Genomic DNA, 64,702 nt, shown 5'->3' with positions numbered 1-64,702 from the left:
TCTATTTGTGATAGCTTATAAAATTGTCTTGTCTCGTTTTTTAAGCCATAATACAATAATTATTCGATGTTCGCACATGTTATGTCAAAATTATAAATACAAGTACAATCTGCAACAGTACGTTGTCTTGTAGTTAAAAATACATTTATTACTTTATAGATTTGTTTTTAAATGTAAAAGAGCAAAAGAGAGAAATAAATTTATCGACTGGCTCTTACAAAATGACATATATCTTTTTGTTGTTTCTAAAACACCTTTCTTTAGTTTTTGCTTTGTATACAATACGGTTAAAGTTTGCCGTATATTCTAATTGACACATTCAACCTGCGTGAATGGAAGTGTTTCATCACAATGGATGTCACGAATCGTCACATTTATGCGAAGACATGATGTCTCGTTATCGTAAAGAAATTGACAAGATACAGAAGCGGTTGTTGACCTAGATAGAAATCCAATAAGTGCAATCACCAAGTATGGCCGCCGTCAATTTTCATTTAGGCATTGGGGATAGGGAATTAGACAAATCCATGGAAACCGATGAGGTTAATAACCAACAATGTACATGTACATGTATAACTGCTGAAACAATAACGCACGTGGCATTTTGAAATCAATACTACAATTTATAGGTGAACAGTGCAGCAGATATTAGTTTTATTAACCTTAAGCAATACAAAGGTCGATATGGAAAAAAAAATTAGGCCAAATACATATAATGTATGTCATTTATAGTATAAATGTGCCCAACAGTAAATAGAGCTAAACAGATACATGTATACATTTGATTGAAACTCCCGCAGGCAAAGCTTATTATAGTAAATTCATGATTCCGTTTGGTATTTCATAGTCATAATTAAACCATTCTCATTTATACTTCCAACTTTTTGTTCCGCCGAGCGTGTTGGATGAGATAATTTCAGAAATAGGCGTTGAATACATTTACATTTAAAACAAGAATGTGTCCATAGTACACGGATGACCCACTCGCACTATCATTTTCTGTGTTAATTGGACCGTGAAATTGGGGTAAAACTCGAATTTGGCATTTAAATTAGAAAGATCATATCACAGGGAACATGTATACTGAGTTTCAAGTTGATTGGAGTTCAACTTCATCAAAAACTACCTTGACCAAAAAATTAAACCTGAAGCAGGACGAACGGACGGAAAGACAGACAGAAGGACGAACGAACGGACGCACAGACCAGAAAACAAACATAATACCCCTCTACTACCGTAGGTGGGACATAAAAATACGTTTTATGTTTTGTTTATTAAAATTTGTGATAATCGTTAAGATTCGTAATTTAGAAGCATAAACATTAATCTCGTATTAAGCTCCTATCAAGTCAAATACTTCTGATTTTATTCCATGTCTTTATTAGTTTGCCTTAAGTATGCATGAACTATTTGCCACTGGGCGTTATACAAGAAAGCAACACCCAATCAATCAATCGATCGATAAATCTAGAGCTCTAATTAATGCAGGAAGGTGTGCAAATCAAACTTTTTTTAAACTATGCTAGTAGTAGTAATGTATTGCACGTTCAGAAAATGTTTATCCAGTGAAGTTTAAGTTTACGACTCCCTCCAAGTAGGTTTATATAATAAATGATAATTAAGAAAAACACATAATGTATTTCTAAATTTAATTCAAATTTATTACATTATATTTTGAAATGGATCTAATTATTGTAACACGGTGTATTGGAATTCAGATTCAGAACAACTATTTGTATATATTCAAATTAAATTCATATTTTAATTTCATATGCACCCAAAAACGATATAAATGTAGCTTAATGGCATTTTAATATGGAGATTGAATCTAAATGGTAATCACAATTTAAAACGTAGTTTTAAAAATAATACGAGTTGTTACAATTGTTAAATACATTTTTCTGAATTCACAAATTATAAAATAACTAATTGTATGCAATAGTATACAAAAAAAAAACACATTTACATTGTAGTATGCTTTGAAATTTATCTACAAGAATGTAATTATTGAGAATTCAGTCCGTTTATATATTTAATTTGATTACTGTTTATGTTAAGGACAGTGACAAATATTTCAGCCATGTTCATGACGAGAACAATAAATACTAAAATAGTTCAATCGTGCAATTACGGGGGGATATGAGTCAGATAAAAAAAAAAAGTTATATAACCACTTTTAGTTCATTGGAAAAATCCTTATAATATAAAATAAAATTTAAGATATTAATGTTCTAAATCAGTAGATATTTCTACAGTTCAGTAATTACTATGATTACAAGTGAACTGATTTTGTCCACATTGCGCAATCTGTTAGTTAACCGTATATTGGTAACATTATATATTTAAGGATTGTCACAGTTAGCACCCTTTATTTCATCTCATTTAATATTTTTTGCGCATACAAAATGTAAGAAATTTTATAGCTATCTGAACATAAAAAGGGTCAAGAATATTAAAAAATGTGATATGCAAATGAAGACAAAAAAAGTTGGTTCTTCATACAGGTATACATTGCAAATTGTAAAATGTTAAAAGACCGGTGAAGTATGAGATTTTCATTGCAATAAAATGCACAGACTTTTTTCTAAAGTGTGGACTCAGTGCTGTACTCTTACCTAATGAAGGTCAACTGAAGGGACGAGTACCAACCTTTCCCAGACGATGGTTGACATTGGCGTCCTCCTCGATGAACTGTGGTGTCCAAACCCCTGAAGGAGAACACTTTACTGTCAGAGCCATTTTGAATGTCTGTTATATTGATATTTCTCATGTGGATGGGAAACAGTCGTATTCAGAGCATTCACTGAGAGAGGAATTGGGGTGATGAATAGGAGTAAGGGTTAAGTGTCGTATAGGGTAGGGTATATTACGGGATGTTATATTGGTGAAAATGGTAGTCAGGGATTATGAATAACGGGTAGGTATAGTTAGGGGTATTGTATGATGGAATTGGTTACGGTCGAGCGATGAAAAGGGGCTGGCCACAGTTATGGGTTGGGTTAGACAATAGTTGAGGGATGGGCTAAAGGTCGGGACTGTATGTGTGAGAGAAGAGATAGAAGATATGTGAGAGAGTGGAGACAGTAGGTGTGGGTGGCGGACAGAGTGTGTGAGTGGAGGAAAAATTGTGCGAGAGATGTACATGTGAGTGGACTAATGAGTCTGTGAGAGGGAGTTGACGAGAGGATATAGTGTGCGTGAGAGAGGAGAGAGAGGAGGTGTGAATGTGTGAGAGGAGAGAGGAGGTGTGAGTGTGTGAGCAGATAGGGTATGTGTGAGAGGAGAGAGGAGGTGTGAGTGTGTGAAAGGATAGGGTATGAGAGAGAGAGAGAGAGAGAGAGAGGGTGTGGGTGGCGGACAGAGTGTGTGAGTGGAGGAAAAATTGTGCGAGAGATGTACATGTGAGTGGACTAATGAGTCTGTGAGAGGGAGTTGACGAGAGGATATAGTGTGTGTGAGAGAGGAGAGAGAGGAGGTGTGAATGTGTGAGAGGAGAGAGGAGGTGTGAGTGTGTGAGCAGATAGGGTATGTGTGAGAGGAGAGAGGAGGTGTGAGTGTGTGAAAGGATAGGGTATGTGAGAGAAGAGAGAGAGAGAGAGAGAGAGAGAGAGAGAGAGGTGAATTTGTGAGAGGAGAGAGGAGGTGTGAGTGTGTGAGCAGATAGGGTATGTGTGAGAGGAGAGAGGAGGTGTGAGTGTGTGAAAGGATAGGGTATGTGAGAGAGAGAGAGAGAGAGAGAGAGAGAGAGAGAGAGAGAGAGAGAGAGAGAGCATATATTTTTTGGTTCTAACCATGGTAAATGGTTCAACATCCGGGTATGGTTCAACATTCGGGTTGTTTGGCCTTTGCAAACCCAACTTATTAGTTCTATCCGGGGTTTTTATTCTAATGTTTCCGTTGAACTTTGAGATTATCCGCAAGAATCCAAATAAAATGATAAAGTAGATCAAAGACGCAAGAAAAAAACAATAACATTGTGGTATGCTTGGAGATAAATCTACAAGGGTGTAATTATCGAAAATTCAGTCTGTTGATATACTAAAGTTGATTACTCCTTGTTAAAAGGACAGTGGCAAATATTTCATCCGTGTTCATGACGAGAACAATAATACTATAATAGTTCAATCCTGCAATTACGGGGGTGGGTTGGGGAGGGGGTCCTATGATGCAGATAGTGAGGTGCTCTCTCTAACGTCACCAGTTTTACTCCACGTGACTGCGAAATAATACATCTTACATACCCGGTAGGACGACCATCTTTGACACGTGATTTACAGCCTATCGGAAGAAAAATATTAAACAATGCTAAATGTTTGACAGACTTTTTATTAACTATATATATATATATATATATATCTAATAAAATGGTTCAAGAACGATAAATCTTCGACTTAACTATTGTATCTATGAATAAGACTATAAAATGACAAGAGACTTCTTAATATTATATAAAATCTTTTCGAAATAAATTGGAGAATGGGGAAAAGCGCTGAACGCACAAAAACAGTCAAGACCATTGAAGAAATTAATGGGATTTGTAATAATTATTTCCTCAGCAAAGAGTAAAAAATAAACTATATTTCTACTAAATAACAAAGAAAATGTCAACTACATGTAATTAGAGATAAATTACAATGTATAAACATCAAATATCGATAATTTAATAGCACCCCCCTCCCCACCCCCTACTTTAAGGTTACCGTAATCAAAACAGTCTAGTATATTAAGAAGAAAAACGATATAACTAGTCTGTTCTGTACGAATATGTTTAATATTATGTCCCCCAAACCTACCGTCTGTCTTTCTCGTCGTTTAAACCTAAACTTTAAGAAACAAAATTAAAAAAAACCCACATCAATAGCTCTACAAGAAATTGGCTTATGATGTGCATCTTAAGCTTAATCCTCTCTAAATTGTTTTAAAGACCATGTTACATTTTTTACATCGAATATACTTAGTCAAGTATTCAATAATTAAAAAGGTCACAGAAATTAAGTAAAACGAAATTGCATTTATCCTTATAGTTTATTATTAAACTTTTCAAATTTTCAATTTTCAAAATAGATTATTTTTGCTTTACTCCAATACCAATTTTTTATTGTATTTATTGTAGTAATACTAATTGATGGAAAAATCAACCCCAGCAGTTTGCCTATCAAAGTCAACTTAAAAGCGTGATGCACACTTCTACATTTGTATGTCATTTTGTCTCTTGTGGAGAGCTGTTTCATTGGCAATCAAGCCACTTTGAAGTTCTTATTTTTATATTATAAGCGCGAAGATCCCTGTCTTGCAACAAGTACATGCATATGTGGCGGGACACATAAGTTCTTTTCGATCTCAAGTCTTCCTCTTTTAATTTCGATCAGTCGTCATACATAACTTACATTTATATAAAAATATTATAATATAAAGCAGAACGGTAAGTAATTTTACAACCGGCTTTTTTTATATCGTTTATCCGACAAAAAATAAATCTATTGAAGTGGCAGTCAATGTTGCTCTTCTGCAATTTGAGCATCAAAGAACACTATATTTTGTTCTTCGAAACTTACACCTTAGTAACACGTCTCAATTGATTTATCACTAAGTCCTATCTTCAACTATCAGATTATATATTTGAATATTAAAAAGAAACATTCAAAAATACTAAAAATCCTGTTCAATTTTGTTACATACATGTATTTGTCGTAGTGAAGTGAAATACAATATGATCTAACTAATCTTCATTTTCATTCATTTTCTTCGTTCAATCCAGATCAACCGACTTTTATACTACTAAACCACAAACAATTGTATACATAGAGGTCAACAGACTGAATCCTTGATAAGTTGAATAACGCCCTTGATCTATAATATCTCGTATGAATTCATTTTGTAAACAATATACAGAAGACGATATCGGAGCTTGATGATCATTCCATAAATTTTTATTAGTCTAAAATGGAGTGATTTAATATGTTTGTTGCTCTAAACAACAACAACAAAATCACTGACAATTTGCGACTTGCCAGGTTTGTGTTGGCTGAGACATATAATACATAATATGATACATTATATGTCTATGATGCTAGTGATTCTACAGGCCTGCTTTTAACATCACCATTCTGGAAAAAACGGAAAAGCATAAGCTTATTTTTACAGTGATGTTGTTTACCGAACCCGTAAATTTAGAAACGATCAATGTAAACTTATCGTTTCATTTAATGAACCAATAAAAAAGGTAGTCACTTCAACACTGCTATTTAATCTTTTGATATATTTTTTTTATCGATACATGTATGAATATACTAGATTTCTTATCAATTAATTAAAACCAAAAAAATATTATTGTTATTCACGGTATTACGGTATTACTATCCCTTTATTTCGGCCTTTACTATAGATCCGTTGGAACTGGTTATAATTTTAAGTTTAGTTACATGATTCTCTTCTCAGCTGTTATTGAATGTAAAATACAAGACAAGACAAGACAAAGACAAATACTTTATTAAAGTCTCACCACTTGTTACATATACAGCTTTTTAAAACACAAATTAACGACAAGAGCCACTCTATATAAAGAGTTATGAGAGACTATAAAACAATTTTTCTTAAATTATAATACAAATACAACTTAAAAGTCAACTATCATGAATATAAAATACATGTAGCTTTGATTAATTCTCTTATCTGGAGTTTGGTGCTTTTGTGTTTTGGTGCTCTGTATCCATCTGATGAGTTAAGCCCTTTTCAAATATTGTTTACTGTTTCAATAATGTTGTGGTGTCAAAGGTTAGGGTATGGCGCCACTGCAATTAGATATAGGAAGATGTGGTGTGAGTGCCAATGAGACAACTCTCCATCCAAATAACAATTTAAAAATTAAACCATTATAGGTTAAAGTACGGCCTTCAACACGGAGCCTTGGCTCACACCGAACAACAAGCTATAAAGGGCCCCAAAATTACTAGTGTAAAACCATTCAAACGGGAAAACCAACGGTCTAATCTATATAAACATGTTTTGCCCCTTCAAGATAGCGTATGAACCCGTTCCAAGTCAGTAGCCTGTAGTTCAGATGTTGTCTTTTGTTGCTGAATATCATATTAATTTTGTAACTAAATAAGATCGTTAGTTTAAATTTTCTTGTTTGAATTTTTTACAATTTTATTGGAGCCTGTTATAGCTTGCTACGTTAATTGTCGAAGACCGTACGGTGACCTATAACTGCTGAACTTCTACGTCATCTGGTGTCTGGTTGAGAATTGTCTCACTGACAATCACGCCACATTTTCTCAGTTTGGGGATAGTACATATTTGTTTTACTTTTACTTTTTGAGCTACTATATGTACAAGGTTTTTTTCCAGCATGAAAAATACATAAGTGTGTTCCCTGGTATTGTAAAAATAAAAATTGACTTATTTCAAGGTTATAAAGATATTTTGAAATCTCATAAAAATATTATTTATCAACTAAGTATATCAAAATAAATATTTTTGACATACTTTATTATGTTGTGCATTGTAATTGTTTGTTTAATTTAAATCTTTATCTCAACGCATGTGCTTAGTTTTAATCTCGTTACATGCGTCTGTCTTTCTAATCCGGACAGTCACAGTTTTGTTGCGTGTGCTTTTGTTTCTTCTTCTTCTGTAGTATATTACCCTCTTACATTTGTACTATAAAATCTCTCATCATTATTGAACTTAATTCGGTATTTTCCGCTTGTTTCTTTAATTTACGAATCAAGCATGTGTGATCATCATTTTAAAGCTAATAGCAACCTAAGCTTTAACAGCTAGGCGTTTATAACTTAATCGCAATCAAATTATCTATCATACTGAAATTTTTTTAAAGTACACTTGACATTTTAAAGGCTAAGTGAGGTTAAATACGAATATAATTTTACAATTTTAACCCTTCAATTTATTTCAATGTCATTTTTATCATTTTCGAGAAAATTAAAAATTAGATAATTGCAAAAGAGGGACGAAAGATACCAAAGGGACAGTCAAACTCATAAATCCAAAACAAACTGACAACGCCATGGCTAAAAATGAAAAAGACAAACAGAAAAACAATAGTACACAAATTGCAAGTATTAATTTTTTTCATTACAACAAAAATTCAATTCGTAAACGTAAGCTTTCCAGCGTGTGTCATTGGTAAAGTTTACATTGATTATCAAAGAAAACGAGTCCATTTATGAATTTAACAAAAACTGTTTTGCTCAATGTACTGTCTCTGATTTATCGGGTGTTGCTAAACGACGGAAACGGAAAACGGAACGGAAACAGAAAGAAACTTTTATATAGACGGAATTTAAGGGAGGAAATAAAGAACTATGAATCAATAGATCTTGTCTTGCTGTTAATTTTTGCTATCAAAAGTCTTACCATATATTTCAATTTAACAGGCGAACACACAAGTGAGAAAATTCATCAAATAAGGTCGATAACTCCTGTAAGAAGTCATTTGACTGTTTTTACGTGAATGGACAATAGGTAGACCTCAACATTCTAATAAAATTAAGAATGAAAACGGAGAATATGTCAAAGAGGCAACAACCCGACCTAAGACCAGACAATATCACAAGGCCACCAATGGGTCTTCAATGCAGTGAGAAAGTCCCGCACCCGGAGGTGGTATCAGCTGGCCCCTAAATAAAATTGTGTGCTAGTTCAGTGAAAATGGGCGTCACACTAAACTCCAAACCATATAAATGAGATTAATTAAAAAAATATATATACAAGACTAACAAAGGCAAGAGGTTCCTGACTTGGGACAGGCGCAAAAATGCTGCGGAATTAAACATGTTTTGTGAGATCCAAACTCTCCCCCTATACCTCTAGCCAAAGTAGAATAAAGAAACATATATGAAGCATACGCACAGTAAAAGTCATTTTAAAAGAAGTCCGAGTCAAATTTCAGATATTAGACATGTTTTTCACATCAGGTCTTCGCTATTCACAGCGTTTCTTAATAGACAGCACTTGCATTTTATCCCTATGTTTTAATTTAAGCCATGTCGGCTAACTTGGCTGACAGGAAGGGTTATCCAACACAGTTTTTAAATTAGATACACCAATGGTAATTGTTGCAAAGTTTAACCAAAACTTTAAGGCGACTTCTTGAAAGACATATGTTCAATACCATTTGGCCCAGTAGTTTCAGAGGCTGAGCAATTTTGTAAAAGACGAAATCTGACGACGAATACCAAGTGACGAGAAAATTTCACTTAGCAGGGTTAGGTCAGATAAAACAGAACTCTCGCAAAGTATACCACTAAATACTAAAACAGGTCTTAGTTCCAGCAGAAAACGACCATGACAGAGTAAAAACATTGAATGAACATTTCACTATAATTGTATCAACTATTATAGCAGCTGTCATATTATTACTATTCACCAATTTTTCAACAATCATCAATACCAGCTTGAAACCTGATGAATGGACAACAGGAGACATTTGTGCATTTCCGCAAATTAAGTATCTCAAACATGCATTCTCTGCAAGATGCTGCAGCATACATGTAAAGTATAGTCTAACATAGTGTGTTACCGTCTAGATTATTATAATATCATCAATGCTTTACGTCTTAGACGCATGATTTTTTTATTAGTTGTTAGTGGCTTTGAAATAGCTGTCAGTTAACTGCGAGTACTCTCAGATCTGTACCGAGTGTCTTTATGTTATTGGGATGTACAAGTACCCGACCACGTCCACTTCTATTTGTGTCCATCTAAGGAGTTACGCCTTTTCAACGGATTTTTATAATAAGTTCGTTCTTATGTTGTAATGTTATACCACTGTCCCAGGTTAGAAGGAGGCGTCAGGGTTGGAATCCTGCTAACATGTTTAACCCCGCCACATTCTGTAGATATGCGCCTGTCCCAAGTCAGGAGCCTGTAATTCAGTGGTTGTCGTTTGTTTATGCGTTACATATTTTGTTTTCGTTCATTTTTTTGTACATAAATAAGGCCGTTAGTTTTCTCGTTTGAATTGTTTTACAAATGTCATTTCGGAGCCTTTTATAACTGACTATGCAAAATTTTTAGAGAAGAATTAAGCGGCATGATATTTGAAGCAACGTAGATAATTTGATTTTGAAAACCCCAAGACATGACTACGACTAACTAAGTGAGGGCACTGTGCAAATCGTATATATCCATGAAGGCTACTAATTGTTCGCCACCTTTTGCACATTAATTCGTATTAATTGATTTAAATTTTAGGAGATATAATGCTTTTCCTCTGTAAATACCAAACACCATGCTTCAGTATTGCAAGGATTTACTATACAAAATTAATCCTTGAGTATTGTAAAAGGGTGAGAAAGGCTTTGATTAGTGAGAGATTTTGCCATTTTTTTTTCATTTTTTGATTTCTCAAAAAGTTTATTACTTCACAACCTATTCATAAAATCGAGGCCGATGTCAATCTTTTTTAGGCCTATATTGAATTTTTGTTGTTGTTGGGTTGTTATCTTATTGACATTGATCAAACTTCTTTTTTTAAAGAAAATTCGAACAGACTATCCTGAATCGCACGAACGACGTACACATGACTTTAATTATCAAATATTTCAAAAACATTGTCTCATCATCTCCTGGTAATTATTTCAATACTTTATGCTTTTAAATCTTTTATTTTAAATGCATTCCTCTGGGTTTTTTCTTGTGAACAAGAATAAGAATAAGAATAGTTATTATTCCAATCAAGGGCCCTTGATGGGCAGCATAACATGTACACATAAACAATACATCATGATAAAATAATTACAATTATCATTGTTATTATGTTCCAGACCATAATGAGTATTTGGACCGTACGCGTACGGTCGGACCGTGTGAGTATACGCGAGCTGACCATACATGTTATTAGATCATATGGGTTAAATGTAAATAAATTAACCTTAATCACAATCTTTATTTTTAGTTTTACTATAGTATTAATGAATGAGTGTTTTTATAATGGCCCTGTTATATGTCCAAGGTCTGTAATAATGGTCGAGGAAGTCTGTAATGGCCCGAGGCAACAACATGCCTATGTAGATTAAATAACCAAAAAGAAAAGATACATTATTAATTCTTTCTTTTTCCGTTTTCCGTTTCCGTTTCGTTTTCCGTTTCCGCCGTTTAGCAACACCCCTCTTTATCATGAATAAGTAGCGTTGGAATTTAACCAGTGCTCAAATCTAATCATTTGTATTAAGAAGATACAAAGTAAAAAAAACAAACTGAAAAATAGCATGAACCCTTAAAAGGTGTATCACCGGATGCATCAATAGGGTATAGGCGTCTCGTGATATGCATACATGATATTTTAATTGAGGTCTGGAGCTTGCATTTCAGTAACTGCTAGTAGTCCTTTGTTAAGTTATCATGTATCATTGTCACATTGCTTAGTCTCTTTTGTTACTTGTTCTGACATCGGATTCGGACTTCTTTTAAACTGAGTTTTACTGTGCGTATTAATTGCTGTGTGTTTCTTTATTCTACATTGGCTATAGGTGTATAGAGGAGGGTTGAGATCTCACAAAACATGTTTAACCCCGCCGCATTTTTGCGCAAGTCCGGAGCCTCTAGCCTTTGTTAGTCTTCTATATTTTTTTCAATTTTAGTTCATTTATATAGTTTTGGAGTTATGTGTGACGTCCATTTCCACTGAACTATTACACAATTTTATTTAGGGGCTAGCTGAGAACCACCTGTGGGTGCGGGATTTTCACGCAGTGTTGACGACACATTGGTGCATGGCCTTCGGTTGTTTTCTGCTCTTTGGTCGGGTTGATGTTTCTTTGACATATTCCTCATTTCCATTCTCAATTTTATATTTTCGCCATACGAATTAAACTATATACCGTTACATTGTATGTAACCTAACATAAATTGCAATGGAATATACTTGTGTATAGCCTTGATAATTATGCTCGGTAACGAACTCTTATAAAATTCAGTTCTTTCAATTCGATTCGATTTCACTAGTTTTATACAATTTTTAATGAAACGCATCTAATACCCAAACATGAAGACATTTCTAACAAAGCATCTTTTGTTTGTGAAATAAAAACACGTTTGAGATCCATTACTATAATTCTAGATTAAGATATTTTGAAATATTGCCCCTTGGAAATGTTGTAAAAGTGAAAAATAAGACGTCAGGCAGGATTTTCCTTTATGCTCTAATAGAAAAGTCGTCTAAACAAGGTCGTTTTCTATTGTATTGTTTGCGTAAAGGTTGTTTGTTCAAGAACTGTAGCCATTTTTTAAAATGTATAATTTGCTCTAAGAGTAAGGAACAGAACTTTTGTCCTTAAAAAGACTTGTTTTTGTTATTGCTTTTAATTTTCCACTAGATAATTATTACGAATAACCCACTTTGTCTATAGAGTTGTTTATATGACATTTATGTTTTTCTTTATAGAAATAAATAAAAGTTAAAAAGTTAATTACCGAATTCTAAGGAATATTCAAAACAGAAAGTCCGTCATCAAATGACAAAATCAAAAACTAAAACACGTCAAACGCATGGATAACAACTGTCATGTTCCTGACTTGGTATAGGCATATCCGTACGTTGAAAATGGTGGGTTAGACCTGATGTTGTAGCTAGTCGAACCTCTAACTTGTATGTCAGAAGCATAGAATTACATTATTAATTATGGACTCCTATTTGACAAGTATAATTATGTAGGAAAATTGATATGCTGCAGCTAAAAAAAAACAATTGTTCTACCGGTGAAAAGATTTTACGTTTTCAGTCTTATTGTAAGAATGTCTTTACTGTATTATTGTGTGTCAGTATATTTTAAATATGATTCTGTTAGTTTTGTTTAAATGAAATGCGAGTTATGTAGTATAATTCTTTCACAATAATAAATTTATCTCATTTACAAAATTATCAATTTAATGACAGTGAGTTGATGTATATAAACTCATCATAGATACCAGGACTAAATTTAGTATATACGCCAGACGCGCGTTTCGTCTACAAAAGACTCATAAGTGACGCTCGAATCCAAAAAAGTTAAAAAGGTATCATATTTTCCCCATAAATATAACTCAACTGTCATCATTCGTATCCACTTTTTTTTTTTTTTTTTTTTTTATATATTTTTGTTTTCCTACTAATATTACTTTCCTCTTGCATTGATCAGGCCATTCTGGAAATTAGTTGAAAATGTCAAAATTAGGTCAATCAATTCAATTACGGAATTCTATAATGATAAAGTCAGATCTGATATCTCCTAGTGAAATGTTGCCGCTTTGTTGTTTGTTTAGTTTAGCCTTCAATTGTATTCTTTAATTAATGATGGGATATACATATAAATGTAGGGCAAGTAATTATATATTGTCGTGACTGAAGTTAATATTTCATATCTTTCAAGGCAGTTATCCCGAAGTTATAATGTTTGTTCGTTTACGCGCTTGTATTTGAAAGTATCTGATTTGGTAATACATTTCTCAGTATAGTGATTTATTGTATTCTTTATCAGTGTTAAAGAGTATAGCCTCGGTCACACCTCGGAAACGTACCGAACAGAACGGATTTCGAACGTACATCTAACGGATGAGTACCGCATAAAACAGACACCTAACGGAAGCGTACTGGATAAAACGGACGGACAAGATATACGGAAAAATTAAAGGCGACAAAATAATAATAATGCATGTAAATCGCATAAATATCCCAAAAGTTTCTGTGTAACGTTTTGTTTTGTTCTTAAAAATGCCGCAAAAGGGTAGTATCTGGCCTGAATAAGAGCTGCTTGATAGTGAAGACGTCACCTTACTCTAAGATCGATTACGAATAATAAGAATTCATGACACTCAAGAAATCTGACATACCAATAATTGGCATTTCTGACGCAAAATTTTCTTTTGGCATTTATCCGTTTCAGATCCGTTCATCATCCGTTTTATCCGTTATACGTCCGGTAGAAGTCCGTTTCACATTCGTTCAACATCCGTTTTATCCGTTAAACGTCCGGTAAAGGTCCGTTGGTGAATTTGTCTATCTGACCTCCAACGGATATATAACGGAAAAGTAACGGATACAAAACCAGGAAACGAAACGGACGAGTACCGTACAAAACGGACGCCTACCGGACGTTCAACGGACACTTCATCCGTTGGACGTCCGTTCTAAGTTTTCAACATGCTCAAAATTTTCCACCGGACAGAACGGACGTCGACGGACAAAACGTATGCTAAATCAACATGAATAGGATATGGACGAACGTCTAACGGATAAGAACGGACTTCTAACGGACATGAACGAATTGAAAAAAGTTAGCCGTTCGGCATCCGCTCGAGCTATCCGTTAAGCCTTGGTCACACCATAACAGATAGCTCGAACGAAAGTTTTTAGACAAATACTGATTCAAAACTTATCATTTAAGTAAATGATCAACTTCCCTTTTATAAAAATTAATTTCGTTTCAAAATATGTCACTGATATTTCATCTTAAAGCTGCCAAGTAGCTGCCACAAGCAAAGAAAATCACAAATTCTGGACATTGTTGAGAACTTACACACTTATATAACGGGCAAAATAAATATATGGAGTAAAATATGTCTGATGCTTGGTAAAGTTTAGACAAATTAATGAGATTTATTACTCTTATTTTTGAAAATACAAAAATGTATTATATCCAGTTACATTCAGGATGTCAATGCAACGGGGGACCAACCAGGATATGTACAACATATAAGGAGGGGACATCAAGGAAACTATCACAGACACATGGCTGTAGGGTAAAATTATATTTGATTTAAATTCTTCATCAGTAGAAAACCGTGTGGTCCTATGAAGTTAGAAAATTGAAAAGACCAACAGAGAAACGGCACCTCATTGGTAAAATGAAGAAAATATTAACCATTATAAAAAAAGGAAGATAGACAATAACATGACAAAACAAATTCAAACAATGAACATACAAACAATTTGAACTTAAAGTAAAAAAAAACACTCTTACATAGCAAACTAAAGATTGAGCATCACAAACTCAAACGAGAAACCATGTGTAGTACTGAAAAATCGACTACATAAAAATTCTGTATATTCTAAGATTAGTTAAGTCTTCAATTCGGGTATCTTGTTTGCGATCAGTGCGGGTGCACTCGACTCCAACCTTAATTGACTATGATTGTCAGATTTCCTATCGAAGATCATCGAAGGTCGGTGGTTTCCTCCTTGCACTCCAGTTTCATCCACAAATAAGAATTGGCCGCCACGACATACCCCAAATGAAGTGCTTAAAAGTGTCGTTAAAACACAGAAAATCAGAATTGTTTGCTATCAGACAAAGTGATGGTCTTTAAGTGTGACATTATTCGTGATAAAATTATTTATGTTGTTTTTGATATCAGTTATGAATCGAAACGATGTCATATTTTGAACATGAGTAAGGCTTCCAACCTTCGTAACTGTTAGTTTTTGTCTTGTCATGACATTAATTCGTACTTTAAAGGCATCAAAAGTCTGAATATTTACATTTTGTATATCCCTTGAAACATTCATTGCGCAATACGTCTGTGACAATGTAACACTTGTGATGATTCATTATTATGAATTCAACCATTATCGGCATAAATAGGCTTACTTTAATGTGTCTCTATATGATACTGGCGTCTGTTGAATAATTTTCACTTGTTTGTATATTCAAAATTTAAAATAAATCAAGGTGATCCAAGTTTTCGTTCAGATGTCCTTAATCCTTTTGCAATATTGGCTTCTGAATAGGTGGAAGGATTTACATAACAATGAAAGATTTTTTTCTAAATTAATGTTTTGACTTTCTTTATTAATTCTTGAAAATATAGAATAGTTGTATTTATACGATTTGTATAATACGATTTATAAATACGCAACGATTTGACAAAATAGGCCCAATAATTAGAAAGAAGATAACCCAGAACGACCCATACAGTATTGACATAAGTTTTGGAAATCTAAGAACAGAAGAATCATTTGTTATAAAAAAAATTCCTGAAATAGAAAAAATATTGATATAATTTATAAACGGGAATATAATAGTACTCGCACTATCATTTTCCATGTTCAGTGGACTCTGAAATTGGGGTCAAAACTCTAATTTCTAATTAATATCAGAAAGATCATATCAAAGGGAACAAGTGTACTTAGTTACACGTTTATTGGACTTCAACTTCACCAAAAACTACCTTAATCAAAAACTTGAACATAAAGCGGTACAGACAGACGAATAAACGAAAATATTTCATGATATTTCAACATAAAGCTGTCACAAAGAGGCCACAAGCAAAGACGAGAACAAATTCTGGACATTGTTGAGAGAATTGCGGGCAAATATATGGAGTAAAATATAACTGATACTGGGTAAAGTTTAGAAAAATTAATGAGATCTATAACTCTTATTTTTGAAAAGACAAAAATGTATTACTAGTATATCCATAGACATTTTAAGGACGTCAATTGAACGGGGGACCAACTAGGATATGTACAACATATAAGGAGGGACCATCAAAGAAACTATCACGGACACATGGCTGTAGAAAACTATTATATTGAATTGTACCCTTTATCTGTAGAAATCATGTGGTCTTATGATGGAGGAAAATCTATTAGACAAACGAAGAAATGGAATTATATTGAAAAAAGGAAGACAATATGTCAAAGGTGGTAGAAAAGAAGACACTTTAAAACAAGCAAAAACGTACATGACAAAACAAAATTCAAACGACGGACATACAAGCAACTAACTTACAGTAAATAAAAAAAAAATCCTACAAAACAAACTTGAGCCCGAGCAATACCAGAAACCATGTATAAAGTACTGAAAATTCAACTGCATAAAATATCTTTTAATTCTAAGATAAGAACAGTTTCCCAAACGCATATCTTGTTACGATCAAACAATGTGATGGTCATTAAGTGTGACATTCATCGTGATTAAACTACATGTATTTATGTTGTCATTATATCAGCTACATGTACATGTATGAATCGAACCGGGTTATATATTTGAACATAAGTAAGGATTTCAACCTTCGTAACTGTTAGTTTAAACCAGACTTGTCGTGTCATGACATTAGTTCGTACTTTAAAGGCATCTAAAGTCAGAATGTTTACATTTTGTAAATCCTTTGAAACATTCATTGCACAATTCTTCTGTGACAATGTAAAATTTGATATCATTCATTATTGTGAATTAAACAATTATCGGCATAACTAGTCTGACTTTAATGTGGCTTTTTATAATAATGGCGTCTGTTTAATAATATTCAGATGTTTGTATATTCAAAAAGTAAAATTAGTCAAGGTGATACAAGTTTTTGGTCAGACGTCCTTAATCCTATTGCATTATCTACTTCTGAGGATTTGCATAACAATGACAGATTTTGTTCTCAAGTGATGTTTTGAAAAATGCCTGTACCAAGTCAGGAATATGACAGTTGTTGTCCATTCGTTTGATGTGTTTTATCATTTGATTTTGTCATTTGTCATTCCGTTTTGAATTTTACTCGGAGTTCACTATTTTGTGATTTTACTTTTGTCTATCTTTATTTTTTTTTTAAACATAGAATAGTTGCATATATATGATTTGTAAAATAAGATTTTTAAATACGAAACGATTTGACAAAATAAGCCCGATAATTAGAAAGACGATACCACAGAACAACATATACAGAATGGATACTAGTTTTGAAAATCCTAGAACAGAAGAAACATTTGTTGTGAAAAAGATAAAGATTGAGAGTACTCTCTTTTCGTATTTTGCCGTTTCACTATGTAAAACATTGGGTGTAATGTTGCTTTCACCATGTTCACATCAAATAAATATGCATTTAGTCATGGGCATGATATTTGTCATTTTGGTTAACAGAACATAACATTTTAGAATCGGGACGAAAATAGTTTCAAGAATATAGTCAACTCTGAAAAATAATGTAAGTTTTATTAGATTTATGTCCTCCTTTGGATGGAAATAGATTCATCAATGATACCAGAATTGAAATATAGTATTTGCGCCGTGCGCCAGACGCGCGTATTGTCTACAAAAGAATCATCGGTGACGCTGAAGATATCTCCCTGCATAAAAAGCGTTATTGACATTTTATTGTTTGAACCCCATTTATATATAACACAAAGTGCACACGCTGAAATGTCTTCTTTACTTATCATTGGTATTATATGTTGATAGTCCTAAATATAAAGCTTTACTACAACTATCACATAAACTTAACATGTCCATTTGCATTTTTGTCCATCTAATGAGTTAACCCCATTTCAAATGATTCTTATAGTTCGTTCTTATATTGTACTGTTATACCGATGTCACATGTTAGGGGAGGTTTGGGATCCCGCTAACATGTTTAACCCCGCCACATTATGTATGTATGTGCCTGTCCCAAGTCAGGAGCCTGTAATTCAGTGGTTGTCGTTCGTTTATGTGTTTCATATTTGTTTTTCGTTCATTTTATTTTAGTTCATTTTTTATTATTTTTTAAATATATAGGCCGTTAGTTTTCTCGTTTAAATTGTTTTACATTGTTATTTCGGGGTCTTTTGCAGCTGACCATGCGGTATGGGCTTTACTCATTGTTGAAGGCCGTACGGTGACTTATAGTTGTTAATTTCTGTGTCATTTTGGTCTCTTGTGGAGAGTTGTATCATTGGCAATGATACCACATCTTCTTTTCTATATGATCAAAGAAAATGAGATCAAGGTCATATAAACCGAACAAAAAATACATGTACACCTTATTATCATTCAATACAATAAATATAGTTGACATATTGCTTATAGGTTCCAAGAAACAGACTTAACCATTGAAGCATGAAAATGAGTTCAAGGTCAGACGAAACATGCCGGGCAGACATTTAAAGCTTATAATCATTCCATATAACTAATATAGTTGACCTATTGCTTATACATTGTAGTTAAAGAAAATCATACAAAAAAACAAAAAATTAACACTGAGCAAATGAGGTCAAGGTCAGATAAAAACTGCGTGGCTGACATGTACATCATACAATGTTTTCAACACCATATCTCGTTGACCTATTGCACATAGTATTAGAAAAACAGACCAAAACTCAAAAACTTTACTTCGACTACTGAACCCTGAAATGAGGTCAAGGTCAGATGACCCCTGCCATGTTCACCTTACAATCATTTGACACAACTATAGTAGACTTGTTACATACAGTATACCGGTATAAGAAAAACAGACCAAAACACAAAAAACTTAACAATAACCACTGAACCATGAACTGAGGTCAAGGTCAGATGACACCTGCCAGTTGGAGTACACCTTAAAGTCTACTCATACACCAAATATTCTAGAAGTATTGCTTATAGTATCTGAGAAATAGACTTGACCACCAAAACTTAACCTTGTTCACAGATCCATGAAATAAGGTCGAGGTCAAGAGAAAACTGTCTGACGGACATTGGGACCTTGCAAGATACTCACATACAAAATACATTATCATATCACTCATTATAAGAGAGAAATTAACATTACAAAACAATCTTAACTTTGTATCACAAGGCATCTATATACAAATTATGAAGCATCCAGGTCTTCCACCTTTTAAAAATAAAGCTTTTAAGAAGTCAGGTAACCCCGTTGCCGCCGCCGAATCACTATTCATATGTCGAGCTTTCTGCGACTAAAGTCGCAGGCTCGATAACAAAAAATAAAACAAGGAACGCTGAATTCACAACCATATGCTTACCAATTGACAGACTGGTAAGAATGCATATCATTTAGGGGTTATGTAATAATCAAATAAAAGACGATAAAAAATGTAACTACTGTCTTCTTGAAAGTCTTTTTAAAGTTGTAATAAGCCCGCTCTATCTCTAAAATCCAGTAGCCGTTCATAACACTTATCAAACGATTTTTAGATCTGTTTTATAACGAACAATATGCAAAACGCTAAAGATTCATAGAAAACATCTGTGAAGGACGGTGTCCAGTAAGAAATTGTCTGAAAATTTTGGATAAGTGTGCGGTATGTTTCAAAATGTAGAGACCAAATTCCATTGGTACATCCTCGGTGTCATTGTCCTAGGAAATAATATGTTTTGCGTGCAGCAGACGACTAAGTCCTTGGAAATGATGCTTGTTGCGTGCAGCAGACGACTAAGTCCTTGGAAACAATAAGTGTTACGTGCAGTAGACGACTAAGTCCTTGGAAATGATGATTGTTACGTGCAGCAGACGACTAAGTCCTTGGAAACAATGGTTGTTATGTGCAGCAGACGACTAAGTCCATGGAAATGATGATTGTTACGTGCAGCAGACGACTAAGTCCTTGGAAATGATGATCATTGCGTGCAGAAGACGACTTAGTCCTTGGAAATGATGATTATTGCGTCCAGCAGACAACTCAGTCCTTGGGAATGATGCTTGTTGCGTGCAGCAGACGACTAAGTCCTTGGAAACAATAATTGTTACGTGCAGTAGACGACTAAGTCCTTGGAAATGATGATTGTTACGTGCAGCAGACGACTAAGTCTTTGGAAACAATGGTTGTTATGTGCAGCAGACGACTAAGTCCATGGAAATGATGATTGTTACGTGCAGCAGACGACCAAGTCCTTGGAAATGATGATCATTGCGTGCAGAAGACGACTTAGTCCTTGAAAATGATGATTATTGCGTCAAGCAGACGACTCAGTCCTTGGGAATGATGATTTTTGCGTGCAGCAGACGACTTAGTCCTTGGAAACAATGATTGTTGCGTGCAGCAGATGACTAATTTAAATAACAGGGGCGTAGCTAGAAAAAAAAATTTTGGGACCCTTTTATGCAGAAAAATGTGTTCTTTTCCGGTTTTCGGTCATAGGACGGTTAAAAGAGGAGCTATATTAGTATATGTAGATAGGACTTATAAAAAATTAATGAATGTAAAACAAAACTATTAATAAATCTTCTGAATAGAGTAATACATAAACAACACATATTTGTGATACAGAATTTACTCAAAATTGTCCAAAATCTGCTCTTCGGGTCTAGGCAGAAACAAACTTCTCTATTACTTTAATTTGTCAATATTCACACTGAAATGCCGATGAATATGCAGTAATGCTAGTAACTGTCGTCGTTCATTGTTGATCGTACATTTGTTTTCAACATACGCAAAAAATAATGAGACTTTCCAATACTGTTTTGGCGTGTTTTCAGGGTGATTGGCTCTGGTAGTCTGTCGACCACATCGCCTCGGTATATTTTCAACGGTATCGAAGGGTTCTGATAATTCTAATGCCGATTGGTACATCTCATTCCAAACTGATAAACCGTACACTGTAAAATGTGCTCCAAAAACTACATGTCTTAGATTGAGTATTACAAATTCAAATCTTTTAAAAGATACAAGTTACTGTCCGATTTTGTCACTTTTATTTTGAAACCAAATGCCGTTATTTAATGATACTTCATCAATTAAAAAAGTTACAACATAGATGTTGCCTTTAAAATTCAATCTATAAATTTTTATTTTGCCATTTTTTTTTTTTGCATGCCGAATCGATGTGCACGCAACTGCGTGTTAGCGTATAGGGAGCTACGCGCCTGAATAATAATTGACGTAAACAGTAGGACACTTTATTTACATTTTGAATCCATGTTATTATGTGAAGGAATTAAATTGTTCTAACAAGATAAGAGTGTTAATATACGATTGACAATAAGTTTTGATGACAATTCCAGGTGAGACCATCCTGTGTTTAGGTCAAAGCTTTTCAATCTATTGCATAAAACCTTATCAGAAATCTCAAAAGTGCATTTACATTTTTTTCCTACGCTGCAAAATTAAATTGCATTAAGGAATGGACGTCATTTTCATCATAAGCACTGCAGGGAATTAAAAAACAGATGTTTCTTTTTTTTTTAATTTAGTTTCCATTATATTACTTTGCATTGCAAAAACAGCATTTTAAAATGACTTGATACCACTTTTTATTCAACTTCCTTTTAGCTGGCTAGAGAACAACATGCTATTGTCTAATATAGCTGTTGGAAATTTTAAAACTTAACTTATTTAAGAAGATGGCTTCTCTACGTTGAATTTGCGATCTATGAACATGGTCCGTTTAACTACTGTTACATGTAGAATTAAATATTCATATTTTTCTATAGAGGATCCCTAACGATGAATTTTTAACATTGAATTTAAGGCGTGCATGGATATACATGTAAGATGTGGTATAAGTGCCAATAACTCTCCATCCAAGTCATAATTTGTAAACGTAAACCATTATAGGTCAAATACGCACTGCCTTCAACATGGAGCCTTAGCTCACACCGAACAGCAAGCTACTACGGGTCACAAAATGACTAGTGTACAACCATTCAAACAGGAGAACCACCGGTCTAATTTATTAAAAAAAAAAAGAGAAACCAGAAACACTTATAAACCACTTCAACAAACAACAACCAATGGACATAGGTTCCTAGGGACAAGTGCAAAAAAATGCAGCGGGTTTGAACATTTTGATAGGCGCAAACCTCCACTCTACCTGAATAAATTTTAATAGTGTAACATCACAACATATATATAACATGTATCTCAAAACCTCAAAATGATAGACCATATGATAGTCAACTGTCTGACGTGGCTCTGTACATTTATAAACTTTATATATACCAAACTTTCTAATTACGAACAAAACTACTTTTTAATACTAAAGTCAGTTTAAAAAAAGTCTGTTTAAACCTGTCTATGCATTGAATAAAATATGCCTAATCTCTGTTCAACTGCTCCATTTTAACTTCCCTTAACGAGCCTCATTGTCACATTTTGTGGCTTATCCTACTAAAGAAGGATGTCAAACAATCTTTCATTCCATTCTCGGCGGTCTCCAGTTATTTGTTCTAACGGATGTGTTGCTTCAAGTCAGCCGCTGGCATCTCAAATTGGAATAGGTAAATGTATTTTTAAATAACCACGTAAACTTTGTTACATGTGGTACATGTGTAAACATACGACGTCCTAATTATTGACACGTCATTTGTACAACTTCTCGGTGTTGTTCAAAACTTCTCATTTAACATATTATTTAAACGTATTCAGTTCCAACATGCACTTGTATATTATTTGCGTGAAAGTACAATTGCATGGGAAGACTTCAAGTGTTTATATAAGTTGGTTTATTTCTTTTATGAACTAGTCTATTAGTTTGTACATTTTGTCCTTACAAAGTTGTTTACCTTTATTAGAGGTTATCGAGGGAAATTTAATAAATTTAAGATTTATTAAAGTATAAAGTTTGTATTTAGCGGAATAAAATATTTGTAATAAAGAAAGCATATTCTTCGTAATAACTAAACTTTAAATGTTAGCTTAAAAACGTTCTTTTTGTAAATGATACTCAAAATAAGTTGTTTCACTGGGTTTTCTTTTTAATCATTTACACATTATGTATATTGTACAAAGTAGAAAGTATGGGTTTTACCTCATTTGCACATACTGATCATACTGTGCATATAAAAAATATGGTAATAAAAATGATTTATAGTTTTTGTTTTTCCGCTATTATAATTTGTTTTAGTTTAACATATTCATTATAGTGGATTGGGAAACTAGTTATTGCAACTTATATAATTTAATCCCTTTCCACTTTGCGGGTGCGAGTGCTGCTTTGTAGAAAGCGGCATTAGCCTACTCTTTTTCAAAATCTACAAGGGTGTCTTTTACGTGCAAGAGATATGGCTCTCTCTTAACACAGGTCAACCATTTATCGTCTCCTTCCGACGGACTTTCAGCGTTTCCTCAAGACCATAATCTCAAATGGTGTCAAAGGAGAGCCGACAATTCAGTCCATAAAATTTTCTCCCCGGAGTGGGGATCGAACCTGCAGGCACCTTTGTGTTAGTAGTCCGATGCACTAGCCACTACACCACGGCTCTCTATAATATGTTTGACCACATACCATATTTTTTTACCCTTTTTTACGTATAAAGACGTATATTTTACCCTATAAACTGTGTATGAAGACCATATTTTTTTTTTAGATATTCTGAAATCAGGAGGAAACGCTGCTGATGCCGCTGTTGCTGTCGCCGCAGCACTGAATGTGACAGAGCCTTGTTCAACTGGTATCGGTGGTGATGCTTTCTGTTTGTTTTACGATTCCAAATCAAAAACAGTTAAAGGACTGAATGGAAGGTTTGTTCCTATACCACACATATGACTGCATGAACAAATATTGCTGCAGAAAACATGTATTCTGCTTCCTAAAGATGGATGTAGGGTTATAAACATGTATGTAAATCTTTTTTAAAAGCGTGAGAGAGTCACACTTGACGGTTTGTCTCTTTAAATGTTCAGGACATATAAAAATACACAACCTAATATGGTCAGAATGAGGACCTGTTAACCGATTACGTTGCCTATAGAGTTGAAATGTCCTTGTCGCTCATAAAAAGTCCTTCCAGTACATGTACAATCTGTTGAAGGCACCACACAATATCTCTACTCGCCCAGAATGTCATTTTCCACTTGCAATGAGAATTTTCTAATATTCTCGTCCACAATCCATGCTATAGATCGTACTTAACTATATATATATTAATTGCATAAATTGTTCTTGTCTTGTATATTTATGGAAACAAAATTCTAGACTTTAAAAAAATTAAAATAATGATCATGCAAATTGAAACAAAATTCTAGTAACCTTTTAATTTTAATAACCGATTTGTATTTCAATAAGTAAATCATATTATACCAACCAACTTCTTTTTTGATTATATATAATTGATTGAAATGTATTTGTCTGCAGGGCGTTCAATATAATTATATATATTAAGCCATTATTAAAATGATACTTGCATCGTGACGATTTTATTGAGTTTAGAAAGGGTTCACTGGTTCATATATGCCAACTTAGAATCATTTAAATGACACTAGTTTTCATATGGTAAAACACACAGTAAAACGAGTTACATTAACCATTAGAGAAAATAAATCTGCCTTGAAATATGCACAGCCGCGTTAATCATAAAGTTATAATTTATGTCATAAGGATTTTGTCGAGTTTTTCTAACTAACTATTTGTACCAGAAATTTTAAAAAAAATTACCACACAACCTTAATATTATATTTTATTGTAATTTCAGTATTTTTTTAAACCTTCTATTTAAATTTAAAGCTTTGTTATGTTTACTTTAATTTGTATGATGTAAATTGCATATTCAGTATAACATCACTTACTTTTTAATATATTAAACGATAAATATACTAAATACATTGTACATTTTGTACGTCTGTTTGTATTCGAGTCATAAATGATACAATTCTTCAAATTCAACCCAAAACATAAACGTTTGATATACTACATGTAGTAAGACTACAATCCATGTAAGTACTATAATATACGTGTACATAGACTTTATGTTAAAAGAAATTCCTTTATTTTATCAAAATCTTTAGAATTGTACAGCTAGTATAAGTACATTCATTGGTTCGATCATTTCCTTCACAATTCCCACGTTCATTTAATTCGTATTAAATTCGAATGCGAATGCGAAAAGTGTATTTAGAACGATGAGTGTGTTTTGTTGCTTATTGTTAAAACTTGACTTGGGTAACAGTCCATTGGGACGAATGATTCGAAAAATACAACATTTAAAAAATGTATTAGTTTTTAAGCGTTTCCCATCGTGTCTCGTGCGTACTATATATATTACATGTCAAACTCCTATTAGGCGTGTTTAATGTTAATCTGAAAATGAAAAAAAAAAGAAAAGGTCTTAGACGTAATAAAATTTTGATTTTGTGGGGTTTTTTTTTAGTGAACAAATTAAATAAATGTTGATAAGCTAAAATAAGCCGGCTTGACATGATTAAAATATTTCAATTTGTACGAATGCAACTTAACTAGGAGACAGTTCTGACAAATAAACCCTTCATTCTGTTTTTTTATGTACAAGAATGTGTTTAGACTTACAGATGAATTATTGTTTACATCAAACAATTTCAAATGTTTTGGTGCTTCTGTTATCGCTTAAGAAATCCGTGCCGTTTAAGAAAAGTTTTGTTGTCAGATGGGTATTTTGTCCCAATCCGTTTGTAACCAATACATCTCAATTTAAAAAAAAAACACACGTTGTAATTGCACTTTTTTGAAATATTTATGTTTTAATTGATTTCAGTACTTCTTACCTAGATACTGGTAAAAAATTGTTATGCAGGATATCATCGTGCACGTGTATCCGTAATCTCTATAATGTAATAGTATAATGTTTCCTGGATTAATAATATAATGATTATTTTTGCATTTTTGTAGAATTGTGAACGAATTTTCTTCACCTTCTTCTGAAAACTATCTGCCAGCAAAGTGTATAATATTTGAGATGTTTTGAAAATTTTATAAATGCAAGTCTCCTGTTGTTTTTTTAACAAGACTTGCTTTTGCTTACTGTTTACTTTTACGATATAAATAAATCAGCTGTTATGTTAAAATATTACTTCGTCGGAAATAATTCTGTATCCAGCAACAACTTGTGGCCATTTCTGCTTTAAATATAGTACTCCCCATCAACTGTCCGTCATGCTGTAGTCTAGTCCAACGGCTGTTTTGCCAGACAAGCTGGGACCGTAGTCACTGAGATGTCCAACGACTTACAGCCCAAGATTGTCTGACAAAACAGCCATTGGACGTCAAAGTAATCTCTGGCTAGCTGTAGTCGTACATGTAATGTGTGTACAATGCTCTGTCCAATATCGACTCGATTTTTATTTCAGTGGACGATGTCCAAATGGTTTGACGTTAGATTTACTAGAAAAGCAAGGTTATACAGAGGATAACTTTTTCCCAACAAATCATGGCCATGCTGTTAGCATACCAGGGGCTGCAGCCGCCTGGGTAGATACAGTTGAAAGATTTGGAAGTGGAAAGGTAAATATTTACCCAGCAGTCTAATTATAATTTAGAAAGTCATTTAAAACAATTCATGCTTATTTTTTCTTCATATAGGTACTTAACTCTTTGTCCTTTTCATGACAATTGGCTTTGTCATTAGACGGTCTAATAGTTACAATTGCTTTAGTATTATAACCCAAGTAGCCAATCGTTTTTTATACAGAGTGTTGGGAAAAGTAGTACACGTACCTACAAATGTATACAACATTGAGGATATTCCATTTTAGAGTTGATGCATTAGAATCATACCTGTTCAAATGCAATGTTATTCTCAATATTATGTTCGAATATAGTGCCAGATATATGAAAGGTATTCATCATACATGTCATACATGATCATGTAAGTGTGTTCACAATATAATAATGTGCATAGATGACCTAATGTACAAGTTTCTCTTTTTATTTGTCGTAAGAATATACTCGCTATTTGAAAGATCAACTCACAACGGTCTTAACAATTATTTAAGGCTACAAAATAAAAAAAAATAAAAAATGTTTTGATGTTAAATATACGATATTAAAGATCATGCTAATTGGGAGTTTAATGTGTTAGCTCAAAGCAAAGGTGACACGTTTTAAAGAATTAGAGTCACGTGAACTTTAAAAAATTGTTGGTTATAGTCTTGCAGAGTGGCTTCCGTTTTGACTGTACGGGGTGTATACATACCCAGCCACATCCGGGCACAATCCGACCACCGTTAAATCCAATGCCTTGAGAAGGGATATATGTTCTCTGCATGTTGATAATTTTAAAACCCTTGCAAGCCAACACATCTGTTAACGTTCATAGAAAAACTCTGTATTTTTTACAATATACAGTAACTCTCTATTTCAAAGGAAGTCAACCCTTCATTCCGGCAGATACTACGGAATGATTTTATATCTAATTTATTTTGGTTTCTTTATGCATGAAATATCTTCCACTGGACGTTAAACAGAATAATACAAAACGCATTCCTTAACATTTTGCCTCCAGAGTACCCAATTCCATCTTTTTTAGCACCATATTACAAATTAAATGTACATGAATACATATACAATGCCACCCTTCTAAATGTTTTTATTACTTTTGATAGTTGTCAATGTCAGAAATACTGAAGCCTGCTGCTGAACTTGCTGAGGTAGGATTTCCTGTCCAACAGACTACATCTTACTTCTGGGAAAAAGGTAGTCTTATTTTGAGATTAAGAATGACAATGTACCTTTTCTGTTATTTTTAACAATAGTTTATTCTAAAAACTAGGAAAACAATCTCCATTTTTATTCTTATCGAAATGAAAAACAATTCATTTGAACTTTAAATGTGATTCATTTGTTGTGACGGGAATTTTGTTGATAAAACGTGTCATAACAGTAAACGGTGCCATCATATATTTGATACAGCAAAGTTGTCACTTTATCAGGTAACAGTCGCACAGATTTTCAAAGGATATTCTAAAGTGCAGTCAATGCCTACCCTTCCGAGGTACCTCAGATAACCACTGTTTTTAGGTTGTTTCATGTTGTTTTGTCTTTTATTGCTATGTTAACTAGTGTCTTGTCGTTATTTTTCGGGGTTTTTTTTCTGTTGCCTTGGCATTGTCGGCCTCTCTTTGACTTGCGTATCAACTTTGAATGTACCCTTTGTATCTCCCTCCTCTGTAGTACTTATCGCTGTGGTCTTCTGCTTACTTATAAACATTGCATCAACATTAAATGAAGAAAAAGCACGGTTTATAAATCTGTTTCGTCTGAATTTACCTTCATCAGGAATGTTGGGACAAAAGATTTACAGGCATGAATGGTTAAATACGAATACACGTTATTTAAGCGATACCGGTATGACCAATAGGGATGTAAAAAGAATAACCTAATTTATCTATACGGTCAACCTTACTTCAGAAAGCTGGAATTTTAGTTTCTTAGTAGTGTCTTATTTTATCAACGGAAAATTAAAAAAATGTTGTTATAAATCATGCCAGTGCCGAGGTACTGTAGAGAACGTTAGTTGCAACGTCTCGTTCATAAACGGAAGACCTTATAAAAATATTCAGAATGATTACAACAATAAAATTGTTGCTGTCCTGCTATATGACTTCCCTGACACGACAATGACTTTCCATTACATTAATACCGTGTTTTTTAGGACTATCTTCTAATGAAGTTATATTCTTTTAGGCTCTCATTTACTGACCAATAGTAGAAATAAACATGGAAGAGATATGTTAATACAAGGAAGAGCACCCATGACAGGAGAAGTCATACGTTTACCGCATTTAGCAAAAACATTTAAGGTATTTATTATTAAAATTCACTATTTAGTGCATCTTGCGACTTTCATAGAAATGAGAGTTTTTTTAAGTGTTTTCGCCAGCGTGGACGAAGTTTGAAGCAGATCTACAGGTTGTACATATGTTACCACTGAAAAAGTACAAACAACAAAAATATTTAACTACAAGGAAAATTCAAAATGGGAAGTCCCTTAACAAATGGCAAATTCAGCATCTTAATGCCGTTATACGAATAAACAAAGCAACTTTCATATTCGCGACTTGGTACAGGCATTTCCTTATGAAGAAAATTGTGACTTAAACCTGTTTTTATAGGTATTTAAACCTCACACTTTTATGATTGTTGCGTAAAATTTCATTATATTGGTTACAATGTGTTAGCAAAACAAACAAGTATAATAAGGAAAAATGTCAAAAATGGTTGTATAGCAGTCAACACTGTGTTATTATCTGAATCACTATTAAAACATACAACTGTGACATCAAAGAAAAACAAAACTGCATGTAGACACTCTATAGACATAAGCAAATATGAAAGACAAAATTGCAAAGAATTGCCATAGCTCAATATCACAATGGCGGGATGTATAAATACCGAGCCAACCTAAAAGTATATAACAAAAAATGGTCTAAACAGTAAACAGTGAACGCGTGTACAAGGTTGAATATATTATATTTGCTTTAAAAACAATCAGCAAACTTTGATGACATGTTTTTTTACAGGAACTGGGTACCCATGGAAAGAAAGGCGTTTATGATGGAAGAATCGGTAGTGCAATATCTAACATTGTACAGGAACATGGCGGAGTTATGAATATTGATGATCTGAGAAACCACGTGTCAACTTTCGAAGATCCGATAAGTGTATCTTACAAAGGATATAGAGTATGGGAAATCCCCCCAAATGGACAAGGAATGTGTGCGCTTATTGCATTAAATTTGTTAGAGAGCATTGACCTTAAGGGTAAGTTTATCTAGAGCAAAATAGGAATACTAAACTGAATTTTGATAGTTATCTTAAAATCTATTTGCTCACTTATCCAGATAACATTTGTATACTGCTATTGTTTATTGTTCGTTTTGTCAAATTAACTGACATGAACAGAACCACTGTTGAAAACTGACATCTTCATGTGAATTCCAGTTTACTCTAACCGACCCATACATTCTTGAAGTCTTGTATTTTCGAAGATTTAATTCCACTAACTAGTATTTTATTGCTCGAGTTCCCTCGTGAGTGTCGAAGGAGTGAGCTGAAAAACGGTGAAATTGCTTAAAATGATAAAAAGAGATTTTCTGTATAGCCTCATAGTGAAGTGTCCACATTAATTTTTAGTTTTATTTTTAAAAATAGATTTTACCCCAACCCCTCAACCTCAGATCTATTGAGGTTTGTTCATTTATGACAACAACAAATGTTGTTCTCTGTTTCGACCCTTATCAATGGTTCTACACTAAAAATTGAATAGTCGAACTGTGTTTTTTTTAACCTTTGTAACTTGAAACAGATTCTTGTTCGATTTAATATCAAAATATTTATACTCTGAAGAAGCTCAAGCAGTACTGCTCTAGCTCGACTGCTTACATCCGACTAAGTTTTTACTATGCGAGGAAATTAATGCTGTCTCAAATACATTGGACCGGATGTATTCAAGATACACTGTTGGAAAAAATTACAAGTAGAGTTACGATCCTTAAAAACACTGTATTCTTTTCAAATAAAGATACATGATTGTAAACACACAATTATGGTTATCAGGTTTTAGATAAAAACATGTTTTATAGACGCTGACCTTCTCACTTGAAATAATCAAAAGGTCTGTTTACTGTTGTGTAAAAATTGTCATATAGCAAGGTTCCTTGTCGTCATTTGTTTTTGTATAAACCAGTGTAAGTAGGTACTAGTTATTATTGAAGACTAAAGTACTGTAATGGTCCCCCAGACACCATGTTTTTATTTATTGACTCGTATTGATCACAATAAACACAACTGAAAAATATTAATTGTTTTTAACGACTGCGTGTAAATTCCCCATAGTAAGATAGTCGATAAGATAAACACGTTACACAATGTGCTCGGGATTAGAAACGATAATTATATATATAGGGTCAGTAAATGCCATATAAGGCTCGAGTTTTGCTCGTTTTTATGCCATATCGAATTTAGTGACCCCGTATATATCTAAATAGGCCAATAGCCCACTGCTTAACGTAAATAATAAACAGCCTCCATAGACATACTAGTGGACGAATTTCTTATTAATTACATATATCAATGTTTTTTACTAGATAACTGATATATTGAGGTCATTATTTTCTTTCTGTACAGTTTTTTGTGATTTTAATATGGACCTAACTTTAAACCAATCAAACAGATACACCAACGATCCGATCCGAATGAAACTCGGTTTTGTTCAAGTTAGAAATACGGGTACAACGGTGGTATGTTAAATTACCTTAGAAAAGTCCATGTCCATCTCCTGTGGATATGCTTATACATACTTTGTAAAAATAAAGCTTGAAGATTCGATTTATCTTTATTTGCCTTTGGTCAGCTGAATATCATAGACGCAACAGGTACTTTTTTTTAATTCTAAATGGCAAGATACCATACACATTACAACGTCACTATTAGAGTATGAAAATATCATCTATGCTCCGTGCTTTGTATTTGCTTATATAATAAAGAATAATTATAAGGCCCCTCATTGTGGTGTCAAAGTTATCACATAATCCCAAATGTTTTGCCAATATAATCACATAATTTTTAATTATTCTTTTAAATAAGATAATCAAATTATCAAATCTACAGTCCTAGATTATCAAATAATCACTATAAAATGGCAAAGTAATTACATAATCAACAAACCCAATGAAGAGCCTCATTTATGTTGACTCTCATATACTAGAAAAACATAAATAACTCTTTTATTCGAGAATATACTTTGAGCGGCACTCTTAAAACAAAAGAAGCAATTAGATATACACCTGTAATATACCTGGCTTAATTTTTGGGACTAAAGTAAGATATGATAGAAATTAAGAAATCAAAAGCACGGAGCTGCGAATAAATACAATTTTTACTCTTGGTAGAATAGCAAAAAGAGGCTGATACATGTAAAAGTTAAATCAATAACGGATAACACAAAACATCTCTGGAATATACGAACTGAGCAAACTTAGATAAAAAACACAACATCAACGGAGATACTCATTGTGACCCAAAAGACAATTTCATAATCAAATCAAGAAATTTTAGATATATACCAGTAATGTGGACTTTTTAAAATTACACGTATTTCCATGATCAGAATTGTGTGTAGAAATGTTTGAAATAAGCTTAAATAATTATGATGATGAATGAAATCATTAACATCCAAAATATTTTTTTTACTTTTTGTATTTTGATATTTTTTTTATTAATATTATTCAGAGATGGGAGCGAACTCTACTCAATATTTACATCATGTGATCGAAGCCATTAAATTAGGATTTGCTGACACAACGTGGTATTGTGCTGATGCAAGCGTGGTTGACGTTCCAATATCTCAACTATTAAGTAAAGACTATGCTAAACAAAGAAGATCCCTGATAGACCCAAACAGGTTAATATTTTTCAATATATGTAAAAAGGATTTCAGTACACTTAGTTAAACGTATACTTAGTTTGAAATAATGTTATATAGTTACCAATTAGGTAATTTGTTTCCTTTCTTGACGTCCGTTTCTGGTTAAATGATGAGGAAACGCCAACACTATCGGACTGTGATATTTGGAAGCAGGTACATATTTCGTGTATACAAATTTATGTGTTTGATACTGTTGATAAAGTTTAAAGTTGATGTGTAATGCAACAAATATATTGTTTTAAAATACATAATATTTATAAAGGCAACAGTAGTATACCGCTGTTCAATAGTCCTAAATCGATCAAGAGAAAACAAATCGGGTTACAAACTAAAACCGAGGGAAACACATAAACTTTGAAAGGAAAACAACTGAACAACAGAATCACTGAAGTGCAACAAAACATATACCAACTGCCATTTTTCTGACTTGGTTCTGGACATTTTAAGAACAATTGGTGTGTTAACCTTGTTTTGTGGCTAATCGAACCTGGCGCTTAATGGCAATGTTATAAATATAGGTAAATAGTTATCAAAGGTACCAGAATTATAATTTAATACGCCAGACGCGCGTTTCGTCTACATAAGACTCATCAATGACGCTCTGATCAACATATTTTTAAATCCAAACAAGTACAAAGTTGAAGAGCATTGAGGCCCCAAAATTCAAAATGTTTGTGCCGAATACGGCTAAGGTAATCTATTCCTGGGCTAAGAAATCCTTAGTTTTTCGAAAAATTCAAAGTTTTAAAACAAGAAATTTATACATAAGACCATATAATTGATATTCATGTCAACACTGAAGTGCTGACTACTGGGCTGGTGGTACCCTCGGGGACGAACCATCCACCAGCAGTGGCATCGACCTAGTTGTGTAAAAAGTTAGCAAAGGCACCAGGATTATAATTTAATACGTCAGACGCGCGTTTTGTCTATATAACCCTCATCAGTTACGCTCAGATTAAAATATTTTTAAATCCAAACAAGTACAAGGTTGAAGAGCATTGAGGACCCAAAATTCAAAAAAAGTTGTGCCAAATTCGGCAGTTACGCTCAGATCAAATTATTTTAAAATTCAAACAAGTACAAAGTTGTAGAGCATTGAGGACCCAAAATTCAAAAAAGGTGTGCCAAATATGGCTAAGGTAATCTATTACTGGGATAAGAAATCATTTGTTTTTTCAACATTTGTACGAAAAATTCAAAGTTTTATAACAGGAAATTCATAAATAAGACTATATATTGATATTCATGTCAACACCGAAGTGCTGACTACTGGACTGTCAACATAACATGACAGGAATACATTACAAACAAATACAAAATTACTCAGGTCAGAGAAATACATTAATAAATAATGTAATAGTACATTTCGACATGTTGACCACAGAATAACACCGAAAACTTAATATTAATTTTCGACAGTACACAAAAACAGCATAATAAAATTACGAAATGATCGTTACAAGAATGTATCAACGCCACAAAATGCCACAGGTTAATTTCTAAAAATTGGTTATGAATAATGTCCTAAACATTCTTTTTTAAACTCTTTTTAAGCGAGTGATTTCGTCAGGGTCAAATCATATCCAGCTTAAGTAGTGTGTATTATGCATGATTCAGTAAAAATAGACAACTAAACAGTTTCGAAAAGTACACCCGAACTATTTCTTTTTCTTAACTATAATAAACTGCTTTAATTGAATCACACCAAAGGTAGTTTTATATGATTTGTTGATAAATTGTCTATAAATCAAGTAAATAATTGTTGTGACTTGACTTGAGGACAAAGTGTCCCTAATCATTTATTTTTTTTACAAAAAGAAGTCTAATATAATCATACCTGGAGGCAGAAAACATTGAAAAAGATTTCTGTGGTTTTGACTCTATAATAGATCAATTTTGATCATAGTTCATTTAAAGTGCAATGCTTAAACTCTATGCCGAAGGACAGGAAGTGAATGAACTAATCACGTGTACTTGTCTAAATGAACTTAACTGGGTTGGATAATTAATTCGTAGATTTACCACCAAAAAAAACACCAACAGGCAACATTGAGGCGATTAACATGACATAGATGATATTAAATGAATATGAAGTTAAACTGAATTACAAAAAGTCGTTTAAAACCAATAGGAGACGACCAGGAGCACGTTTTGACTGCATAAATTTAGCTTGTTGGCGATAATAAATCGGATAAAAAATCGTACCTTGTAAAAAGTAAAAAACGAAAATACCGAACTCCAAGGAACAGTCAAATGGTAAAATATAAGGCTCGAATACATCAAACGAATGGCCACCAGTTGTCATATTCCTGAATTACGTACCTTTAGTTCTATTTATTTAGATCAGACGACAACATGAAGTTTGACAAATAATCCCCGACAGGCTGTCATCGGATGAATGTTTAGAAACATGTTGATTATTTTTTCGTCATGACATAATACTACTGTAACACAATTCAAAGAAAAGTATCAACAGGAGCTTCTAGGTGCTGATTTGATTGGTCAAGTTGGGGCCGTTAAATTTGATGCCGTTTGATGAGTGAATGGAAATGTGGCATTCATTCATGACGCAAAATACATATATGCAGGGCAAAAACACTTAAAGCAAAGTTACAGCGCTTGTATTAATGTTCTTCATCTCAAGGTCACTGTGTGGCCTTCAATACGGAGCAAAAACTATCACCTCACTGCAAGCTTTAGACTGCCCTTAGCAACGGCTTTTGCGGGATTCTTAGCAGTTTTACAATTTCGCCACATCTAATTGAAGAACAAAGAATGTCACAGTTTACCCGACAACTGCACTGAACCATGCAAAAAACAGTACACCAATTAAGAAGACCACGGGACACATCGAGACAAATGTTAGATATATTAACAGGAAATAACGTTTGTAAGGTCAAATAATTCGGGTAGATAACCGTCTAATGTTAAGGCATCAGTGGTTTACCAATGATCAATCCCGTTAATCTCTTATGGAGATATACATCAAAAGGAATGAAACAAAACTTATGAAGTCGCATGGACTCAAAAAGAAGTATGACGGGATGACCCAACACTATTCTAATCTTAAAGTCTCATGGGTAATCATACTGTTCGTACCCCATAATGAAAATAACGTCGCGTCATTGGTTGTATTTCCATTGTTTAGAACATGTACAGTTGAACCAATCACAACGTTTTGGTGTTCGCTTTTGAAAATATAACCCGAAAAAGCATTAGAATCCGAAACGGCGAATCATGTCATGATTAAAATTTGTCAAAAGTCTGATAGAGATCCTGTGAAATGAGGCTGGGAATTCAAACTTTAATTGAAATCTGTAAAAACATTTATGTAATGATGACGAAAATCAGATACTATTCAGGAAGCGTCCCAGTTTAATCGAATGCAATTTGAAAGAGATCAGACAGTGAATAAACAGTGAAACGACGCGGATAGAAGATTTCCGTTAGAATACCGTTTCAAGTGATAGTCCCGTCCTTTACAAAAAAATTGCAATGTTCGAATGATGCAGGTACTGTTTGAATACAATTCTATCACAGCCTACTGAATTGCATTGCAAACGGCTGGTTGGAGTCAGTCTTACCGGGTTCTGTAATCGTCGGAACTCTGACAATAATATTATTGCCAAATGTCGTGTTTATAACGGGACTGTCCCGGAAAAAGACGGTCGGCATTCATCAAGAGCTGGGTGCAATCAAGACTCAATCAGCAGAAAACAGCAATGACAAATTTTTATAGATCTTGCCCGTTCCACAGGACATCGTCAAGAAAAAAAAACATATCGTGACTTAGCGCGGTCAGATCTCAAACGAAGCCATGATCGGCACATATATACTTATATCAAAAGATTTTATAGTGAATTAAATTTGAATTGCATTATTCAATTTTCACATTCTTGACAAAATATATATGTTCCCTGACTCGCTAGCAATTCTTAGATTGTTGTTTATTTTTTTAAAAGAACAAAAAACGTGAATACATGTTTTAATGCACACCACATATCGTTATCGTTGGTTAATGGCAACTAACAACATACATGATAGTATACATCATATATTGATGAACAGATGTGTTTAAACTTTGATTGATTTATATTGGATTTATTACTCCTATTGCTTTGATTATATTAAAGTTCCGAAATGATCAGATCTTTTTCCTTATTTTTCCAAATGAATATTGCCTGGGTTTGGCTTTACCTTTTGTATTTTTTTCTTTGCAATAGCACTGTGACGTTTATAAGTGGTTTTGGACTTTTGAAATTGAGCATAAGTTTATGGGGAAAATGTTCCGAATAATAAATCTATTTATAAGAAAAATAAAAGTTCTTTTGCTTTAAAACTCTTAATTATACCTATATAAAAGATTTATTGAGATGTTTAGTATTTTCACTTAATTTTTTTTAATGAGAATATTTCTTATTTTCATTTTGTGCTGTCAAATATTTTTATCAATGCTACCTCTGAAATCTCGATCTAAAACAAACATAATTTTAAAGATAACTAATTGATTTTTTATTTTGATCAGCTAGAATTCATTGTTACAAAAATATTCGTTTCCTCCATGGGAAAGGATTTACTGTATGATGACGTAAGCTCGAATGCTTTTGGCTCAATTTAGTTATAGATCATTATAGATCAATGCAAACATTTGCAACAGTAACGGTTTTTTTTCTTAAGAAACTTTTTTTCAGAAACATTGTAAACTAAAATATAACATGATGTCAATCATGTTATTGACAACGAACGTTATCAGTTTGTCGATGTTTGTCAATTTATTTGTCTATTTAATATCCCCCAGTCAGTATTTCGTTGTAAAGAGTTGCTTATTGAAACAGCTGGCAGAAAGTGTGTAGCCATAAACAGGTCTTAATATAAAATGTATATCCGAAGTGATAGCAAGTTTCTTGTGTTACATATAAATGGATGACAACACAAAACTGAATGCACTTGATACGAATTTTTTTTATTAATCACCTAGTGAAATGAAAATTAATTTTATAATATTTAAGACTTTCAACTGGGTCATTATACACACTTATCACATATTTGTCACGAATACGTCTGGTTTTGCATATGTAATAACCTCAAAATTGCCCGGGGTAAAATAGATGTTAATGGTTATTGTGCCCTGATTCTATATGACGTGACGTCATTGCATCCTTAACAACACTTTTGTTATAAAGTGTTTAAGATTCTACCTGTTATGTATCATTAAATTGTTATAATTGGATTGTTTTCCTCGTTTCTGCAATACTTAAATATGTGATAAATATATCATAACATGTCTTTTTCATATTGATTGGCTCTGGTGTCATCTCTCGACCAATACTGGCCCTCGGTCGCCTCGAGGCCGATATGGGAGTCTCGGGATGATACCAGGGCCAATATGGAAAAGGGCATGTTATAATCGATACATATGTAGTTATGTAATTGTTTCAGGAGTTTTTATTTTAATCAATACTTTTTATTGTTTAGTCGTTTTTCAAACGAATTATTAAGAATAATTGACCAATTCTAATTATATTTACAATAAACGGATTATTATGAAATGAAGGACTTAACTGATAACCTCGACATACCCGAGCTATTGTATTTTTCTTATGTAAACATGTAACTTTTCCTTTTAACTTCCATAGTACTTCTGATAATAGACTGTGTTTGGCAACACCTTTCGTAGGCTTGGGTCCTCAGTGCTCTTCAACTTCGTTCTTTATTTGGATTTTTTGACTTTTTTATTCGGGTATCGCTGAAAATGTTAAAGATTGTAAGTCTGGTATCTATTTTGAGTATTAGGTGGACAATTGTCTCAATGGCAATTATACCATTTCTTATTAATTTACAATTATTTACACCCACTTGTATAATGATTGCTGTTGAATGTTTTCTTCTGGATGGTATCACAAGCTTAGAAGTCAACAGTTTTGTGTTGGCAAAAATGATCATTAAGATTGTCATGATTTTGATTAACTTATACGAAACAACTCTGAATTGTTTATGGCAAAGCTTTTTTTTAATTTTTTGTTCCTCGATTCTCTTCGGCTTCGTTCTTTAATTGACTTTTTATCTTTTTTATCGGAGCGTCATTTGTAGACGAGCCGTGTGCCTAGTGATCTGGCGTACACAGTTTTAAGCATGATATCTATGATTAGTTAAGTTACATTATATCATACAGAAAACATTCATTATTGAAAAAAAAAAAAATAATTTTCTTATATGAAATAAATGTACAAAGCAATCCGAAAATAGAAAAATAACAGGGCGATTGTTATAATTTGCTCACAAGTTACCCCTTCAGTTAGAGTTATTTTATTTCTTTTAATTACTTTATGCAAAAGTAGTTAACCAGTGAACCAAAACTTGTAATTCTATTTGAAGCATACGAAAGAAGGGAAAACACAAATAAGCGATTGTCTATTCGATTCTCGCACTTTTTAATTTTTGATACGTGAGGATAACAGATGAGTCTTTCGAAGACGAATCGTAAATACGGTTTATCAAAGTCTCAAATAAGTTTCTATGAAATGCAAACTTATCAGATGCTACGTATTATGTTTCCACCAGACTCATTCATAATTTTATATTATGTGAAAAGACGACATAAGTGGTTATTAACATAACGTGACGGTACCCAAATTGCACCTATTTTGACAGTTTTTTCACCTACGTTTTTTTATGATCAAGAAAAAAAATGTCTATACTGTGTTTATTTTGTAGCCCTATCCGTCTTTATTGTATAGGTACACCAATTTAATTTTGAATCCACATTGAGTCATAAAAAAACGAGTTTGAATCAACCTCCAAACTATCCATGATTCTGTAATGAGGAGTACCCAAATTGCATCCATGCTTAAATTCACATCGTCAAAAGTCTAATAACCGAGCTTTTGTTTAATTTCTTCAAATATTTTGAACAATTGGATATTAGTCCATGCTTACTCTTCATATTTGACGAAATGGATACTTATAATATATTGTATTTGCTAATTTTAAAAAGATGATGTTTTGATGACGTCGCATGGTGACGTTTTCGTACATTTTGCTTTTTCAGTAAACAGTCCATCTGAATTGATAAATACTGTGAACGTTTTGTGTATATCTGTTCCAGACCGTATGAGTATTTGGACCGTACGGTCCAACTAATAATAAGAAGATAGTCAAGTTTATCAGATACAAATGTAAATAACAGATAAAAAAATCTTATATCTCAAATTAATATTAAAAGTACAATTGATATTGAAATGAAAACTTAATATTCTAACTTTTTAAAAAGGTCACGCTAGTTTAATCTGTTAATCTCCTGTTATTAGCATGTCAGTAATTAATTAAAGGCCAGTATGCTCATTGAAATTGAGGTTAACGGATGTAAACAAAACGTACAAGGACAATTGTTTTATAATATTTTTGAACTTTAAAAAAAAATGCATATGCAAAGGAACATGAATGGACCGCAAACATGTAAATGTAAATTGATAAAAAAACATAACATTCCTTGTGGTAGTTAGTGTCAACTGGAGCGAGAGTACAAAAATGGGATTCAGATATAGAATTGAACAAACATTCAATTTCAATTGTACGCTTATTCACTTACCCATCTGATGTAAAAATAGCATCTTGGAGAACTAAAGCTACACATTTTTGGTTATTGTTTATTTTTTTTAATCTAACCCATATGATACGCGTACGGTCCAAATACTCGTATGGTCTGGAACATATCTAAATATGTTTACCTATGTTGAAAGTCGTGCATAGTATTAAATCATAAAAGTACAAATTGTTTAGTCTCTAGGAAATCTTGTAAGATTTCCGTTGCTATTTTTTCTAAATAGGTGCAATTTGGGTACTCGGTGCAATTTGGGTACTGTGACGGTACCATCAACTATTCTGATGGTTTAATATCTAACACAGATGCGGACAACATTGCCAACCTTCAATTTTATTTTGGAAAAATGTCAATAGTAATACATGTAATAGTTTGATTTGAAAAGTTATAACACATACAAATAACATCATCTTAACACTCAAAACTTTAAATTAATGTTCTTAGCTATACTAGCATGCTGCGTATTTATACAAGCATTACATTCATCCAAGGATTGTCTTTATTGTGAGTAGTATAAAAGAAACACTACATCATACAGAATAAAACATACTTTGCCTCGTACGAAAATATTAATGAGATTGATATATGTTTCCTAGACAAACATGAAACTGAATACGATATTCAAAATTGAGAAAAATTCACCGAGAACAGCTACTAAAGATGGCATCTCTAAACGTAATTAAAAATTGTACCTATTCACACTTAAAAGTACTGTGAATAATATACTCAGTAACAATATAAAGGAAGAATATAGTTTATTCAATTTTAGCGATCCGACTTTTCAATTTTTAAACTAAAATCATTACTTGTATTGAAATATATATTAATCTCATTTATTTCTCTCGCCGCGATATAGCCTTTTTGTGCAATGCGGCGTACAGCAACCAACAATCAAATTACTTGTATTTCATGAATTTTTCAACTAGATTAAAGTATATTTATATAAGGTTATTTAAGAAAACAGACGAGGAGCTCTTGAACAGTTCCCCGAGTACATTAACTCGCCTCTTGTGGTATGAATCAATGTCTAAATAGCCACTGCAATCTCTGACTTGAAAACTTTAGTGATTTTTATATTTGGACAATACAAATTTGATGAACTAACCTAGCGTTTTACAAAGGGTTGGATGCTAGTACATGTCTAAAACAAGACTGTCACACTTGATTCATCTTATGGCTAGTAAATATTTTAAATGATGTGAAAATGTTTTGTCGTGAGAAATATTTATATATCAGTATCAAATCATGAATATCGAAAAATTTGTGCTAACACATGCGGAAAAATACCTCGAGGACGTTTTACGTTTTGCACGGACAATGAAGAAAATTTGTCTGTAGAGTTAAAAAGATGCTATGCTATATGAATATCAAGTAAATTTATAACAACAAACCAGCTTTATTACATTGATTACAAATGATTGTATGACTACAAAATAATAATTATTACGGTGAGGTTGTAATCCCTGCCATTTATTCATCATCCACGCACGAACTTGTCTCAGAACAAAATTATATCTACATGTATGTATCTTTACCTAATTTTCAGGTATAGAGATACGATTTTTTTTCTGAAACAAGTGCTTGTGACCATCCACCAGAACTTCTGGTCAACCGATGTTCAGTATGTCAGTATTTTGATTAGAATATAAGGTCACTTGTCTGATAAAACTCAAGGCCTTTAATGATCATAAAATAAATACAAGAAAAGTATTAATTCTGTTCGGTGATTAATCGCTTGCGGAATCACCTTACTATAGAATGTATGTCTTCTTTATGATGTATTAATAGAGACATCGTCTGATCAAGGTCATTGCATTATTTCAGCAGGTGCAGTTAAGTTGTTTTTGTTTATTTAGTTTTTTGTAGAAAAAATACAATACATTGACATTTGTATAATTCTGAAGTTTTAATTTGTGTTGCTTGGTCCGTTTCTGTGTGTGTTACATTGTAGTGTTGTGTTGTTGTTCTCCTCTTATATTTAATGCGTTTCCCTCAGTTTTAGTTTGTTACCCCGATTTTGTTTTTTGTCCATGGATTTATGAGTTTGAACAGCGGTATACTACTATTGCCTTTATTTACTTTAAAAAATCTACTTGGATTAATTATGAAAGTGTTTTTTTTTAATTCTAAAAGTGCGATTATTGTCCTGCTTTGGTTGGCCTTATGGAGGGTTTTCATATTGTATTAAGACTTTATTTGTTCTTTAACAAAACAAATCAAGTTAAAATGTATGTTGTGATCAGGTTTATTCCCATCCAAATAAAGATTAGGAACAATATCCGAGTTACATGTACGTCATTAATAATTTTTATACCAAATCCAAAGAGAAAGATTCACCATTTGTCAATTTGAGTTTGTTTTGTATAAGTGGTTGATTTAAAAATGATTAAACGACTTTTGCACAATATTTGAGCTTTGAGACTTTTTCAGTAGGTAAACTTTCTATTGGGCATCGCTCTTTAGGCTTCACTATCTCTATATATTAAATGCGTGGATTAATTTTAATAGATCGATCTTTGATTCATAATTATCCGAAGATGCAACAATTAATGTAGACTAACAATTACCAAGTCACGATGCATGCCTAAAGTATTATACTCATATTTTTTTATATGTAAGTACATATTTCTTTTTTTTAGAATATAAGCACATTTACTGCTATCGAATACGTTAATAGTTATGAAAGGTACCAGGCTTATAATTTAATATGAAATTTAAATAACAGAATCAGAAACTAGAACAAAAAGTCAAATTATGCGCAAACTGGGAAAGCAACCTTAATTTCTTAGTATGTTTTGTATTAATCAACGGCTAATTTTAAATAAAACATATACAATAAACCTTGGCAGTACCGATGCACTGACTACTGAGCTGAAATACCATCGATAACTTTATTCTACCAAGAGGGATCTAAACCTAGTGGTAGCAGACGTAAATAAATCTATATAAACTCCGTGCGTTCAAAGCGCTTTTCTGGCTTGACTTGTATATTCTGTAATAGTTATCCTATGAGGACAGATATCATAAAATATAGTTTAAAACGCCACACAACCATTAAAATATACTTTATATATTACTATATAATATATACCCTTTATGACCCCGAACACAATGTTTAGATATGAAACCATGTCAACTCGCACCACTGGCCAATCGATCACACACTAAATCGCCACTTTCTAATCGATCAGCCCACTCTTATTTACCAACTCGCTCCACTTATGAAAAAGGGTAAAAATCATATTGAACAATCAGCCTGACAATCGCCTTATTAATGAAGAGGGTTAAAATTCCACTAAATAAAGGTCTGCCAACTCGCCCCACTTATCTTGCTTCCTCTAAATATGACATATATGTTAAATTATTGACAGTTTGTATCGAATCAAGCTGGTGTAGGGGGTTGATTCGTGGCCTATATGCTAAAGGTCTTGAGTTCGAATCCCAGTATAGACACTTAATTTTTTCTACACAAATTTAGAAAATTAGTATTTTCCGTCATAATATAAGTTTTATTGTGGATTTAACATTCCCGCTAAAAAGTTGCAGAACATAGGAAAGAAAACTACAGCTAGGGTGATCTGGTAAGGGTGATCCGGCTCAGATCAACCCCGGTATATCAAAAGAACTGGAATGTAATTAATATTCTTCTTTCAATTTAACCTATTCATCAGTAGTTTCGTAAGAACGGTGTTATATGTCCTTTAAAAACCTGATCAAATTACTTGTTAACCGAAACATTGAGGACGTTAGTACTTTGAACTAGTCTATACCATGTGTTTGACGACCATTTTCTACATTGGAAAATGCCTGTATCAAGTCAGGAATGTGACAGTTGTTGTCCATTCGTTTGATGTGTTTTATAAAAAAAAAAAACTTTATTTAGTTGGTTAGATGCTAACATTTATTTTACTGTTGACAATGGCATTTTGTCTAGGGTTATGATCCATGACCGCCACTGTATAAACAACAACATTATCAAAATTATATAAAGTCTCGGATTTAAAGTGGTAGAATTGACATGCATCGAGTCATGCAGGGTTTATCATTGTAACACAGCTGTATTTGTCAATTCCATTTAAACTATTTCCTAATGCTGGCAGTAGACAGACATTATCCTTGATATTAAGAATATTAACATATTGAATAGACAAAAGATTTGGTGTATTCCGAGACTCTTGTTATATCGGTCATAAAAACTAATGTCTGCTTTATTATTAAGAAAATACTATGAACTTAGTACTACATTGTATCAATAATATCTAGACTTACTTAATAGTAATTAATCTTTCCGTGGTTATGTTAAGTAATTATCATTAATTTTGACATGATTCAATCTATTAAACGCGATTTATGTCGAAACTTCTGTCCCTGGGTAATTCTATATGGTATTTCTTCCTGAAAAATGAGTACTAATGGGAAAGGCTGACGACCTGTTGAACAAATACTTTGCATTTAAGGTTAGATTTTGCTTGAATGCAAATCTCAAAATATTATACAGACATTATAGTCTGAATGTAAATTGTTCTTGGTTTATTATGTAATGTGCACACAGTTATGATGTTGGGTGTGAGTCATGGGGCTTTATTGTTTTTGTTTCTGTGGATAAGAATATGTTTTCCTTTTTAATTTCCTCGGAAACAACTTACCCAATGTCAACCAAGTTCTGGCTGAATGATTAATAGGATATTTAGCATAGAGAGGTTCAGCCTCAGAATGTGTTTAAGTTCCTGTCATTCAATAAACATGACTACGGTTTTAGATCTACTACAACAATGTATGTACAACTTGTACTCAACATATAAATTGAATCGCAAGTTTCAGCTCTTTTTTGTTCTTTTGCTTAAAAAATATGTTATATCAAGGGAAACTGTATAAGCAAAATAAGCAGATCACTTCTGCAAATATTATCAAAATTGCTAATCGATTCCTTCTTTTATAAGTCTGGAATATTTGTCCTCAAATGACGATTTGTTTACTTATTTTGTGTTTTTTTACCTTTTAAAAGGATGTACTAAGGTGATCTTAGATAAAATTAAATAAATCAAGAATTCAAAATTGATACTTTAAGCTGGAAGAGTATTAGTTAAGGATCAAAATAAGCTAAAAATATTGATTGGTCATGGAACTCCTTTTTGAGATATTTGATGTATAATATATGGCGGGAAAAGGCTGACTCGGACTTTTACCTTATATTTGCATCGGTATTTTTGGGGTCTCAAATCAAAAGAAAGAAAATCAAAAATCTGCTTAAATTTGGTAGAATGACCTTTTATGATCTATTAAGTCTTATGTTAAAAGATAAATAGGTGCTATAGGGCAAAATATGTTACCTTTTACCGTATGAAAAAAAGACTGAGGAGTCCGAACATTTGACACTTATTCCAAAACCTAAGTACATCCTCCAATTGTATGTTGAAATTATAACAACTATTACAAAACTGTTAAGTGTGAGTATGATCAGCAAACCCAGATATAGAAATATATTAACAAAACCGAAAATGTCCATAAACTGTTAACAACATCCGCATGGTGATTATTACTTTGTACTTTCTATTTTCAACTTTTGTTTATTTAAGGAATGATTGTAATATATTTTCTGTCTATGAAGGAATAACATAAAACATGTGGTGCACACTGAATAACTCGCGTAGCGGGTTATCTAACAGCGTGCACCACATTTTTATGTTATTTTAAATAGACTGACAAAATATTACAGTAATTTCTTATGATTTAATTATAATTCCATTTTAAACCGGCGTAATTCATGAAAAAACGTTGATGACGTCATGGTCACATAACAAAATTGAGTCTATGATATGATAAACAAAACGACGTAAGCCAATCAGAAGACGCGTAACATTCAAAATTAAATTATATATGGTAAACAGAAGGTAAGAATACACTAGTATTGCCTAGAACTGATTAAGAAGACAAATGAAGGGGAAACATCTCCTGTAATGTTTTATCTTCTGCCTTGCAACAAAATTGAGAAATGAAATAGGGAATGTGTCAAAGCAACAATATCCCGACCACAGAGCAGACAACAGCCGAAGGCCACCAATGGGTCTTCAATGTAGATAGAAACTCCCGCACCTGGAGCCGTCCTTCAGCTGGCTCCTTAAAAAAATGTATACTAGTACAGTGATAATGGACGTCATACTAAACTCCGAAATATACACAAGAAACTAAAATTAAAACTCATACAAGACTAACAAAGACCAGAGGCTCCTGACTTGGGACAGGCGCAAAAGTGCGGCGGGGTTAAACGTGTTTATGAGATCTCAACCCTTCCCCTATACCTCTAGCCAATTTCAAGAGAAGTCCGAGTACGATGTCAGAAGATGTAACAAAGTAAAATAAACAAAATGACAATAATACATAATTAACAACAGACTACGAGCAGTTAACTGACATGCCAGCTCAAGACCTCAATTAAACTGAAATATTATGTCTTCATCATATGTATATCAGGCACAATCCCTCCCGTTCCGAGTTTAGTAACATACTATCATAAAATATATGAGAAGAACATAACCCGTGTCATGCCAACAACTGGTTTTTTTTAATAAATGTGTTTAGTTCCGATGCAAAGACCCTATAAGTGAATCAATAATAAAGCCAAAATATGCAATCTTTAATGACCTGACAACAGTATCGTAACTATACCCCTTCTTAATAAGTTTGTTTAAAGGTTTTGTAAGCTTTTGAGGTGAATACTGACATTTTTGTGCTTTGTAAAGAATATTACCATAAAAGATTGGATGTGAAATACCTGAACGTATAAGATGTCTGCATCTCAGTTATATTTACGACTTATTTCCTTATACCGATGAAAAAAATTAGTAAATGTTTTGACTAGTTTGTGATATCAAAAACCCTGGTGAAATAATTTTTTAGTAATACATACATTTCTCTCGCTAAAATCTAGTACATTGTTACATACACGAGCGAATCGTACAAGTTGAAAATTATAAACACCATAAGATGGTGACAAGGGAACGTCACCATCTAAAAATGGATAATTAACGATAAGAAATGAAAAATTATCTCTTTTATCATAAATTTTTGTATTAAGCTTCCTGTTAATGATATAGATATCAAAATCGAGTAAAGTTGTCATTGTTAGTATTAGCTTTATTTAAAGTAATTTCAACATGATACATTTCTTTTATATATTGAAGTCGTCATTATTGGGACCCAATATATCATCCAAATATTAGTAAAAGTATTGTTAAATTTGTGTATCAAATGTTGTTTCGATGGGTCTTTGCTAATTTTTGTCATAAAATGTAAGAACCCACACTCAAAATGTCAAAATCGGGTATCGTGGTCCTCAATGCTCTTCAACATCATTCACTTTTTTTTTATATGAATCTTTTTTAGACGAAATGCGCGTCTGGCCTAAGTGCAAAATGTCAATATAGTTCAGTCAATCTAGCATAAATTTTGATCCTGACCTTAAAGTAATTGCAACAGACGATTTTTAAGTTTTAATCTAAAGCATCATACCCCAAATATACACAGAAAAAAGTCCCATAAAATCTTACTTGAGGCAGAATAAAATAAATCACGATTTAAAATTCCTATGGTGATTTGCATTGAAATGGGAGATAACTGCATAAAAAAGGTAGAAATATCAATAAAAATTGATACAAAATTATAACTTTATCCCTTTTATACAACAGAATGTATTGATTTTTGATATTTTAAACGTCTATAGAGTGTAACAAACAACTCTATAGGTGTTTTCATATCTTTTATCAAGCAACAATCTAGATTTCGTAATTCATTAGTTGACCATTTATTGAATTTTTCAAAATGCCAAGGTAAAGAATCTCAAATTTAATAAAAATAATTAAGCATGTATTCTTCTTTTTGTGGTTGTAAGTTTTTTTTAAACAAGTAAGATGCTGAAAAAGTATAATATACCGATATAAACAATACCTAATTTTCATATTATTTTTTCAAAATGGTCACGAAGCCACAAATTTATAATTTCTTTAATGGAAAATGCACCCCAAAAAATAAAAATACCCGCAACACTTCGGTTTTGTACATTTCATGAGCAGAAGATTATACAATATAGTCAAATACGAACTTATAACCGCATCAAAGTATCATACTTTACAAAAATTTAAAGAAAATCAACCAAAAACTGACCAAAAAAGACTCTTTTTTGCGGAGTTATCTCCCCTTCTAACGTTAGTTTCCATAGGAAATTAAATATGCTGATTTTGAGTTTTCATCAAGTTAGGTTTTAAGGGACGTTTTTCTGTGTATATTAAGGGTTTAATGCTATAGCTATATAGGTTAAAACTTAAACATTTTCTGTTGCAATTAGTTTGAGGTTAAAACTTTGTTTGACTGGACTAATATTGATGTCTATGATGAGTTTATTTTATATAGAACACAATCCGTACATATTCCTCTTTTATTGTACTTTGAGTCAACTTATATGATTTTTACCTATACTTTTATAAATTATGACTTGGATGAAGAGTTGGCACTCAAAGCACATCTTCTTATTAATATCTATTTGTTATTTGAAACTCCATTAATTTTATAAATAACTAACGCGAAGGGAACCTAAATTGCACCTATTTTGACAGTTTTTTCACCTACGTTTAATCATGACCTAGACACAAATTTCCATTATTAGTGTATTTTGTAGATGTGTCCTTATTTTACTATATAGTAACACAATTAAATTTAAATTTATATTGAATAATAGAAAAATGGGTTTTAAAAAACCTCGAAACGATCCTCATTTTATGAGAAATATTGATTTCTAAAAGATGCATGACTTGTTGTGGACGTTGCATGAAGTGAATTATGTTCACAATCATGTATACTGTAAACTGTTTGTATATATTTAAATATGTTTACCTTAGTTGAAAGAATTGTATAATGTCATATAAACAGATACAATTTATTTACCCTATAACAAATATTATAAGGATTCCGTTGCTTTTGTTGGTTGAATAAGTGCAATTCGGGTGATCGGTACAATTAAGAATTTAGAATCAATAATCGTGTTAATTGTTGTCTCTTAAAAATACGAAAGTCTATTTAGTAGAGACGAAATTTGATTTCCCAATTGATGCAATTAACTTAATTTATTCTTTTCAATTGAGTTTCATCTGACTTAATTCCACAAGGCGCGAACGTGTATTGGTAACTGAAAAGTTAAGCCTGTGTAAATTTAAAAAAAAAAATTCTCCGTTGAAAAATAAATAGCTAAACCACTGCGTTCATGAATCTTTGCACTATGAGTTCGCGTGAGGGATTTCAAGAAATAGAACTGTTATTCCCGTCTGATTGTTTTATTTCTAGGAAATCTAACATCTACATTAAATTTAAATTTGCGACGTGACTTGCATGTCACATCATACCAGCTGTGTCAGCTATAACCCTCATCTTTGCTTGCAAATATAACATAAACATTTTATTTTCTGTATCGCATCTACACTATAATAAGATTATTTTACGGAACATGTGTTACTAAAATGATGGTTATTATTGTTGGGTTGCTATGCGCTTATCATACGGTCAACGTCTATTTAAATACATAAAATATCAAAATAATCACTGAAAGGTCACGTTCATGTTTTATTTAACAAAATAACTGTAATGCCGTAGTACCTTATTTCTTCTTGATTCATAATACCTATTTAAAATGTCCCTTTTTATCCGGGCTTGTGGGGTTTCATAAAATTCTTATTAGTCTATACTTTACCTATGCGCATCTAGTGTATTAAATTCCCTATTTATTGGCGTTCTGTTTTTTAGTCTGTGCGTTCGTCCGTCCGTCGTTCGTCTGTTCGTCCGTTCGTTAGTCCGTTCGTCCGTACGTCCGTCTGTCCCGCTTCAGGTTGAAAAAATTGTCGAGGTAGTTATTGATGTAGTTGAAGTCAAATCAACTTGTTTCCTATGATATGATCTTTCTAATTTAAATGCCAAATTAGAGATTTTAGCCCATTTTCACAGTCCACTGAACATATAAAAATAGTGTGGATGGGGCATCCGTTTTCTATGGACACATTCTTGTTTATATTGAAATGTCAAGACCAGAAAATAGAGAAATAAAAATATTCGAAGGTAATGCAGAAATGTTTTATTTATTGAACAGTAAAACCAACACATTATTTGCATTGCTGATTTCAATTTTATTTTACTCTCTGTTCTGTTATACATTTTGTTTTATGAAAGTAAGTTTTAAATTCAGAATACTTTTAATATATTGAATTAATATACAGGCTGAATGTAGGTATCCCTGAAAAGACGCAATGTTTGTTAAGAATACGACATTCTTATTCCCGAATGATGAAATACAATAGATTTTGACTTATTTTTCTAGACGTTGAAAATAAATGTCAGTATCTTATAAGCATCATAGACAATATGTTTTAGGTCCATGGTGAATAGTTGTCTAATTGACAATCATTTCACATTTTCTGTCAATATTTGTATAGAATTCAATGCAATACGAGAACAAAAGTGACATCAGTATAGAGCGTTAAAACGATCACGAAAAGTTGCGCCAAAGACGACTAACTCAACCTTTACATAGGGGTAAATAAGTCCGACTATTTCGTTTAATGCTTATTTAGTTTACTGATAGCACAATGTGTATGTTCTGCCAAAATATTCCAATATAATTCGAATTGAATGAATTCGTTCGATCAGATTACTTTGCTGCACAAACTGTAACAATATTTTGATATTGAATGTCATCACTAAAAATGTTCTTGGTTTGTACTTAAAATGTGAAATTACAAAAATACTGAAATCAGAGGAAAATTCAAAAAGGACAGTCCCTAATCATATGGCAAAATCAAAAGCTCCAACACATTAAACAAATGAATAACAACTGTCATATTCCTGACCGGGTACAGGCATTTTCATATGTTGAAAATGGTCCCTTAAACCTTGTTTTATAGCTAACTAAACCTCTCACTTGTATGACAGTCACATCAATTTATCAATTTATGCATTTGAAGTAAGCACTTTCAGAAGGCAACAATAATTTTATAATCTGAAGAACAATCCTTATGTAAACGTTTTAATAAGCACTATAAGTTTATCACTCACAGAAAGTGGTGCAATGAAGTATTAAACTCGGTTCTTGTAACGTCACATTCATTTAATACGAACCAGAAAATCAATTTATTACTCAACCACTTGAACATGTTGAATTTGTAAATTCATGCTCACACTAAATTTTCTATTGCAATATAAATCATTCCTCATTAATTTTTGAAGGGTTCATGATTGCACTATTCCTAATTCCCCTTTCAATCTCCTTTTGTTTCATTTAGAATTGTTTCATATTGACTTATCGTGTTTTTTTAATGTTTTTAGAGCATTGCAAAATCTACAGAAAGGCAATCCGTTTAAAGGCAAAGATACTGTATACTTCACAACTGCTGACAAAGATGGGAACGCTTGTTCATTTATTAACAGCAATTTCATGGGATTTGGAACAGGAATTGTACCTGAAGGTTGTGGGTTTACACTGCAGGTGAAATTTAGTTTTTATACGTTTTGTCCTAATAATTTCACAGGAATTAACAGTTAAACTTGAATGTAATTGACTATCATTTGGGTTATTTGTAAGATTGCTCTTCAACTGTTTCGGTTCTTGTACATTCGCAGCTTTCAAAAATTCGGCTTTAGGAAACTAAATCCAGAAAAGCGTTTCGGACGCACGGAATTATAAAACGTTTTGTTTTCATTATTTTCTTTTTCTTTTCTTTCTACAAGTCTTTTTAACCAGGTGAAGTTAAGTAGCAATAATCATGGCTATAGCTACCGATAGAAGAGTGAACCCCAGTTTTATAAGTTTTACAATAAATAAACTCATCATAGATACCAGGATTAAATTTTGTTTTTACGCCAGACGCGAGTTTCGTCTACAAAAGACTTATCAGTGACACACGAATCCAAAACAGTTAAAAAGGCCAAAAAGTATGAAGTTGAAGAGCATTTAGGACAAAAATTCCAAAAAAATTGGCCAAATACAGCTAATGTAATTTATTCCTAAGTAATAAAAAACCCTTAGTATTTCAAAAATTCAAAAATAAATTGTAAACAGTTATTTTATTAATATGATCATATCTATTATAATTCATGCTAACACAGAAGTTTCGTCTAAAAAAGACTCATCAGTGACTTTCGAATCCAAAAAAATAAAAAAGCCAAATAGTACAAGTTGAAGAGCATTCCAAAACGTTTTATGAAATACAGATAAGGTAATATGTTATCAAAATATCTTTTATATTTACCACATTTACGATTTACTACCTTCTAAGTTGGAATGTACGTGTAAATTGTATTATACAGTGATGTACACTTATAATAAAATGACTATTTTGATAATGTTTATTTTGATACTTCGTTTATGTGAAATTTCAAGCGTGAAAGTGACAAAAAATTAAAATTGTTTGAAAAGAAAAAAAGTTAAACCTGACATATCAGGTTAACTTGAACATATATTTTTATTATGCATTCAAACAGTTTTAGATATTCCTTTTGACAAGGTAAGAAAAAGCAAACAATAATGCATGCCCTCATTGTTTTCGTTTGTTTTTAAGGATTCTAGTAAACCAAATTGGTCACCTCCCGATATACTCTAAACAAAACAAAAAAAAAAGAAACGGTGATTTCAAAAAGACACTAACAGAAGATGCTTGGACTCGTATACTTTCAATTTTGTAAATTTAAAAACAAATTACGATAGAGACATGTTTCGGTTACCAAGGTTTCCCCTTTTGATAAAAACAAAAACAACCTTTTCTTACTAATATTTTCTATTTGTGTTTTAGAATCGAGGCTATGGGTTCAGTTTAGACAAAAATCATCCAAATGTATTAGCACCAAACAAAAGACCATTCCATACTATAATCCCTGCCATGGTAACGTATGATGATGGAGGTAAACATTTTTAATTTTAAATAAAATTTTTCTACACAAAAGTTTACTTCATTTTTTATGATTGTGTATGAGTTATTGCTATCATTTGTCGCCTGTCATCTTATACATACATGCAATAGGGATATATGTGTAACAAAATCAGTTCACATCAAACATTGAAAAAAGATACTGATTGTTTTTAACCATTATGGGTGGTGATCAAAGTGTATTCAACCATTACCATTCTCACTGAATTTATACATTTTTTAGAATAAAAGTTCACAACTTCCGAAGAACTATATTTTGCATCTATAAATTATAACATTGATGCATCGAAATATTTAATATTTTGATCATTGTTAGGTATATAACTTCAAAGAGTTGTGCTCTGTAATCTTGTTTTTCAAAACTTTTAATAATAAACTTATTTATATTTTATTGCTTAGGAGATTTTGCTATGAGTTATGGTGTAATGGGTGGATACATGCAACCACAAGGGCATGTTCAGGTACTTCTTAATATGGTAGAGTTTGGAATGGACCCACAAGCAGCTTTAGATCAGCCTAGAATACTAGTTGGTGGAGGATATGGGTAAGTTCACATCTTTTTAATTTACCAATAATACTTTAAATAAAAAGATGGATAATTATTTCACACAGTGGAAAATATATCATACTTGATCAGGGCGGTAATTTATACAATTTTACTTTATATGCATTGAACTCTTCTTTTTACTTGTCCAAAGCTTCAATGCGTATTATTAACGTACACGTGATTTGTCGCATAGTAATAGTCGACAGGAAGTCATGCGGATTTTAATTTCCTAACAAAACTCGTATTCAGATTTTTGCGATTCATAGCATATATCATACAAACCAATATTTATTGTGATCAATTATTTAACCTTGTATCATGAATTATAAACCAAGAACACTTATAAACGAATAATTTATTAATTCCTCAACACAACAACAGAAATAGAGGATTTTCTTTCTCTAGTTATTCGAAAGCTACGTATATAATTCAAGCATATTTTAAAATGTATCATCACGTAGAAATGGCGTACCTCGCTTATACTAGCCCAATACGGTCTGACAAATTTATAAGTAATTTTTTAGGTTTGTTCTGATTCCGTCTGAAATCGTCGTAACAGATCTTAATCGCTTGCTAAAAAAATTATTTCTTGTTAATCTTGACATGCCTTTTCGGACTGAATTCCTGATGGGTCAATTGATCGGAACGGCGTCTGATTGTTTGAAAAAATCTTCTTTCTCGATGAGTAAATTCATTGAAATCAGACTTGATCAGACCAAAATTACCGTTTCATACTGAAATCTTTCATTCTGTAACCACGAAAAACTTATAGAACAACCAAATGCAAAACCTTAATATTTTAATAAATCATAATTTCGTATAAGAACAGAAAATACTGATGAGTCGATAACATGTTTTAACTAGAAACGTCTATTCGAAAACACATATAATGTCAGATACAGTATGTCAATTGAACACAAAAAGAATTCTGTGAAATAAAGATCCATTTATAGCTAGTTATGAAGGTGACTTCTTTTATGACAGTATGATCTGTAAATTCAAAATAACTTGTAAAAGAGACTGGCAAGAATAAAATGTTTTAATGTTTTATTCTATAAATGTATGCGTTCAAAGATCTATAACTCTATCTCCTAATAACAATAATAAAAAAAAAACTGCTGCCATTTTTATTTTCAAAATACGAATTTACGTCTTCCATGGAATGCCGCAATTTTCAAATTATTCTTTATATAGTGTTTCACACTATTTTTACGAATATTTGCGATTACATTCTAACTCTTTATCTTTTCTCCTTAAGATTGTCGGTTTTTTTTAAATATTGATGAAATAATAACGAATTGTATGTAGTTTCATATCAATCATCTTAAACTTTTGCAGGTTTGACAGCAATTCAATATCAGCGGAAGAGGGGATTTCTGAAGAAGTTATTGAAGAGCTACGTAGTTATGGACATACCATGACTGGTCCAGTTATAGGTTATGATCGAGCGTCCTTTGGCAGAGGTCAGGTAATAGCACGGGGAACTTTACCGAACTCTGATTCCAAAAGTAATGTGTATTGGGCTGGAACCGATCCAAGATGTGATGGAATTGCAATAGGATATTAAAGTTAAAAGGATTCTTTGTGTTTTGATATATTTAAATATAGCTTTCGTAAGATGATATGTTTATTAAAGATAACGAGATGCGATATGATTGCGAATGCGTAAGACCTTCAACAATGTGAGAAATCCATGACGTTTTCATTTTATATGCTTTGAATATATGTTTCAATTTAATTTTGTCAGACATGAACTAACGCAAATGCATCAACTACCTAAGTGGCTAAACTAATGAACGAGAATAATAGTCTTATAATAGAGCCAAGAAAATTAATAGTAGAATCATGCCAGTCACCATATTCTCTAAAAGTTTAAGTCGTGTTTTTTTTAAATATGCATGACAAACAATTATGTTTTATGTTCATTATTTACGGAGATGATTGCATTGGAAGCTTTTTAAACTGAAATTTTAAGATATGGTAATATTCGTTGCATTCTGATAAAAAAAAGTTTTTGAAAACGATCATGTACATGTACAAAAGTACATTAAAAATATTAAGATCTCTCAGGTCAAACATTTTCTCATAGTTCTTAGCATGATACAATTACTGAAAATGTACCAATTTTTCCATTTTTTAGTACACCAGTCTGCTCTTGTCACGTGATATTTCAATAGAAATATTGCATTTTTGTGAATATAATAATTTAAAGGACATATCTGTACAGGTTTAAAAAAATAAAATTTAAAGGTAAATATTTTTATAAAGTTGGTTTAAAGTTTTTAACTATTTTTCAAACAACTTCAAAAACGTCTCTTGATTTCCCACTGTGAGTTACAGAACTTAAAGAATTGTTTGCCCCATCTTTACTTATTTGCTGCTTAAGATAGGTGAGAATGGGTTGCATTACAGGGTTATAATATGAAAGGTGTTTTTTCGGGTTTCATCAATAATCAACATTGTTAATACTGTCCTTTATAATGTCTTATTTGGATGAAAATGAATTCAGATCTTACGGTTAAGACATGCTTTTTTCTTGCCAGACCTTCTGTGTTAACTCTTTTAAACTTTAATGATTTCAGCAATATAATTTGAAAACAAAATTTACTTATTGCAACGTTAGAAAATACAAAAAAGAAGATAAGGTATGATTGTCAATGTGACATCTCTCCACAAGAGACCAAATGATACAGAAATAGATAACTATAGGTCACCTTATGGCCTTCAACAGTTAGCAAAGCCCACACCGCATAGTCAGCTATAAAAAGCACCAAAATGACAAATTTAAAACAATTCAAACGAGAGAAACTAACGGCCTAATTTGTGTACAAAACATTAACGAAAAACAAATATGTAACACATCAACAAACAACAACCGCTGAACTACAGGCAACAAGAGTCAGATTATGCAGGACTAAAGCAATACATATTGTACAAGCTGCTTCTTTGCAGTCTGTTTTCTTTGTCTTTCAAATGAACAAGGTAAATATACATGTATTTTTTATTTTTTTACAACATACTTTTATTGATTATACGTGCAGGTTAGGTTATATGTAATAATATAGAGTTTGCGAAGTGTAACTCATCATTCTTTCTGGGAAATGGTATGATACGACCCATGAATTCAAGGATAAAAGATCGGCGAAAGATACCCCAAAAAAGACAAACGATCAAACATTTAACAGTGTTCAAAACACAACATAGATAACTAAAGACTGAGCAACACGATTCCAACCAAAAACCGGGGTTGATCTAAAGTGCTCAGGGTGGTTAATTTCCTTAACCAAATTGTAACCGATTATGTACTGTTGTTTGATTTTTGTCTCTGTATGTCTATTTTTCAAACGATTTTGTGTTAGTTTTGTTTAGTGTTGTCTACTTTGTTGACGAATTTTTCGTATGACCCTGGTAGTTATTATTTTTATCAGATAAGTACAGGGCGATTAGATTATGTCTGGGTGCACTCTAAATAAAATTACAGCCGGATTCATCTGAGTTTTTTTGTAGATGTTCAGTTTGCGTTATTAAGTGTGTTTTTTGGATTCTCTAAGCAATTGCCTAACAATATTTGTATAATATGATAATAAGATGTATATATCTGTGTTGTATGGTTCATCTGATCTTGATCTGATTTATATTGATCAATGTGAATTGTTAATGCGGGGTTCACATATTGCCGATTATTGCTCCCGTTTGAGATCAGACAGCGATACGACACGAAAAGTGAAAAAGTCGGATTACTATCCTCAATTATTTGAAATGTCCTATCATTGTCTGAATACAGTCGTTTAAGCTCGTAACAGATTCCTACGGGTCGGGAAGGGTCCGGAATGCTACGGCAAAGCACCCCGAGAGTTAAGTGCGTCCCGTAACATTCGAGGAAACTCAGCCGATTTTGTCTAATCGGATTACTATCGTGCCTATGTCGTGACAGATTTGGAACTGATCCAAAATGTGATGGAATTGCTATAGGATATTAAAGTTAAAAGGATTCTTTGTGTTTTGATATATTTATATATAGCTTTCGTAAGATGATATGTTTATTAAAGATAATGAGATGCGATATAATTGCGAATGCGTACGACCTTCAACAATGTAAAATATCCATGACGTTTTCATTTGATATGAATTGAATATATGTTTCAATTTAAGTTTGTAGACATGAACCCACGCAAATGCATCTAACTAAGTGATTAAACTAATGAACGAGAATAATAAACAATTTACTCTTCTTATAATAGTGTCAAGAAAATGAATAGTAGAATCATTCCAGTTACCATATTCTCTAAAAGTTACTTCTAAAAAAACAATCGTATATTTTAACAAATCTTTTTGTTAATTCGTGTTTTTTTTAATATGCATGACAAACCTTGATATTTAATGTTCATTATTTACGGAGATAAATGCATATTAAGCTTTTTCAGCTGAAATTTTAAGTTATGCTAATATTCGCTGCATTCTGATAAAAAAATTGTTGAAAACAACCATGTACATGTACAAATGAACATTGAAAATATAAAGATCTCTCAGGTCAAACATTTTCTCAAAGTTCTAAGCATAATACAATTACTGACAGAGGGCCAAAAGAAACCAGAGGGACAGCCAAAGTTATAAATTGAAAATAAACTGACAATACCATGGCTAAAAATGAAAAAGACAAACAAACAAACAATAGTACACATGACACAACATAGAAAACTAGAGAATAAACAAAACGAACCCTATCAAAAACTAGGGGTGATCTCAGGTGCTCCGGAAGGGTAAGCAGATTCTACTCCACATATGGCACCCGTCGTGTGGTTTCTGTGATATCAAATTCGGTAAAAAGTCTAATTCGGTAGGTCAAATACATTTAAGGGAAGGGGACTGTGGTTACGACGTAAGGAACATATCCGATATTGTTTGTGAATCGGTTATTCCATAACGGCCAACCAACTCGTGATTGCGTCCGTAAAGTGTACCTATTTTACAATTAATTTAAAATTCAAAGGTTAATATTTTTTATAAAGTCGGTTCTCGGTTTAAAGGTTTTAAATATTTTCCATACAACTTCAAAAACGTCTCTTGATTTCCCACTGTAAATTACAGAACTTAAAGAATTGTTTGCCAGATCTTTACTTATTTGCTGCTTAAGATAGATGAGAATGTGTTGCATTACAAGGTCCTATATAAAAGGTGGTTTTGCGGGTTTAATCAATAATCAACATTGTTTATATTACTATTCCTTATTATGTCTTATTTGGATGAAAATGAACTCAGATCTTACTGCCAGACCTTCTTTTCTTAACTCTTTTAAACTTTAATGATTTCAGCAATATAATTTGAAAACAAAACTTACTTATTGCAACGTTAGAAAATACAAAAAAGAAGATGGGATATAATTGCCAATGTGACACCTCTCCACAATAGACCTAATGATACAGAAATACATATATATTTGCAGAAAGAAAGAGCATATAATGTCAGTTTAGATTGATGCGGGCAAAAGATTGTTAAACAGGTCGGTCCGAGGTTTGAAAACTACTCGTAAACAGATATTACATTTGGTTAATGAGGTCAGATAATTTTGTTATGTGATAACGAGCCATCCTGACTCCCGGAATAACAAATGTAAAACAATTCAAATAATAATGCCCCCCCCCCTAATTCTAACGACCTAATTTATGTACAAAAAATGAAAGAAAAACAAATAACTTATGTAACACATCAACAAAAGAAAATCACTGAATTACATGCTCCTGACTTGAAACAGGCACATACATGCAGAATATGGCGGGGTTAAACATGTTCTCTTGTCGATTAAAAATTTGAAATAAAACCGGCAAAATAGCAAAACTCTTTTTTTTTTTTTTTTATTATTTTTATTATATTTTTTATTTATTAAAATAGCAAAACTCTATATAATTTTAATCGCTATTTTGCCGAAGCCTTTATATTTAGACAAACAGTTCTTAAAACTAATAAATCAACTGTAGGCGTAGAATTTATAAATCAATTTTAGCCGTGGAATTTATAAATCAATTCTGGCCGTAGAATTTATAAAAAATCAATTCTAGCCGTAGAATTTGAAAACAATTCTAACCGTAGAACTGTTCTAGAAGTAGAACTGACCAAAGATTTGGTTAGTTCTAGCTAGAACTGTCTGAAACTGTTCTAGGATAGAATTGTTCTAGCTAGAACTGACTAAAAGGTGTCAGGCTGACAGTTCTACGTACTGTCTTAGAACAGTTCTCCTGGCAGATTTAATGAGAGGTTAGAAGTGATCTCCACTGTTTGATAAAAGAAATCGACAATTAAAAAATATAAGAGTCTATATCGACCGAAATATAAATATTGTCCAGTTGTTAATTAACTTTTCAGAGGTTATTAAACACCAGTCATCAACAACAAGTTTCATTGATAGTGAAAACAATGTCATAGTGTTTAAAATTATCTGACGATGCCAATAACCCGGGTCATGACTAATAAGAACATATGATTGGTTAATTTTTGTACAAATATTTTTACTGTTATTTTGCAGTTCTACCAGAGCAGTTCTACCATCAAATTGATGTAATTTCTTGTAAATAATACAGTTGAAAAATACTTGACTCGATATACAAGGTTTTTTTGGTCATTGGTTTGTTGTTTTACAAACTAAAATAGGATTTTTTACATCTTTCTTTAAGCTTAACATCCGATTTTTTAAGTGAATTTTTCGGTATAACTATTACAAATCATTCTTTATAGAATTGATCGTTATATAGTGGTGTAATGAAGGGTGACGGAATTTTACACTAATGTTGAAAATGCATACACTCTTCGGTTCGCCTTCATGTGTTTAAATTTTACTCCGGTCTCTACCTCCCTGATTACACCAAATAACCTATATTTTTCCATGGATTGCACTGAATGACCGACAGTAGTTTTCCGTGTCGACATGTATGTGTTCAGACAATAGGGTCATTTCTTGTCTTATAATTAATGTATGAAAATAATCGGTTACTCTTATTTATTAGAAAAGGAGGATATGTAGAGCAGGATTACAACTATGCAGCACATAATGAACGAACCAATACGTAAGGTATAGCAATTATGCTATTCCAAATTGAAAGCATTTACCTTAGCAATGTAATTTTTACCATCTCATCAAAAAAGACTTGTTGATGCTCACTTTTATTTTGCATATACAACAGTGAATAATGAAAATATTTGTTATTATCACTCAAGGTATCAAAGACCATCATACAATTATCGAAAAATGAAACCGTACAACCGGGGATAATTCAAGAAAAGAATATTTTGAAGAAATACATGTCTGTGATACCTTGAGTGATAATACCCATGTCGTTGGCACTCTTCAGGTTGTCCAAGACTCTTGAAATCTGTGGCACAGCTCTTCTTTTTTTTTTTGGCGTTCTTTGCAAGTGAGAACATATGTAGCGTCTATAAAAGATTTGTAAAAGAATAGTTGAAGATGTTTATTAAGAAAAGAATGGGTGTTTAAATTGACTATGATATGTATTGGTTTTTACAGACGGGTTTCAAATCAAATTTAACAAATCTGTACAGTTTATAATATGAATTGGCAATTAATAAGTGGTATTGTATCAATCCAATATAGAAATGTATTATTTACTGAAGACTGGTTTACAGATTGGCATAGGTTGAATATTGTTAAATGTAACTGTACTAGGCAATATAACGGTTCTAACTATTAAAGGAGTTGATCTGCCGTTTTAACATACTTAAAGAAGATGTGGTATGAGTGCCAATGAGACAACTCCATCCAAGTTACAATTTGTAAAAGCAAACTAGTATAGGTCAACATAAGGTTATCAACACGGAGCCTTGACTCACACAAAACAGCAAGCTATAAAGGGTATTATAATTACTAGTGTAAAACCATTCAATCGGGAAAACGAACGGTCTAATCTATGTAAAAAACGAGAAACGGCATCCACGTCCAACCAGCTGGTTCCCGACTTTGGATAAGTACAAACAAATATAGCGGGTTTAAACGTTTTAATAAGTATCAACCTTAACCCTCAAACAATAGTGGGTTAATTATAGAAAGACAAACTATAAAATATCAATTGAAATGGCTTAACTCAATGAAACAAACATATTAACATAAGTGAACACTGAAGGAATACATTTGATCTATGACATAATGTAAAATCATCAAAATCAATAAAATAACAGGTGATCTGTTGAACAATTTCAGATTGACAACCATAACATTGAACGAAATGCCGCTAAATAAAATGAGGTACACAGGTAAAAGAAAGTAATTTTGTTATAAGGTAAACAGAAATGGAGAACGGAAATAAGTTTTAAAAAATAAATTATTTAGTTGTTCATAGTACGAGAACCACGTTAAAATTTATAGTCATACCAAAGACTTATAAAAGCTGGTATAAATTAAAATTAGAGAGACGGGATATAACACTAGATAAGTAAACATAAAGTACAAAAAAGCATTACAAAATGTATCAACTAACTAATCATTTACTAAAGTACTGTGTATATATACATTTAAGGTGTCTGTCATCTTATAAATAAAGATATAAACCTAGAAAGATTTTGACTCTCATTCATGGCTGATACTCAACTAACGGCTGAAACGAAATTGATTTATCAATATGCAAGTTTTATAGTGCCCTATATATGGCTGTGAAAATCTCAGGACCTAGATGAAGCATTTGCCGCTGCTCTAACCACTGCTGAAAAGATTCATGACAGAACAGTCACCCACCTCTGGATAAAAAAGCAACGCACAAGTTATAATTGGACCCCCCCCTTGCTATACCTGCAGGATGTGGTACAAAAAAAGAACGTACAATAGAGTTCAGGTGTTATGTCAAAAAAGAAACTTAATATTTTATTGGTCCGAAAGAGCAGAGTAAAGTCACAAGCAGTGCAGTTGGAGATTCAGCTGGTGCCATAAGTGCTACATGTAATATTTCGAACCGATCCCAAACAGCTGGAGCCAAATGTTGGACATGTGGTGGTCCTGTTCATAGATCATATGAATATGATATCCTACGTGAAAAAAAATTGTGTATTCCGTACACCTACTGGACTTTTGATTCTTCAGCTTAAAATGGATAACTTAAGATTTGTTTAAATTTCCTCAAATACTAAGCAAATACAAATAAAGGCACTCAAACGTTTAGGATTTAAATTATTGTAAAAAATACGAAAAATTAATTGAAGTAACTTTAAAACTGGAAATTTGAATTTTTGCATTCATTGTTACATATCAGGACTTGTCACTTTGTGAAAAGTACTTTCTTATGTTGAAATTAATATTGAGCATAAGTGGGTGTTTTAAAGATTTGCCCTTTTATTTGTCCTGTTGACAGAGGAATGTTCACAAGTCTAGATCTAGATACTGTGAGGCTTGGACACTCACATGTGCTAAATGCACAGTTGAAGGTCAGTACACCGAATAATGCAGTAAGTTCACTACATGTGGAGTATGGGCCACCATGATGCATCTCCTAGAGTCTGCGCTCAATGTAAGGGCCACAGACAACCACCCAATCAATGGAGATCAACAGACCAGAAACAAGTTGGTTATATCCATGTGCAGCTGTGCACCACATCAGGACATACAAACCTAATATCACGTCTTGAACATCCCATATTTGATGCACAGTGGGTGGTTTGACCCTCAAAACCCCACCCAATGCTTCTGGTGAACGTGACACCCCTGCCTAAAGACCATGCATCGTTTGGACATTCTTTGCAAGACACGTCTAAGCTTATCACAATCACTATGTCCATGGTGGCTGATACATGGTGCCAAAGTTTAAAAATGCCGTCTTGTCAACACGTTGACTGCGTTATGTCTCTGATACCATTGAAAGAGCTTTTATTTGCCAAAAAGCTCTTATATGTCTGCATTAGGGTTATTCAAAAATTTCCATGATATTTCAACAGTTATATTTCAAATCATTGTTGCATCTATGGAAAACTCTGAAGAAGTGTCATAAACGTCAACCTTAACCACTTCCTGTTCTCAAAGCTCAAACTATATGTGTTAAGGCCAAAGAGGAACATGTGGAGTCACTAAAAGTGTTGCTTCTTAATTACTTTGGTGCTACAACATTAACTGTTTGTAAACATCAACCTTTACCTTTTATGGATTGTGAGCCTCTCCAACTCTATGTTGAACCTAATGCCACACCAGTAGACGTCCATAAACAAGCACTTGTTCCTATTCATTGGAAGCTATAGGATAAGGTTTATGCCTATCTGGAGAGGGATGTTCGCATTAGCCCAAACAAACATATGATCAAGTGCCAAGTTCCTAGATGCAATTAACAACTTCCCAACACCAACTGACATAACTGGTACGAGATCTTGGATTGGGCTTATAAACCAAGAAACTTTTGCATATGCCTTAGACTTATTGAAACAATCCACAGTATTCTGCTCGACAAATCAACTAGATGCAGTATTTCACAAATCTAAAGAGATCAGTATACAGGAGATGAAAGAATGTGTTCGTGTTTGTACCATGCTCGTGTGACATGACTTGCTACCGACTGGTCTGTTGACGGCATTGGGTTCTTCTTGATGTCAGTGCTCCAGTTTTACCCCGACCTGCTGTGATGATGGATGAAAATTATGTCTGGTTGGCAGCAGATTAATGCATCCAGCTTAAAGGTGAGGTCTTGCCTGTTGTGTATCGCTTCACCAAACGCGGTACTATGTTCTTGGTTGCAATGACCTTCAAGTTGCAACTGACCACAAGCCATTACTCTAGATTCTGAATGATCGATCACTCACAAACATTGACAA

At 32.7% G+C, this 64,702-nt stretch overlaps 1 protein-coding gene across 1 annotated transcript; it reads left to right on the top strand.

Annotated features, from left to right (window-relative positions):
• Window positions 1-22,755: 22,755 nt before the first annotated feature.
• LOC139488574 (glutathione hydrolase-like YwrD proenzyme) lies at window positions 22,756-55,491 on the top strand. The gene is made up of 11 exons (XM_071274295.1): window positions 22,756-22,905; window positions 23,995-24,148; window positions 26,726-26,879; window positions 27,980-28,070; window positions 29,061-29,176; window positions 29,897-30,137; window positions 32,607-32,778; window positions 51,767-51,926; window positions 53,230-53,338; window positions 53,764-53,908; window positions 55,250-55,491. Exons 1-11 carry the CDS (start codon window positions 22,806-22,808, stop codon window positions 55,476-55,478), a joined length of 1,671 nt encoding a protein of 556 aa, XP_071130396.1. The 5' UTR covers window positions 22,756-22,805; the 3' UTR covers window positions 55,479-55,491.
• The last annotated feature ends 9,211 nt before the right edge of the window (window positions 55,492-64,702 follow it).

This window comes from Mytilus edulis, chromosome 9 (genome assembly GCF_963676685.1).
Source record: "Mytilus edulis chromosome 9, xbMytEdul2.2, whole genome shotgun sequence".
Lineage (NCBI taxonomy): Eukaryota > Metazoa > Mollusca > Bivalvia > Mytilida > Mytilidae > Mytilus > Mytilus edulis.
This window is presented reverse-complemented; position numbering and strand designations above follow the sequence as displayed.

What these genes read in the sequence shown, in the direction of transcription:
- LOC139488574 (XM_071274295.1), top strand. Translation starts at nt 22,806, where the DNA reads ATGTCAAACAATCTTTCATTCCATTCTCGGCGGTCTCCAGTTATTTGT. An exon ending in GTTAAAGGACTGAATGGAAG is followed by an intron (nt 24,149 to 26,725) that starts GTTTGTTCCTAT and finishes TTTTTATTTCAG; the next exon opens with TGGACGATGTCCAAATGGTT. An exon ending in ATTTAGCAAAAACATTTAAG is followed by an intron (nt 29,177 to 29,896) that starts GTATTTATTATT and finishes GTTTTTTTACAG; the next exon opens with GAACTGGGTACCCATGGAAA.